General features: G+C 40.2%; 1 protein-coding gene across 1 annotated transcript; it reads right to left on the bottom strand.

Annotated features, from left to right (window-relative positions):
• Positions 1-18,616: 18,616 nt before the first annotated feature.
• On the bottom strand, positions 18,617-69,344 carry EPDR1 (ependymin related 1). The gene is made up of 3 exons (XM_003406901.3): positions 69,052-69,344; positions 23,446-23,654; positions 18,617-20,570 (listed from the first exon to the last, which is right to left on the bottom strand). The coding sequence occupies exons 1-3, from the start codon at positions 69,342-69,344 to the stop codon at positions 20,374-20,376; spliced, it is 699 nt and encodes a 232-aa protein (XP_003406949.1). The 3' UTR covers positions 18,617-20,373.
• Between the last annotated feature and the right edge of the window lie 2,745 nt (positions 69,345-72,089).

Here is a 72,089-nt window from a genome sequence, read left to right as displayed (position 1 = left end):
TGCTTTCTTCCTGTATTATACCCTTGATGTCATTCCACAATTTGTCTGGTCTTCAGTCATTAGTGTTCAATGAGTCAAATCTATTCTTGAGATGGTCTCTAAAGTCAGGTGGGATATAGTCAAGGTTATACTTCGGGTCTCATGGACTCGTTTTAATTTTCTTCAGCTTCAGCTTGAACTTGTATATAAGCAATTGGTGGTCTGCTCTGCAGACGGCCCCTGGCCTTGTTCTGACTGATGATATTGAGCTTTCCCATCATCTCTTTCCATAGATGTAGTCAATTAGATTCCTGTGTTTTCCATCTAGCGAGGTCCACATATATAATCACCATTTATGTTGTTCAAAAAAGGTATTTGTAAAGAAGAAGTCGTTGGTCTTTCAAAATTCTATCATGTGTTCTCCAGCATCATTTTTATCACCAAAGCCATATTTTTGAACTACGGATCTTTCTTTGTTCCCAACTTTCACATTCCAATCAACAGTAATTATCAATGCATCTTGATGATATGTTTGGTCAATTTCAGACGGCAGAGTTGGTAAAAATCTTCAATATCTTCATTTTTGGTCTTAGTGGTTGGTGCATAAATTTGAATAATAGTTGTATTAACTAGCCTTCCTTGTAGGTATATGAATATTATCCTATCACTGACAGCGTTGTACTTCAGGATCTTGAAATGTTCTTTTTGACAATGAATGTGATGCCATTCCTCTTCAATTTTTCATTTCCAGCATAATAGATCATATGATTGTTTGATTCAAAACAGCCAGTACAAGTCCATTTCAGCTCACTAATGCCTAGGATATTGACCTTTATGGATTCCTTTCATTTTCAATGACCTCCAATTTTCCTAGATTCATGCTTTGTACATTTCACATTTCAATTATTAACGGATGTTTATAGCTGTTTCTTCTCATTTTGAGTGGTGCCACCTTGGCAAATGAAGGCTCTGAAAGCTTGACTCCATCCATGTCATTAAGGTTGACCCACTTTGAAGAGACAGGTCTTCTCCAGTTATATTGAGTAACTTCCAATCTGAGGGCTCATTTTCTGACACTATATCAGACAATATTCATAAGGTTTTCACTGGCTAATTTTTTTTAGAAATAGACCTCCAGGCCCTTCTTCTTAGTCTGTCTTCATTGGAAGCTCTACTGAAACTTGTCTACTGTGGGTGACCCTGCTGCTATTTGAAATGCTGGTGGCATAGCTTCCAGCATCACAGCTGGAAGCCACCACAGTATGACAAACTGACAGAGGAGTGTTAGATAGGACAGGTAGAATCTATTCAAGTGGATTGTTGTTGGAAATGCCTAAAGGTCCTCTTATAATCAGATTATTTTATTCATGCTCCTCTCTGAACTCTCCCCTGCTCTAGGGGAGCTCAGCATTGGAGCATCGGGCATATCAGGTAGACAACTGTTAGCATTTTGCTTTCAGATAGAGTCATGAAGCACTTAAGAACCTAAAATAAGTCCTATATGACCAAATGGTGGAGCAGGTGTCAAGTCCTTAATCAGTACCAAGTTAAAGTCAGTAAAAAACAAGTCCAAATGTCACAGAATCTCAGCTGACCCAAAGCAGGGGAAAAAACCTAGAACCGTAATAAGATGGGAGAGATTTAGGGGATAGAATAATGGTTATTGTCACAATTTAACTGATGTATTCCTGGCTTGCCTGTATTTGTGGTCAGTCATGTTGTTTGGAGTTTCTGGCTAACTTGTTTCAACTTAAGTGCACAGATTCAGGATAAGGTATCTCAAGGTAAGAACCCAGACAACTCAATGTGGCTGAGTCTTCATTACAATGACAGAATCCAGTGTAATACAAATGTTCTGGTTAATTCACCAAATCAAAGTCAAAGGCTTTGAGGTATATTTGAAAGAACACCAACTACAATAATAATAATGGATTCCCATCTCATCTGACAAATTACTAGTTTTTTTTTTTTTTTTAGGAGATGAATTTGATGGTTCTGAGCTACTGATTCCTTCTCTAAAAAGATATCTATTTTGCTAGGCTACTTGTAAGGGTCAAATAAAGTACATCTGTGAAAGCAGCTAGTACAATACTAGCTTGGACCTTCTTCTCCCTACCCATTTTCTTTCCTCCACTTTTTCCTTTATCCATCAGTCCCTCCTCTTTTTCTTCCACAGTAGATACCCTAAATGTATCACTCCCTGAGCATCGAATCCACCAAAACTCCCAATTAAGTCTGATTTTCAGTACTCACATAGACTTTGCCACCAAAACAAACCAAACTCATGGCCATCGAGTCAATTCCAACTCCTAGTTACCCTATAGGACATAGTAGAATTGCCCCATAGGGCTTCCAAGGCAGTAAATCCTTATAGGAGCAGACTGCCACATCTTTCTCCTGCAGAGCATATGGTGGGTTTGAACCACCTACCTTTTGGTTAGCAGCTGAGCCTTTAACCACTGCACCATCAGGACTCCTCTACCCTTGCCACAGTGACCTTCAGATGCATTGATCTTCCTGCCTCCTCCCACATCATCTCTGCTAGAGTAATGCTCTATGCCCACATGGACGTAAGCAGAGGGTGATTGTAACCCTGAGTCAGGGTCCCTCAGGGAAGACGAATAGAAACCTCAGCAAACTCAAAGCATGTGTTTTATGTATCAGGGGAGATCACAAGGGCAAACTATATGTCAACTGTTTCCATTGTTGACTGGGGAGGCCTTGCTGATTGAGAACATCCCACCAATGACTGTCCTTTGACCACTCATTCCCCTCTGCCCTGTGGCAAATCTGTGTTAACAGCCAAAAGTACATGAATTTGGTAGCATCCTCTAAAAAGGAGTTACCATAGAGTTACAAAACAGCATTCAAACATGCCATGCAAATATTCATGTGAGCAAAATTGGACAGAATTTATTTTGTAAGCAGATGGGAAAATTATTGCAGCCCAGGGTGAAGACTTGGAGGTTCCTGCAAAAAGGTGGTAGCTGAAACCATGCAACAGCATGAGATCACTCAGGGAGAGAGTGAAAAAGCAACATTTAAGGAGAGACAGAAAAGCTTCTTTGACAAAACATAGAGTGGTAGGAATGTACCAACATAAAGTAGCATCACTAAAGAATCAGGGTTAAGAAATTTCAAGAAGTTACAGTGGTAGAAGTTCACGAGTATGGATAGACATACAGGTCAAGTAAGATGGAGTAGTCTTTCAATGGTTTCTCATTTCTCTTGGGGAAAGTTAATTTCTTAAAATGCCCGAATGCCCTTCCAACTCATCTCATACCATTCTCTCATTCTCCCACCTCCAACTCTCTGCTCCAGCCTCACTGCCTTTTAGTTCCTCAATGTACCATGTTCTCTTGTCTTAGTTTCCTAGTGCTGAGATTTTTTTTTTTCTTACAGTTCAGGGGGCTAGAAATCCGAATTCAGTGTGTGGCTTTAGGGGGTGGTCCTTCTTTATCTATTTCTGCTTTTACTCATTGCCGTTGAGTTGATTCTGACTCATGGGACCCCATGTGCTACAAAGTAGAACTGCTGTATAGGAATTTTTTTGTTTTTTGTTTTTTGGTTGTATTCTTTATGGAAGCAGATTTCTAGGCCTTTCTTTTGTGGCACTGCTGGATGGATTTGAATCACCAACTTTTCGGTTAGTAGACAAGTCAACCATTTTGCCACCCAGGGACCTATCATGTTCTAACAGCCAGCAATCCTTGGAGCTCCTCAGTTTGTAGATTGATATGCTCCACTGCTTTCAGATAGCGTCTGTCTTCCTTCTGTTCGTGCTTGCTCATGTTTGTGTCTATGCTGCTCCTTAAAACTTAGAAATGTTTGGGTTTAGGACATGCCCTATGCTGATATGGCCATATTAACATAACAGAAAAACCTCATTTCCAAACAGAATTACATCCACAGTTATAGGGGTTAGGATTCTAACACATTTTGGGGGGGAGTGGGGATAGGGAGGGACACAATTCCATCCATAACGTCCCTCCTATCCCAAAGCTTTTATACATGCTGTTCCTTCTGGCTAGAATACTCTTACCCTTAAGCGCACTTTAACTCATCTTCCCAATTTCAGATAAAGCACTACTTCCTCAGTGAAGCCTTCCCAGACTTCTCCAGGCCAAGTCAAATTCCTTCATTATATGTTTTTATGGAATAAGATTTCTATCATAGCACTCATTTATAATTATGTAATCATTTGTATTATTACTTGATAAAATGTGTCACCCACTGGATTGTAAACTTTATGAGATGAGACTGAAGAAATTCTAGTGCTGCCATCAGGATTTTAATCCAATAGCAACAGTTGCCAACCAAATTTAAGTCTGGTATGGAAAGAGACTTTCTGTACTCTGTGCTCATTAGGACATGCCTAAACAACCCTGTCAAAATCCCCTTGGTGGTGCTCCCTGATTTGGCACTCAAGAAACATTGTTACATCTCAAGCCTACAAATTGACTGGTTAGATTGCTACAGGATAAGCCATAAAGAAGATTTTTACAGTCACTGGTCCTTAGTCTTTGGAAAGTCCACAGTCTCCTTCAAGAATCCAATGAAAACAGATAGTGGTGATGGTTGTACCACAGGATAAATAAAATTAATGTCACAAAATGTGAAAAATTTTGAAATGGCAAAGGTTTTGTTACATACATATTTACCACCACAATAATAATATTAATAATAATAATAAAGGAATCCAATGAAAGCCATAGTTATTCTATTAATAAAAACTTTTAGGGATGTACACAAGTGCCTAGGTGAGGAAAATGGGTTGGACTTGACCACTAACCTAAAGGTTGGTGGTTCGAACCCACCCAACAACCATCAGGCCAAAGAAAGGCCTGATGAGCTGCTTCCGTAAAGATTAGAGCCCAGAACCCCACGGAGCAGTTCTACTTTGTGATGTATGGGGTCACCATGAGTTGGAATAAGCTTGATGGCAATGTGTAATGGAGTATGGCTATATACAAGTCTGCATATAATTTTAAGAGGTTCACAGATCCACTGCAATCCATGTTAATAATTCCTGCATAGATGCTGTAAAATTCCTGCACCAAAATCCCTCAGGATAAAGATAGAGGAAAGGAGAAGGAAATGGACACCAGACACTGTTTCCTACACTTGGCATCTGTCACTTCATTGAATCCTCATAATGACTCCATCAAATAAATGTTACCATCCTCATTTAATATCTTGCAAAACTCACACATCTAGACAGCGATTATGCTGGGAATACGGAATATGGATTGAGTTGTTTTCCTTTTACCCTAAAACCAATGCTTATTCCATTCTTAGCCTGCCTCTGAGCACGAGTGATATATGAGACCAGAAGCACATGATGTGTGGCTTCCTGGGCTTTGAGGTTGTGGAGAGACCAGGGCTGTGTATGTGCCAGAGGCTTCAAGGAAACAGCAGATTAGCCACAAAAACTGAAAGAAAAAGATTTCTTTTGACTGTTCCCTTTTCATTGTTTGGAATTACTATCACTTTTTTTTCACTGTCTAAGTATTTTGGTATAGGAGGATTTTTTCTCTTGCTAGGAAAGGATAGAGACAACCAAGGATTTTGTTAAGCTGAACTGATGATAATTATCAGCAAGAATTTTAAATTAGCAAAATGAAGGAAATTCAACCTCTCATTCATCAGAACAGATATGTTGATTGCCCTCTTAGCTGCAGGCTTTATGCTCTGTGCTGAGAACCCAATCGTGACCAAGGCAGACAGTCTCTAGCCTCACAGAGTCTCAAGTCTAGAGAGGGAGACAGATAATTACCCTGCCAATGCAACATAATAAAATGTTGTGTATGGTAAGCAAGAAACAGTGTTCTATATAGTGAATAGTAGGGGTAACTATCCACTTCTAGTTGGGGAGAAAATTTACCCTGAAGTCTGAAAAGTGGTTATCCTGGAACAAGGCGGTGGGAGGGATATAATTCTAGGCAGAAGAAACATGCAAAGATAATGAGGCAACAGAGAACAAAATGCATTTGAAGACCTGAAGGCAATTCATGACGACCTGAGTGTGGGACGGTAAGAGGCAAGAAAACTACTTACATTGGGGAAGTAAACAGGAGCTAGACTGTGAAGGGCTTTGTGCCTGGATGAAGACTGGATTTCCTTCAGAGAGCAGAGCAATGAAAGCTATTAAAGTTTTGCAAGAGAAGAGTGGGTACTGGAGAAAGGGGCTACTGGCTGCAAGTTAGTTAACCCCTCTGAGTCTCAGTGGCCTCTTATTAAGGGATAATGACTGTTGTAAAGAATAAACAAGTCATTGCATGCTATACTCTTGGGACAGTGCCTTAGGAAGTACCAGCTTTTATATGATAACACTAACACAGGTGAGACCGGAAGGTAGCTGACCATAGGTAGACACAATACTCTAAGAACCATTCTTTCATTTCACCCACTGTCCTTACAACTGCTCAGCAGTGGCAAGTAGAGCCCTGCACCATGTCCAAAGACTCTGTGGATTACATAGAAGTTTTCAACAGGTCTGTCCTATCCCACCATGATCAGGGAGCAATGTTTTTCCTTCCACCATCTTGAAACAAAGTACACAAGTCTCCAGGTCCATCAGAAGGAAATGTCAGGAAAAGGCAATGGGCAGAGCCCAAAGAATAGATGGCTGAACTGCTGCTGACAAGTGGCCCTTGAAATCACACACTCCCTATCAGCTTGGAGCTCAGCAAGGCTTATCTTGTTTTGGAGTTGCTGTGAGGTGTGGGAGACTCATCCCACATGCATGCATCTGAATCTTTATGCCACACACTTCCTTGTTTTGCAGCTTTTTTTTTTTTTTTAAGTTATTGGATTTGCTGCAGTGAGGTCTGGGCAACAGATCTCCTGGTATCGGCAAGAGAACACGGGGGCAAGGGGTGGGGAGAAGGAGGTATACCTATGAAACAGACAGACAGCACTTCAAGACCCTGCCTCATCTGCCACTGAGCATTTCCAGAACATTTGGTTCAGCTGAACATCTCTTTCTTGTGCCCATCAAGTACAATTTTGGAGACTTGGTCAAAATGTCTGTGGGTGTGGTATCACTTCCAAGTATGAAAAGCCTTAGGACTTGAGACTTAAAATCAACATTCATACTTTTCTTATCTCTAGCTATGGAACCTCTGAGGTTGGGGATTGAATGAAGAGATGAATGGGCACCCTAGAAAGCATACTCTGTTCTGAGGGTTTCTTCTCATTAGAGATGGAAACAAGTATATGCTGAGTATGCACCGTGCTCAGGGAACTATTCTAGTTGTTTGCTCAAACATTATTTGTTAGTTGCCATTGAGTGGATTACAATTCATGGCAACCCCACGTACAACAGAACAAAACATTACTTGATCCTGTGCCATCTTTATGATCGTTGGTCTGCTCAAGTCCATTGTTGCAACCACTTTGTATTTTTTGCCCATTCCAACGTAGAGGGCTCATTTTCTAACACCATATTGGACAATATTCATTTTTATAGATATGAACAACAAAGCCCTGAGAGATCGATCTGTCAGTAGGACAGAACTTCGTATGGGTCAGTTGCACTCAAAAGTCTAAGGATTCCTTATGCTCCACTGCCACTCTGGTCGTCATGGTTTAAGTGCATGACTTGGAAGACTGTCTGCTTGTGTGTGAATCTTAGCATTATCACTTCCTGGCTCTACGACCTTGGACAAGTTACAAACTGTAAAATGGATAATAAATATATTCACCTAATAGGACTGTTATGAGATTAAATAAATTAATACTTGGAAGACACTAGAACAGTGCCAGCTGACTTAAGTGGCCCTGTTATAACTATTGTTATAACTAAAAAGGGTAAAAAAGTCCCAACTTCTCAGGGGATAATAGCATATTGTCTTAGGTCTCTAGAATAAAAGTAAATACATATATAATCCAGTGAATACATAAAAAAGAACAAGACAAAGAACATTCAAGCCCCAGCCTCAATACCTCATTCCAAGAAAACGTCTCTAAAAAGAAAGAAAGGAAGGAAGAAAGAAAGCAAGCAAGCTAGCTAGCTCCAAGGCAGACACATGGGAAACACTGGTTTTTAAAAAATTATTTTCCAGTAAGAACTAATTCCTTTATTGGTGTCTCTCACACCCCTTCCCATTTCCCCACAACTTCATAAGGACCTGGATGAACTGAATAATACCATCCTTGTCCCATGATTATCTACCATTATTACCAGCTTCTTCAAGTAGAGCCCCTCCAAAGACCCTTAGAAGAGCTTTATAGTCATTAAAATCTTCAACCTCAAGGTTTACTCAGCTTATTCTCAGCTACAACTGGGATAATGGAAAGATAGGGATTTAGTGACATTCTTTAACTGGGCTAAGCACTAAATCCTAAATTGTAGCTGTAGTCATGTGTCCAGAACTTTCTACAGGCTTTTTCTTCTTAAAGGATGCTTGTTTAATGAATTTAGTTCAATTAGCAAATCTATATTGAGAGTTTACTTGTGCAAATTATTATGGGAAGTTGGAGAAAATATTAAGACAGGGGACTTGCCCTTGCGGAAAATAAAGTCTATCTAGGAACCATGACCTGGTTGTATGTTAAAAAATGGTGGGTGACACACATGAAATAGCTAGAATAGAAAAATGTATAGAGACCAAAGTTCATTAGTAGTTACCAGGAGAGGGAGAAAAGGGGAGTCATTGTTTAGGAAGCATTAAGTTTCTGTTCATGGTGATAGAAATTTGGCAACTGATGCTGGTGATGGTGGCACAACATGATTAATGCAATCGAAGTCACTAAATCGTACATGTGAAAAATGTTAAATTGGCAAGTGTTGTGTTATATGTATTTTTACAACAGTTTAAAAAAAAAAAAAGTAATGAGTCACAGCCAGAGTGTGGCTGGGTATTAGGGTGGCAAACAAAATACTGTCACGCCCTGACTGAACTATCCTTGAAATCGTTCATTATAGCTTCGTTTCTTTAACTTGAACTTTTTTTGGCTCCTCCAAAACATCAAATGCCTAGCTGTCCTGCTTACTTTAGAAATTATTTCCTCTATGCCAGCTATTCTCGACAGCACCAGCATCACCTGGGGAGCTTGTTGGAAATGCAGATTATCAGGCTGGACCCCAGATCTGACAAACCTAGTGCCCTGGAGTTGATTCAGGCTCATAGTTACTCTATAGGACAGAGTAGAACTGCTCCATAGGGTTTCCAAGGCTGTAAATGCTTACAGAAGCAAATTGCCACATATTTCTCCCATGGAGTGGCTGGTGGGTTCGAATTGCTGACCTTTGGGTTAGCAGCCGAGCGCTTAACCACTGCACCACGAGGGCTCCTTGGACCCCAGATCTACTGAAGCTAAAACTCTGAGGGTATCTCTGACAATGTGTTCTATCAAGTCCTTAGGTGATTCTGACGCATACAACAATTTGAGAACCACTGCTGTAGGAATTTTCCTCTTAATCCCCACCCTAAATTGGGTTAAAGACCTGTAATGAATATGTTATTGCCTGAGTAGGTGCATTTTGAGGACAAAAGGATACAAGAATTCCACGGCCAGTGAAGAGAAGATCCTCATGTTTTAATAGCACAGCAAGTTGAATTAACATCTCTTGATAAAAGATAAGAAACTGGTGGGTAGGAAATTGCCCCAACTCTCAAAAGACAGACTAAGGAGGTGCCAATGTTTCCTTTTAACAATAATGTGGCACCTACTCCAAGAAATGGTCAAATGATCCACTAAAACCTAAAATTCTTGGAAACAAACCAAGCGCCCATCCAGAGATGAACAGATAAACAAAACAAAGGTGGTAAATACATAAAATGGGGTATTATTTGGCCATAATGAGCAGTGAAGTTCTGATACATGCTGTGACACAGATGAACCTTGGAAACATTATGCTGAGTGATATAAGTGAGACATGAAAGGACAGATACTGTATGACCTCACTTATATGAAATATCTAGAATAGGCAAAGGCATAGAAACCAAAGTTTATTAGTGGTTTCCAGAGACTTGGAGGTAGGGTGGGGTGAAGGAGATTATCTCTTAAAGGGAAATAAAGAGTGGTGATGGTTGCACACCATGGTAAATGTAATTAATGTCACTGAAAGATACTTCAAAATAGTTGAAAAATGGCATATTTTAGCACAATAAAAAAATATATAAATGAACAAAATTCTACAGCCTATCACCTGATTGCAAGAATTTAGCTGGAAACGTGTTTAAAATTGCTCAGTGGTTAAGAGTTTGGCTGCTAACCAAAAGGTTGGAGGTTTAAATCCACCAGACGCCCCTTGGAAACTCTATGGGGCAATTCTACTCTGTCCTGTAGGGTTGCTATGAGTCAGAGCCCACTTGACGGCAATGGGGTTTTTTTAAGGCCCTCAATTTCATATCACCAAAATACTTCCAAGAGATGCGCCCAACAGCTGTGTACCCACCCATTGCCATTGAGTCAATTTCCCCCATAGAGTTTTCAAGGAGTACCTGGTGGATTCGAACTGCTGACCTTTACGTTAGCAGCCATAGCACTTAACCACTATGCCACCAGGGTTTCCAGCAGCTGTGTAGAGAGTACTTAGTTCATTATCAACCCTTTTACATCATCGAGTATTATAAATTTCTTAATATTTACAAATCTCAGAGGTATAAATGACATTTTATTGTTGTTTAACCTACATTTATTTGATTACTTCCAAGACTGGATGTTTTAAAATGTTATGCATCATTGTCTTTTTTTGTGTGTGTGTGAGTTGTCTGTTTGTGCCCCTTGCCCATTTTACTAATAAACTGTATTTTTAATTGATTAGTGAACTGTTACTTTATGTAAAAAGTATATTATAAAATGTTTTCTTCCAACTGTCAGTAATTATCTTTCGATCTCCTTTATATTTTATATAAGGAGCCCTGGTGATGCAACGATTAAGCACTGGCTGCTAACTGAAAAGTCAGCAATTCAAACCTACCCAGCAGTTCCCATGGTGCAGTTCTACTCTGTCACATGGGGCCGCTATGAGTCAGAATCAACTCAGTGGCAAACAACAACACATTTTATAAGTGTTGTTACATAGACAGCTTTGTATACTCAGTTCTGCTTTTCCTGCACAGTTTCTTTCAATGCATTTTTTTTTTTTTTTTGCTTAAACTATTTCAAACCAATATCAGGAAATGTTTGCCTGCATTTTACTTTCATAGGCTTAAAACAATCCAGGGGTGTTTTTAAATTGTTTTTACATCCAATCTCTTTAATGCACCACAATTCATTTCAGTGTGTGGTTTGGATAAGACTACAATTAGATTTTCTTTCTAAAAGAAATGGATGATTTCCTCAGTACTTTTTGACAAGTAAACCCATTCCTCATACGGGCTTATAATGCTTCTTTATGAAATCTTAAATTCATATGTATATTTCAAGACCATACCACCCCATGGTTTATTTGTGAGTTCTAGAATCTGTCAGAGTTTTGACTTAACCCCTCATTTTATACCTAATAGCTCAAAGAGTCCTCAAATGTTCTTCCCTTTCTTCTCTAGTTCCGACTATTTATTTTTCCAGGTGAATTTTGAAATAACTTTGTCAAATTGCAAAGAAAATCCCATTGGGTCTGTGATTAGATATTTTTAACCTCTAAATTTAGTTGGAAAAAAATTACATCTTTATAGATTATTTAGTAGTAAAATTCGGAAACTGATTTTTAAAATTTTCTTACATATCACTGCAAAATGTACGAAGTTGATGTGTTTTTTTTTACTAGAAATTTCACATTTTTTTAAGGATTATTTCTCTATTTCTCACAAAGAAGCCTCTCAGTAATTTGGAACAAGGGATATTTCTTTAGCTTGAAAAGTACAACCCCTAGGATCTCTCCTCTGTTAGGGGACTTCACACATCCGTTATCAATGGCTGGCTACGTGTCCTATTTCATTCTAGAAATTGTTTTGCCTGGAAGGAAAAGCAGTACAATTGAGAAGTCTACTGGAAATAGGGGAGGAAGGTCCCAGAAACAACTCTCCTGGTAGGGAAGTTGACCACTAGTTTTCAGATTGATCACTTCAGTCCACTGGCATAGTGGTAGCAGTGAGAGGAAATGTTTTCCTACCTTGTTCCTGCTTGCCCCTGTTACTTACTCATCAAAGCCGAGGAAAGCCTTAGTCAGATTGCTCGTTAGTGGTTACTCTTTCACAGGTTGGCAAACTGATAGTGGATACTCCTTGTTTCCAGTGCTACTGTGACTTTATATCTTTTGTGTGTTTAAATGTACATTTGAACATGAAGTTTGGAGAAAGATAAAGTGCCAGCGCAACCCAGAACTCCAGGGGCACTGCAGCCAATCAAAGAAAGGTGATTTTGAAATATTTTTATTTTCAACTTATATTATTCAAAATTGGATGCATAGAATTGGGTTTTAATGTATTTCTTCAGTCTTGTCATTGTTTAATACATGTGACTTTCATAAGTAATGCAGATATCTAGTGGTAAAGTCATAGTCAAAAGTCAAGGATATTTGATAGAAACCTTAGACTTCTCATCTATGAGGTGAGAATAATAATAACAATAGTATCTGGCTCGAAGATTGTTATAGAGATTAAGTGAGATAATCAGTATAAAGCTCTGAATAGAGAACCTGACACGAAATAAGTGCTTATTAATGTTTTCTATGACTGAGGTTGTAAAGCAGAGGGCCAAAAAAGATGAAGAAGACACATGGTGAGATAGGTCGGCACAATAACAGCCACAATAATGGACTCAAACATGCTGGCAAATTGTGAGAATGGCACAGAATCAGTTTGGCTCTCTTGTACATAAGGTCGCCATGAGTCAGAGTCAACTTGACAGCAGCTAACAGCAACAACGTGGTTAGGGTTGATACTATTTTTATTTTCTCTATCCTTAATGTGTTGTGTGCAAAATGGCAAGGCCCATGTGAGAAACACTTATTAAAAGAAAGTCCTTGTTATTTTTTAAACTAAGCTTATGTAATTCCTGATGGTACCTGAGTGTGGCTAGCTGCAGGTGCACATTTTTGCATATGGACGTGGAGCAATGGAGAACAGAGGGCAAGCCAGCTGACAGGTCAAGGTAGGTCCCATAGAGGACACTTTCTTTGTGGGTTATCATAACCCAGATCTAATTATTAGCAGATTTACAGTCAGAAAGTTTGATTTTGTTGGTCCATGAAGGATTTTTCAGATTATCATGGAAAAGAAACCAAAAGAGGAGGCATCTAATATTTTGAGTGCCTATTACTCACAAAGCCATGTGCTACAGACTTTATAAATATTATTTCATTTAATTCTAACAAAAACCCTTTCAAGGAGGAAATGGAAAGGAGATTGGGTCATACTCAAATACAAAACCCAGTGCTGTAGAGTCAATTCCGACTCATAGCGACCCTATAGGTCAGAGTAGAACTGCCCCATAGAGTTTCCAAGGAGCACCTGGCAGATTCGAACCTTTGGTTAGCATCATAAAAAAAAAAAAAAAAAAAGTTTAAATAACTTATCCCAGGTCACACAGTGGTAATAAGAGACCGAACCGGCATTTAAACTTAGGTATGTATGATTTCAAACTCACTCTAGCCCTTCCTTTTACACATAGTCTCCCTCAGAGGCTGACATATGCTTAGTTAAGATACTGGTACATAAACCAGAATAACAAGACATTTTACAGTGGTATTTTTAACCTTTCTAGTGAGTTAAATATTTAAATCTGCCATTTAGAGCACTCACTCATGATAATAAATTATTTGAAAAGCAGAAGTTCTAATCAGCAGGGGATTCGGCTAGTGTTAGTGGGTAATTCTTCCAGGCCATAAAGTTTATTGAATTCTCCTTGACTGACAGGCCTGGTCAAATCTCTCTCTCTCTTTTGAATCTTACCCCTGCCTTCAGGTTGGCTACTGCCTTGGCCAGCCAAGTTCAGGGGAAGGCAGCATTAGGCCCCAAGGTAAATAGTTTCTTCCTGTATCTCTGCTCCTTTCCCTTTAGTGCTTTTGGATCTGTTCTGTGTGCCCTTCTGCTGACCTGGAGGTGGTGAGAGCTAATGAGCTGGCACTTATAGTAGGATGGACAGACCTAGTAATTTAGCCTACTTTTTCCTCTACTTCCTGCATTTGTTCTAGCCTAGTTCACTAAAATTCTATGTAAGTATTTGGGGCCAAAGCCCCAGCTAAATAATGGTGATGATTTGCTTGGCTCTATCATCTAGCTTGTTCCTTTATGATCCTTGACAGGGGGAGTGAAGTAAAATTTGGGTATTCCTGGATATGGGCCAAAGTAACAACATATGACTTTAATCTCATAATTGTCCCCAACATTCTCTACAATTCTGCCAGATTCAGTGTTTTTTCTCTCCTGGACACACTTAAATAAACACTGCCAAATCCTTGGTCTTACATTCTCTGACTAAACTCGGTGTAAACCAAGTTCCTTCTGCTAAAACACTTTGTCTTCAGACAAAGTGATAAGGTTCCAGCATTTGTCCACATCAAGCCCGTTCTGATTGTGTCTTGCTGAGGCTGCATTCCAATGGTAATCTTGCTTTATTTGGACCTTATGATTGCTCCAGTTTTTTAGCCCTGAATTTTGAGACCTTCTTTTCCAGTGGCTTAAAGGGAGCCCTGGTGGCATAGTAGTTAAGCCTTCGACTGCTAGCTAAAATGTTGGCAGTTCGAATCCATGAGTTGCTCCTTGTAAACTCTATGGGGCAGTTCTACTCTGTCCTATAGAGTCGCTACGAGTCAGAATCAACTCGACTGCAAAGGGTTTGTTGTACTGGAAGGAGGTTATGAAAGGTATTGTTAAGGTACAGGAGGTTTAACCTGTAAGATATTTCCTAAAAGCCTGCACCTTTGCTGGCCCCAAGACATCACTTTATTTACTACCACAATACTGATTTGCACCATAAGATCATTAAAGTTAACTAGGTTCATGCAAGACATGCCAGTCTACGTCTTCACTTTATTATTCCTGAGCCCTCAGGGAAGCTGGAGGAGCTGAGGGAGGGTCAGTTAGCACCACAGAGTTAGAAAGTACTGTAAAAGCAACCCCAAACCAAACCAAACCCATTGCCATTGAGTCTATTCTGACTCATATCAACTCTATAGGACAGAGTAGATAGAGTTTCCAAGGCTGTAATCTTTATGAAAGCAGACTGCCATATCTTTCTCTCGTGGAGTGGCTGGTGTGTTCTAACCCCTGACCTTTCCATTAGCAGCTGAGCAATTAACCACTGTGCCACCAGGATTCCTTTAGCAAAGTGCCCTGATTAAAAAAAAGAGATTAAATAGCAGTTGGTGATCCTATATGCCCATCAACAAAAGTGATTACAGAATGTTTCAGAAATAACTTTTCTCGTAGTCTTTTTCTCATCCACCTTTCCAATTTTGCTTTTACAGACTTTTGTTTTTCTGGGAAGAGAAGCTAACATTTTATGATGGAATTTAATGCGAAACTAGCCTTTGCTAAAATTTACTTATTCCATAAAAGAGCTCAGCTACGCCATGGCACTGCAGAAGGGTACCATTTTTACCACTGGGAATAAAAAAAAAAATTAAAAGTCCCTAAATTTCTATGATATGTATATAACTTCCCACATATCTAGCCCAAAGCTATGCTGTTAATCAAACAAGCTTGTGGGTTTAGTTAACTGGAAACTTCACAATAGTTTAGGTTCTCCTGGTTGGGAAGCTAGTACCAATGTTTTCCCAAAATCCACTTTCCTCCATGTTGACAAAGAAAACTAATCAACTATGGCTGAGAGATTACTGAAAAGAGCACTTAGGTTTGGAAAACCGTCCCCGACAATAACAGATAACCCCTTGATTTATTAGTTGATCTGATACTTCTCTTTATTGGAACTATAGTACTCAGGTAAAATTTATAACTATAGCAGTCATGTTTTAATAAGAAAGATACATATTTTGTCATCAAAAATTATCCTGATGGAGGAAAAGAAAACTTAGCTATGTGATTTGAATGTCGTGTATTAAAATAAATGTACAATTTTCCATTGAGAATGACTGCAACCGCAGCGTCCATAGCGCGCACATGCACGCATGCGTAGATTACTTGAATACTTTGCATGTTGCATTCATTGCAAACGAACCCTAAATTATAAAATAGTTATAGCCCACTCCTTGATTGTCAGGGCTACATGACACTTCTCGACTTTAAATATGAAATACATATTGGAAATATGTTAATTTTTGTTTTAATGAAAACTCTGCGAATTGAAAAATTGGGATATCATAAAGAAAGCACCAGTCTCCCTGAATAAAATATACAACAAATTATAGGCCTAGGGAACTGAGCTAATAATTCTGCTTTAAAACAAATAAAAAGATATTTTAGCTATTATTATCCTCATATAGGTCTTAAAAGATTATTGCTGCTAGAATGCCCATAATCAAAGTTAAGGTTGTTGGTTGAAGAGGCATCTCCTGACAAGGCCTTGGAATCTCTTACACATTTTTCTAAGTCTTTAGCTGGGGAGGCTCCTTTTCTCATCCAGTTTAACTCAAGTTATTTAGACTCAGCAAAATGACAAGGACACTATTCCTGAACTGGAGGCTCTTTCTGTAGATGGAAGATGACAAAATATACATATCTGAAAACTGAAAAGCACTCTAGAACGGTACAAGCAGAATACTCTGATGAAGTGATTCAAAACAACAGAGGAACATTGCGAGGGTGGAATTCATAAAGGAGATGCAGCAGAAGGTGAGAATTAAATTTTTAAATGATGTAGAATTTAGCTTGGTGAGAAATAAAGAACCTTTTGTGGAAATTCTCTGGAAAAATTTCCTCAGGAATTGAAACTTTTTGATCTTCTTGAAATATTTAAAGAATTTTTAAATAGGTTCCAAGTTTAGGAAATACAGCATTATCTCAATTAGCAAAGCTTCTTGAAAGAAAGTCACATTGATAATAGAATATTTGGGGACAGAAAGGTCAGGCCCATTAAAGGGCCAGTGTTATCACAGGGCTGGGCCTTTTTAGCCTGGCACAATTGAAGGCAGAGGGTAGCACCCCACCCCAGTGCTTGCAGGGATACTGCCAATTTGGAACTGGGAAGCTGTTGTGAGAGAGGTGGAAACAATTTGCTCCAATGTAATGCAAGAGGTCAGAGACATATAAGGCAGGAAATCCACAAAATGGTACCCAACCCTACCTATTTCATGTCCATTATCAGCAATGCCAATGACGTAAATCCTGGTGACGTAGTGGTTAAGAGCTACAGCTGCTAACTGAGAGGTCAGCAGTTTGAATTCCACCAGGCACTCCTTGGAAACTCTATGCAGCAGCTCTGTTCTTCAGTGAGACACCAGAACGCTTTGGCACAAGTCTCTTCTCAATTTCATAGCCCTCTTCATTTTGACTATGGTGGTTCCTAGGGAGTTTTTACACAAGATTGGTGACTAAGGAAAACTGCCTGCCACCCAGAAGTAACCCACGTCTCACTTCTCAGGCTCTGGTGGCAGTTGGAGAAAGAGAACAGAGTGCCAAGTGGTGAAGCTGGAAAAAGAGTCAGAGGCCACACTAAGGAGGCCCCACTTTATTTTCATGCAGTGGAGAAGACAGGAGCAGGGCACCATTGGGTCTGCATTGAGGTCCCCACCAGATGTAAAATCTTTCTGTAAGGGCAAATTTCATTCATTTCTGTGAAGTGGTTTAATTACTGAAATAGGCCTCAAGTGAAAAATGAAAGGGCGCCCACTGCATATGTCCCTGGATAAAATAAAAACAGTTTCCCTCCTTTCTCCTTTGAGTGGGGATGTGGATCGGAAAGGGCAAAGACAAAGTTCTTAGATGGCCAAGGCGAGAAGTGCAGCTTTGGGAAAAGAGGGGCCTTTCTCTGTTAGAGAGCTAGCAAACAGGGCAGACACTGTCACAAAGGCTTTATCAGGCTGGATGACCTTGGGCACAGATGTGAAACTCTTCCCAGTCTGTGCATTCCAAATGCCTACCTTGGCTGGGGTTTGTCCCTGTTCTGCTACTTCAGCAGAGGCCCTGGGTGGTACAAATGGTTTATACACTTGGCTGCCAACGAATATGTTGGAGGTTCGAGTCTACCCAGAGATGGCTTGGAAGAAAGGCCTGGTGATCTACTTCTGAAAAATCAGCTCTTGAAAACCCTAGGGAGCTCAGTTCTACTCTTCTACACATGGAGTTGCCATGAGTTGGACTTACCTTGATGGCAACTGGTTTTGTCCTTGCTCTGAAACTCCAGCAATGCATGGACACTGGAGATAACAAGTGTTCAGTAATTTGTTTATGATTGAATGACTTAATGATTGAATGAACAGAAGATGGTTTCTAGAAGAAAAAGCCAGGGGAAGGTCACAGGTTACAAAAATCTTACAAATGCCAGAGATGTTAAGAGCCTGGACTTTGGCGGTGGCTGAGGGGGTGGTGAAAAGGCAGACGCTGTAAGAATTATTTGTATGAAAGTCAGGATATGATTGCCTGCAGGGGCTAGAGGTTTAAAAAAAAAAAAGATCAAGAATGATTTTGCAGTTTCTAACAGGCAACTGGACTTTAGGGAAGGTGAGAAGGAGAGCAGTTTTGAGAGAGGATGACAAAATTGGTTTAGATCAAGTGAAGCCCTTTTTATTTATTAGAGAAAAATTTTAACTCCCTTATAGCCAAAAAAAAAAAAAACTAATGTATTACAGAACACTTTGAAATGCAGTTAAATTTGTTTATTGAAATAATATCGATAAATTTTGAGTAATACAGATTGTTTTCAATGAAATATAGGTGTTGCACATTTCTTCTGGTAACTAAAGAACATCAATGGCCAGATAAAAAACACAAAAGTAGAAGAATCTAGAATAGTACAATTTTTATTAATGGAAGAGATCAGCAAATCCAACCACCCCATTTAATAGATGAGGAAACTAAGGGCTGCAGAAGCTAGCATTCTTCACTCTACAAATACTTAGGGCACTGTGTGCCAGGCACTTGCTTGGTACTGGGAATATAAAAGTAAAGAGAACACGGTACCCGTACTCACAAAGCTCATAGCTAGGATAGTGGAGGACAGTGTCCAATAAGTGAAAAATTATCACACAATGTAATAAGTATTGCAAGAAAAGGCATGCCCAAGGTGCCAAGTGCTCTTAATGCAGGCTTGGGAGCGACTCCCAAAGAGGGTCAAGTGTGAGCAGAGCTGGGAAGGATGGGCAGAAGTCAACCAGACAAGGAGGTCATGGAACTGTGTCCCAGGAAGATGGGACCATACTTGAAGGCCAAAGTGAAGGAAAGCATAGTGCATTTAGTTAGCCCCAGGAGTTGGAGTGCAAGGGAATTCTAGTCCTGTATTTAGGATAGGTAGGCTCCTGGATCCCAGTTCAATGCTGTCTTTAAAATTCTACGTGTTGCTCTGGGTCTATTGACAAGCCTTTGATAATTCAGTACAGGCAGTAGTAATATTCTTGCATAGAAAAAAAAAGCAGCACACATGTTTCATGCTTACTCAGGTATAGATATGAAGATTTTCCCAGACTCTCTTGATTAAAATATCTCCTTACGGGAATCATTACTTCATATTATAGCTTTTCATTTCCTTTTAAGATGTTTATATCACTCGGGTCATGCCATAAAGCTCTTATGTCTGGAAGGGATTTTAAGGGGTCATTTTGACAGGGGCCAAGGCAGTGCAGGGGTGGGGGTGGGGGGCAGTGGGAGCAGTCCCCCACCCTGGTGCAGGAAATAAAGGAGTCATTGTAGACAGGGAGTCCCAGGGTAGTGTAAAGAGTTGATGAGTTTAGGTGTTAACTCAAATGTTGGAGGTTTAAGTCCACTTAGAGGTACCTCAGAAGAAAACCCTGGTGATCTACTTCTGAAAAATTAGTCATTGGAAACTCTGTGGAGCACAGTTCTACTCTGACACACGAGATTGCCATGAGTCAGAATCTACTTGATAGCAATCATTTTTTGTTTGTTTGTTTTGTTTTGTCTTTTTGTTTTTTCTGTCTGTAGAGAATTTAAAACTTAATAGTAAAGCTGACCAAAATCATTCTGTTTTTTATCATCACCAGGTGCCATCAATTTTCAACAATGTTGGTAATAAAATACTCCTTCCTGCCATGACAAAGTGCTCCTATAATGCCTTACCCCTTTGTATACCACAGCATTTAGTATATACCTGCACACCCATATAAACAGAACTCATGTAGGCTTTAGAAACATCGGAAGTATTCATAGCAGCCATCTATTCAGCTCACATTACCATAGATTCGTCATTCAATTTCATTTTGTAAACATAGCTTGAGTAGTCAAAATCATACATACAGAAACCACACATTCTTCCTAAAATTATTGTAGTTATTTCCAGTAACAATTCTCATCTCCTCAAATCACAAATCACTTTCCAGCTGGGGTCCCTGCATGTGATGCGTGATGATGTCGCTTCTGTGTGGACAAGTCACAGGGGGCAGTCCTCGCTCATCCTCTCGGGCTGGGCTGTCTGGCATGTGCTGGGTGGCGTGAACACGGAGGGATCTTTAATACCCAGCTGTATGTCGAAAAAGCGGCTGGACAACATCACACTATAATTTCTGGTGAAGGTTTCCTGCACAGGATAGCAATCCTTGACTGTATAAATGCCAATCCAGGTTTCATCTGTAAGAGGAAGTAAAGTCGACTTTTTAATACTGAAGATGGGCAAAGTGCCTCTATTTTCACAACAGTCTTTGGGGGTCGGAGTACTGGCAGTGCAGCAGAGAACAGTTTCACATCTAAGTACAATTACAGGCAGGTCTGGCACCCTGTATGATGGTGCAGGTCTGGTCACTGCAACTTTAGGAAGTGATGTTTGGGGAAGACAAGAAGGTGCCCAATTCCAATCTGTGCCTTAGAGAAATGCCTTCCAAAGTCACAGATCAGAACCAATGCCAAGTCCATATGAGCCAAAGTAGCAGAAAGGTACAGGTGGCACTAGAAGGTTAAGAGGTTTCAAATATGACCCATACGTATCTCACACCATCCACAAAAACTAACTCGAAATGGATCAAAGACCTAAATATAAAATTTAAAACGATAAAGATCATGAAAGAAAAAATAAGGACAACACTAGGAGCCCTAATACATGGCATAAACAGTGTACAAAACATTACTAGCAATGCACAAACACCAGAAGAGAAACTAGATAACTGGGGGCTCCTAAAGATAAAACACCTATGCTTATCCAAAGACTTCACCAGAAGAGTAAAAAGATTACCCACAGACTGGGAAAAAGTTTTTGGCTATGACAATTCCAATCAGTGTCTGACCTCTAAAATCTACACAATACTGTACAAACTCAACAACAAAAAGACAAATAACCCAGTTAAAAAAATGGGCAAAGGATATGAACAGGCACTTCACTAAAGAAGTCATTCAGGCAGCTAACAGACACATGAGGAAATGGTCACAATCATTAGAAATCCAAATCAAAACTACAACGAGATACCATCTCACTCCAGCAAGGCTGGCATTAATCCAAAAAACACAAAATAATAAATGTTGAAGAGGTTGTGGAGAGACTGGAACACTTATACACTGCTGGTGGGAATGTAATATGGTACAACCACTTTGGAAACTGATTTGGAGCTTTCTTAAAAAGCTAAATCTAGAACTACCATACAATCCAGCATCCCGCTCCTTGGAATATATCCTAGAGAAATAAGAGGCTTCACACAAACAGACAAATTCACACCCATATACACTGCAGCACTGTTTACAATAGTAAAAAGATGGAAGCAACCAAGGTGCCCATCAACGGATGAATGGGTACATAAATCATGGTATAGTCACATAATGGAATACTATGCAAGGATTGAGAACAACGATGAATCCATGAAACATAACATGGAGGAATCTGGAGAGCATTATGCTGAGTGAAATTAGTCGCAAAAGGACAAATATTGTATGAAAACACTATTATAAGAACTCAAGAAAATGTTTAAACACAGAAAAAAATTCTTTGATGGTTACGAGGGTGCGGAGGGAGGGAAAGGGGTATTCACTAATTAGATAGTAGATGTGAACTATTTTAGGTGAAGGGAAAGACAACACACAATACAGGAGAGGTCAGCACAACTGGACTAAACCAAAAGCAAAGAAGTTTCCTGAATACAACCAAACACTTCAAAGGCCAGGTTAGCAAGGGTGCGGTTTGGGGACCATGGTTTCAGGGGACATCTAGGTCAATTGGCATAACAAAATGTATTCAGAAAACATTCTGCATTCCACTTTGGTGAGTGGCATCTGGAGTCTTCAACGCTAGCAAGCGCCCGTCTAAGATGCATCAAGTGGTCTCAACCCCCTGGAGCAAAGAAGAATGAAAAACACCAAAGACATAAGGTAAAGATGAACCCTAGACACAGAAAGGGTCACATAAACCAGAGACTACATCAGCCTGAGACTGGAAAAACTACGTGGTGCCCGGCTACAACTGATGACTGCCCTGACAGGGAACACAACTGAGAATCCCTGATGGAGCAGGAGAACAGTGGGATGCAGATCTCAAATTCTTGTAAAAAGACCAGACTTAATAGTCTGACTGAGACTAGAGGGACCCTGGAGGTCATGGTCCCTGGACTCTCTGTTAGCCCAAGACTGGAACCATTCCCAAACTCTTCAGACAGGGATTGGACTGGACTATAAGATGAAAAATGGTACTGGTGAGAGTGAGCTTCTTAGCTCAAGTAGACACATGAGACTATGTGGGCAGCTTCTGTCTGGAGGCAAGATGAGAAGGCAGAGAGGGACAGGAGCTGGTAGAACAGACACAAGGAATACAGGGTGGAGAGGAAGAGTGTGGGGTCTCATTAGGTGGAGAGCAGCTAGGAGTACACAGCAAGGTGTGTTTAAGTTTTTGTATGAGAGATGGACTTGATTTGTAAACATTCACTTAAAGCACAGTAAAAAAAAAAAAGAAAAAAGATGGGTTTCAAATATGATGCTAGTGTGACACAGTTAGGAAGATATATACGGCAGCTTAAATGTGGTTTGTTGTTGTTGTTAGTTGACATTGAGACAGTTCCAACTCATGGCAACCCTATGCATGCACAGTAGACCTACTCCATAGGGTTTTCAAAGCTGTGACCTTTTGGAAACAGGTAGGACTCTCTTCCAAGGCACCTATAGATAAGTTTGGGCTGCCATGCTTTCAGGTAATAAATGAGCACTTAATCATTTGTGCCACCCAGGGACTCAAATATGGTTAAACAAACAAAAAAACCCGTTGCCGATTCCGACTCATAACGACTCTACAGGATAGAGGAGAACTGCCCCGTATGGTTTCCAAGGAGCACCTGGTGGATTCGAACTGCCAGCCTTTTGGTTAGCAGCTGTAGCTCTTAACCACTATAGCACCAGGGTTTCCAATACAGTTTAAGCAAGTTAATTAAGTTCATAAATTCCCCTAACAGCTACCTTCCTTAAAGGAGTTGAACACTTTTTCCCATCATGCTTCCTGAGATCCAGTGCTGGAATACTTTTTTTAATCCCTTACATGATCTGGCTGATTTCCGATTGGACCACTCCTGGACCATTATCTGCTCCTGAGGCCCCCCTATGGAGTACTGATCTTCAAAGGTGGAGTTCTGAGGGATGTCGAGCGGATCCCAGGGGTTCAGCAGGGTAATCTTTGAGCACTGCTTGGTGGCTTGTTCAATCTGAAACATCACTTTATCCTTATAGAGGAGAATATATTCAAATAATCTGAAAGAGGAAAAGAAAATCATTTATGACTTTACATTACAATCATCATGCCTTTTACCAGCATAAAGACCAAAGGCCTTTGATACAAATGATTTTTCAAATAGAAAAAAATTTTCTTTTTTTACTTGTTAGGCAGTGCTTTACTTATATATAAACAAAAGGCAAATGACCAAGTTGAATATGAGATAACGAAAATAGAGGAGTCAAAATCTCATGCGTACTCAGTATTTATCGAGTAGCTATTATATGCCACACCTGGTGCTTAGGATACAAAAATGAGGAAGATACGGCCCTGGGTTGTCAGGCTTTGGTGTCCACTGGTAGGATTCTCCCCGTCCATGCAGGAGACTTGGGTCTAATTCTGGTCAATGCAGTTCATGTGCAGTCACCAACCATCTGTCACTGGAGGCTTGTGTGTTGCTATGCTACGCAACAGGTTTCACCAGTGCCTCCAGACTAAGATGGTCTAGGAAAAAAGGTCAGGTGATTTATGTCTGCAAATCAGCCAATGAAAACCCTGTGGACTACAACAGTCTGATTCCCAAATGATCATGGGAATGGTGCAGGACGAGGTAGCATTTCTTTTCATCGTGCATGGGTTCCACTCAGCAGCTGACAACATGGCCCAGGGTTAACAGTTTTGTGACCTTTCGTTTAGCCGCAAGGACATAGAAGGATTTGACCCCTAGTTGAATTCTCGTTGCTGTCAAGGAATGAAAGCAGTATGATGAGTTCAGGATAAACAAGAACCCTGCTCAGGACTGTCCTGGACCAGGCACCATACCACATTGTCATAATTGACTATCCATCATGAATAAAGCGTTTTGGTGAGATGGAGCTGCGCTGAGAATGGGCTCCTCTCCTAAGGAGACTACAACTACCAAGGACAAAAGGCGAAGGGATCCAGAGCTAATGGCTTCCCACAGCTGAGCTGTCTATAAACTCTCAGCCTCCTCTGGTGACCACACACGGGCTCTACTTGCACGTGAGACTAAGGCTAAGCAGAAGCTGAGCCTGGAAGTCTCCAGACCTTAGATCTGCCACTACCAGGCTGATGTGTTATTGCCGGTCCTGAATCCTCTCCTAGCTCAGCAGTCCGGGTGCTGAGTGAAGCCTGTTGTGTTTCCATGAGCTTGACTATCTTTCAAAACCTCAGATCACTGCTGCTGTGAGCAGAGCGAGTGTTGCCGCCGCATGACTTCAAAAAGTGCAATTTGCAACACTTGAGAGCAGAAAAGCCTGGAGAGGTGTCTTTTAATAGGTATATAAGGATAGTCAACAAATTGTGGTGTCTGAGATTCACACCTACCAGAGGAGTCTTTAGGGGGGTGTGTTCTGCCATCCCAAATTCAAGGTTAAATTTATTATATGAGTATCATGTTTCAGGTTTCTACAAGCTTATATGGGAGTATAAGCATGACCCAATTTTATATATTTAGATATAGCCTCCTTATTCTAGAAAAGATTTGAGATGGCTTGCAAGGATAAAACTCAAGCAAGAGTGAATGTAGAAAGAAAAGTAAGTGTGCATCTTATGAGGTACTAGTCAAAATTGGAGCCAACCTCTTGTAATACACATGCAGGGCTCACACAAAACTGTAAGCCTTCTGGAGGAGTTTGGGGTTGTATTGCCACTGTTTTCTCCCAGCCAGTTAAGCCCCTGGCACATCAGAGTCTAGGCATTTGTTGAAGGAATACAGAAACATTAACGTGAGAACATAAGCCATTCATAAATATCTTCTGAATGGAATCTTTGTCCATGTCATGTGGAATCTTTCCCAATGCACAAATCCTGTTCTGTGATACTTTTAATGACAGTGGGCCACCCATGCTACCTCTAGGCTGTATAACCACAGGGATAGTCGTCTTCATCCTTCTCTTCACCATCATCATCATCATCATCATCTGATATTTTCCCGAGTTCTAGGTCTCTACACTAGTCATTCCTAGCCTTGGCCGAAATTCTAGTTCTGTCCTTCTCAAGCTGTAGCGATTTTACCCTGGAGGCTATGCAGCCACGTGTGGCTGTCCCCCTAAATCCACAGTGCCACAGAAGTGGGCCTTGGAAGCCATGTTTATAATAATGGCCTAGCTACCCTCACCAGAGCTTACTGGACCAGCGGTGGACATGTGACCCAGAGCTGGACAATCAGATCCTCTACCCCGGAAATGTGCAATTGTGATGGAAGGTCTGCTAGTCATGTGGCCTGATGTGTCATGCCAACTCTGAAGTCTTTTTTTAATTTATTGTGCTTTAAGTGAAAGTTTACAAATCAAGACAGTCTCTCATACAAAAATTTATATACACCTTGCTATGTACTCCTAGTTGTTCTTCCCCAATGAGACAGCACACGCCTTCTCTCCACCCTGTATTCCCTGTGTGCATTCAGCCAGCTTCTGTCCCCTTCTGCCTTCTCATTTCCCCTCCAGACAGGAGCTGCCAACATAGTCTCATGTGCCTACTTGAGCTAAGAAGCTCACTCCTCACCAGTATCATTTTCTGTCTTATAGTCCAGTCCAATTCCTCTCTGAAGGGTTGGCTTTGGAAACGGTTCCAGTCTTGGGCTAACAGAGGGTCTGGGGACCATGACCTCCGGGATGCTGCTAGTCTGTCAGACCATTGAGTCTGGTCTTTTTATGAGAATTTGAGCTCTGCATCCCACTGCTCTCCTGCTCCATCAGGGATTCTCAGCTGTGTTCCCTTTCAAGGCAGTCATTGTTATGGCTGGGCACCATCTAGTTCTTCTGGTCTTAGGCTGATGTAGTCTCTGATTTATGTGGCCTTTCTGTCTCTTGGGCTCATAATTACCATGGGTCTTTGGTGTTCTTCATTTTTCTTTTCTCCAGGGGGGGTTGAGACCAATTGGTGCATCTTAGATGGGTGCTTGCTAGTGTTGAAGACCCCAGATACCACTCATCAAAGTGGAATACAGAATGTTTTCTTAATAGATTTTATTATGCCAATTGACCTAGATGCCTCCTGAACCCATGGTCCCCAGACCTCTGCCTGCCGCCTGAATCCATGGTCCCCAGACCTCTGCCCCTGCTACTCTGGCCTTTGAAGCATTTGGTTTATTCAGAAAACTTCTTTGGTTTAGGTTTAGTCCAGTTGTGCTGACCTCGCCTGTATTGTGTGTTGTCTTTCCCTTCACCTAAAATAGTTCTTGTCTACCATCTAATTAATGAATACCCCTCTCCCTCCTCCCCTCCCCACCCTCGTAACCATCAAAGAATATTTTCTTCACTATTTCTTGAGTCCTTGTAATAGTGTTTTCATAGAATATTTGTCCTTTTGCAACTGACTAATTTCACTCAGCATAATGCCTTCCAGATTCCTCCATGTTATGAAATGTTTCGTAGATTCATCATTGTTCTTTATTGATGCGTAATATTCCATTGTGTGAACATACCATAATTTATTTATCCATTCATCCATTGATGGGCACCTTGGTTGCTTCCATCTTTTTGCTATTGTAAACATTGCTGCAATGGACATGTGCATGCATGTCTGTTTGTATAAAGGCTCTTATTTCTCTAGGATTTATACCAAGGAGTGAGATTGCTGGATCATATGGTAGTTCTATTTCTAGCTTTTAAAAGAAGACCTAAATTTATTTGCAAAGTGGTTGTACCATTTTACATTCCCACCAGCAGTGTATAAGTGTTCCAATCTCTCCACAACCTCGCCAACATTTATTATTTTGTATTTTTTGGGTTAATGCCTTGTTGGAGTGAGATGGAATCTCATTGTAGTTTTGATTTGCATTTCTCTAATGGCTTTTTTTTTTTAATGGCTAATGATCTTGAGCATTTCCTCATGTGTCTGTTAGCTACCTGAATGTCTTCTTTAGTGAAGTGCCTGTTCATATCCTTTGCCTATTTTTTAATTGGGTTATTTGTCATTTCATAGTTGAGTTTTTGCAGTATCATGTAGATTTTGGAGATCAGACGCTGATCGGAAATGTCATAGCTCAAAACTTTTTCCCAGTCTGTAGGTAATCTTTTTACTCTTTTGGTGAAGTCTTTGAATGAGCATAGGTGTTTGATTTTTAGGAGCTCCCAGTTATCTAGTTTCTCTTCTGGTGTTTGTGCCTTGTTAGTAATTTTTTGTATACTCTTTATGCCATGTATTAGGGCTCCTAGTGTTGTCCTCCCATGATCTTTATCGTTTTAGATTTTATATTTAGGTCTTTGATCCATTTTGAATAGTTTTTGTGCATGGTGTGAGGTATGGGTATTGTTTCATTTTTTTTGTAGATGGATATCCAGTTATGCCCGCACCATTTGTTAGAGAGACTGTCTTTTCCTCATTTAACAGACTTTGGGCCTTTGTCAGATATTAGCTGATCATATATGGATGGATTTATTTCTAGATTCTCAATACTGTTCCACTGGCCTACGTATCTGTTGTAGTACCAGTACCAGGCTGTTTTGACTACTGTGGCGGTATAATATATTCTAAAATCAGGCAGTGTGAGGCCTCCCACTTTGTTCTTCTTTTTCAGTAATGCTTTACTTATCCAGGGCCACTTTCCCTTCCACATGAAGTTGATGATTTGTTTCTCCATCTCATTAAAAAGTGTTACTGGAATTTGGATTGGAGTTGCACTGTATCTATAGATTGTTTTAGGTAGAATAGACATTTTTACAATGTTGAGTCTTCCTATTCATGAGCAAAGTATGTTTTTTCACTTCTGTAGGTCTCTTGTTTTCTTGCAGTAGTATCTTGTAGTTTTCTTTGCATAGGTCTCTTATGTCCCTGGTTAAATTTATTCCTAAGTATTTTATATTCTTGGGAGCTACTGTAAATAGTATTGATTTGGTGATTTCCTCTTTGACATTCTCTTTGTTGGTATAGAGGAACCCAACTGATTTTTGTAAGTTTATCTTGTATTCTGATACTCTGCTAAACTCTTCTATTAGTTTCAGTAGTTTTCTTGAGGATTCTTTAGGGTTTTCTGTGTATAAGATCATGTCTTCTGAAATTAAAGGTACTTTTACTTCTTCCTTACCAATCTGGTTGCCCTTTATTTCTTTATCTAGCCTAATTGCTCTGGCTAGGGCCTCCAGCACAATGTTGAATAAGAATGGTGATAAAGAGACCCTATACTACAGTGTAGAACTGCCCCATAGGGTTTCCTAGGCTATAATCTTTATGGGAGCAGATCGCCAGGTATTTTCTTCTGTGGAGTCACCGGATGGGTTTGAACCACTGACCTTTCAGTTAGCAGCTGACTAATTAACCACTGTGCCACTGGCTCCTGTAATTATTATACATTTTCTAATAAACATCCTGTTTTTGCTTTTGATTTTGTGCTACTCATACATGACTAGAAAGTTTTTTGTAATGTTGTTGAGGACCCCACTACTCCACCTAGTGCCCTGGGATATGGCTGCCCATGCAGTTGTGCTAGGAGAGCCTGGCAGGGCACTCTGTAGAACCAGGGGTCATGGAGACCTGGTCACTACCTGCCAGGCAAGGGAATGGGGGCAGTGGGAAATGAACTCAGACAACATCACAGGATTCCTGAGGCAGCTTGCCATATGCAGAAATAAAATTTAAGTTTAAACTGAGGATGCTAGACCTAAAATAATTATTCCAAAAGGTTAACGTTTGTTAAATCTGGGCGATCTGAATGCAGAGGTTTGTTATGTTATACTCTGTACTCTTCTGTGTTTTTGAAATATTGAATACAAAAGAGAGAGAACATAATTTGATATCAAGGTTATGTTGACTCTACCTTAAGACTGAAAATAATAATTTAATGAGAAACAAAATAGAAGCATATAATTCATTTTTTCAAATACACATATGTAGATATAAATGCCAGTACTGTCCCATGAAAAATTTTGGAAAAGAAAAATTTAATGATGCTGTAGTGGCTTGTATGATTTATATGAACATATTAATAGTTAAGATTTAAGGTTCTCATCACTAATAAGACGCTGAATCTGGAGTCCAATAAGGCCAGAAGGTCAAAACGCAGAGATCAGCCAAGGTTGAAATGAGTCATCAGCCTAGGATGCTATGCAGCAATAACCCGAAGACCCAAAGAATGAACAATTTAAACAGAAACTGGATTCTGGAAGAAGAGATCAAAGCCGGGCTCTGAAGGGAGCTAGTCAAGGAGGACCAGGGGCACAAACCACACCCCTGGGGTGCAGTCAAAATAGGTGAGGAGATGGAATCAGTGAGTAGACCAGACAGGCCAGAGCAGGGACAAAACAAAGGCGGAGTCATGAGACTTTGTCCTCTTTGCTGGCCAGACACCAACCAAAGCATGATTCCTAAGGTGGGGTGGTAGAGAGCTCCAACAAAGGCCTAGCCCCAGGCCTTAGCTTTGAGCGAGGTAACGCTCCCTAGGCTCTTCACGGCGTCAGAAGGCAGAACTCTCCGTGGCAACCGCAAAGCAAAGGAGGGGCCCAGCAGCCCATTTTGCCTCTCACCATGTGGGAGAGAGGATTTTCTGTTGCTGTTGGAAAAATTCTCAGGTTGTAGTGACAATTTCTATTGTTTTTTGAAAAGTAATTTTCCTAAAAATTAGGCTCTTCCATCCCCATGCTTTTCAAAACATTAGAAAACTACAAAAGTTTTCTTCTGAAAATAAGTTTATTTTTGTAGGAATGATTCTCAATTGATGTTAAAAAAAAATCTAATGAGATAGAAATGAAAAAGGAAGTAAAAGTTGCCCAGAAGACAGATGAAGTTGCACCCCACTATTAATACTACTAGCTTTGATCATTAAGTTATATGGTGACAAGATGTCTTGTTATAAAAATGTCTCCCTTTGTAATTAGCAAGTAATCTGTGTGTGATACTTTGTGATTCTGGAAATATCCTGATCCCCAAAAACTGCCACCTAATGCTTTTAGGTAAAACCATTTCCTGAATCAATTATTACACTGGGGATTGGAGATTGGTCATTTTCTTATTATTATTCCTTTGTTTTTTCAGCTGGCATTCATCTGTAAAGAAGAGTTTTGTTTCAATCAACTGGGATAAGCCACAGTTCCTATAAATAAATGGTTAATACCCGTTCCTTATTAATTTTCAAAGTAAGGAGTTGGTATAATAGTCACCTCCACTGGGATAGCCAATGTGTCTCTCTCTCTCTTACTATCACTCTAATCCATGGGTTTCTGTTATTCTATTATTAAAATCAATTAAAGTCATTCTTTTTAATGCTCAAATTGTCCCAAATTTGGTCAGCAGGAACTCATTTGGGCCTTTTGATATAATCCCATTAATCTTTGAGTACTTCCTGGTTTTCTGGAAACACAAGATGTCCCAGACTTATGTTGTACTTTCCCTGCCCCAGATCTGAAATCAACCATTTTTCTAAGAAACCCTGGCTATACTTAGTGAGAAATGGAATTCAGAAACTAGGAGTTAGGCACTAGGTATGCTCATTGTCATTGGGTGTCATGACTTACTTTGGGAACCTTTCGGTGGGCAGAAATTCCTATTTTTTTTTTTTTAAATCATGAATTTCTATTGATATTTCCAATTTACCTTTAACATTACAGGTGCTCCCCATTTCATTTTTGTTTTTATAATTGTATCTCTTTTCTCTTAGAATATCATGGTTCCTAATAACATCAGCAAATTTAATTACACACTTTACCCTGCAATAGTTTTTCAAAATGATCATTTCAAGCTATTATTAAAAATAGAACTGCTGAGTGAAGTTTAAGATTTAATTCCAAGTTGCTTGGGGGGTCTGTGCTTGCCAGGTGTGCTGAGTAAAGACTACGCTGAGGCAAACTGTCTCAATGACTATTTGTAAATTCTTACTTCAAATCCAGGGCCGCTTTGGAGACTGGTACTTGAATGAACATCCCAGAGCCAGGTGTTCAGGTGGAGGATGGCAGCAACCTCACGGAAAGCCCTCAAGTAGTAACAGACATGGATGGAATGCCGCTATCCAGAGATACTCCAGTGTGATCCAGCCAACCAATTTCTCCAAATTCATCCCATGGGGGTGGGAGGGCAACAGAGATCAAGGGAAGCCCTCATTATGTTCTTTTGAGCCTAGAACTTCAGCTAGCAGGAACAGGGAGTTTGGATTGTCTCAGAACTTATTTGTTTCACTTAGCCCTGATGAGTAGAAAGATAAAAAGAAACTTCTGGAAGAATTGTAAAAGGTATAGAAGTTGGGGAATCACCAGGGCAGTGAATGTTTTTGTTTACTCACCAATGAAAAAGGAACCTAATATTTCAGGCATTTATTCCTATGAAATTCCCAACAAAGACTTCAAAAAACTAATATTAAGTTTTTTCAAAGAGATAAAGAAAAACATGAGAAAATTTCTAGAAGAATCAGAAAAACAATACAAGAACAAAATGAGAAACTTAATAAAGAGATAGAAGCCTTAAATAAAAAACAACTAGAAATTACAAAGCTTAATAATAACAGAAATAAACTACTCCACAGAAGTACACAGAAGTAGAACTGAAACACTGGAAGGAAGAGTCAGCAAAATAAAAGGCAAAGCCTTGAGATTCTTCACTTTGAGGAACAAATAAAAGAAAAACAGAGCCTAAGGGTTATGTGGGACACCATCTAGAGAAACAATATACACATAATGGGAATTTCAGAAGAAGAGAGGGAAAAAAGTACACAAAATTTTTTTTGAAGAAATAGCTATAGAGAGCTCCCCAAATATCATAGAAGGTGACAAGATTTTCATCCAAGAAGCTCCACAAACCCTATACAGATTAAACCCTAAGAGAAATACACCAAGACATATCACAAACTTCCCAGACCCAAAGGTAAAGAATTTTGAGAGCAGCATGAGAAAAGCAAAGTATCACCTACAAAGGGACCTCAATAAGATTAAGTGCTGATTTCTCATATGCAGGCAAGAAAGCAATGGGATGACATACACAAAGTCATCAAAGAAAAGAACTGTCAACCAAGAATAATATACCCAGCAAAATAGTCATTCAAAAACAAAGGTGAAATTAGGGCATTTCCAGACAAACAGAAACTAAGGGAATTTGTAACCATCAGATCAGCTCTACAAGAAATATTAAAGGGAATCCTCCAGAAAGAAAACCAAAAACAACCACCAGCAACAACTCAAAGTAATGACACTTAACAGCTACTTGAATACGTATGACAACAAAATAAATTTAAAATGAAATTACAGGGAATCTCATACAAAGTTGTAATTGACGACAACATCAAAATAAAAGGGGGGATGATTGGTGTAGATATAGAATTTTCACATGTTAAGGAAATCAAGGCTGTTTCGAGATATATCAGATTGTTTTAAATGTAGGATGTTAAATTTAAACCTCATGATAACTACAAAGAAATAATTCTACTTACCAAAATAAAGATGGGAAACAAAAAAACAGTAATTACAAAAACAACAATAGTAAAGAAAAGGAAAAAAAAAAATCTATACTTAAAAAGAACTCAGCCTTGCAAGTAAAAAGGAACAAATAAGTCATCAACCTCACAAGAAAGAAAAGTATAACAAAATGGCTGAAGTAAACCCTTCTCTATCAATAATTACAGTAAATATAAATGAATTAAATGCTCCAGTCAAGAAACAGCGGCAGAATGTATATATATAAAAAAAATGACCCATCCATATATTGTCTACAAGAGACATACCTTAGACACAAAGACATAAATAGGTTAAATGTCAAAGGATGGGGAAAAAATGTACCAAGGAAACAGTAATCAAAAGAGAGTTGTTTTTGCTGTTAGGTGCCCTCAAGTGGGTTCCAACTCATAGCGACCCTATGTGCAACAGAACGAAACACTGCCTGGTCCTGAGCCACCCTTACAATCGTTGTCACGCTTGAGCTCATTGTTGCAGCCACTGTGTCAATCCACCTCATTGAGGGTCTTCCTCTTTTCCGCTGACCCTGTACTCTACCAAGCATGATGTCCTTCTCCAGGGACTCAGCCCTCCTGAAAACGTGTCCAAAGTAGGTAAGACGCAATCTTGCCATCCTTGCTTCTAAGGAGCATTCTGGTTGTACTTCTTCTAAGACAGAAATGTTCATTCTTTTGGCAGTCCATAGTATATTCAATATTCTTTGTCAACACCACAATTCAAAGGCATCAATTCTTGGGTCTTCCTCATTCATTGTCCAGCTTTCACATGCATATCATGCAATTGAAAATACCATGGCTTGGGTCAGGCGCACCTTAGTCTTCAAGGTGACATCTTTGCTCTTCAACACTTTAAAGAGGTCCTTTGCAGCAGATTTGCCCAATGTAATGCGTCTTTTGATTTCTTGACTGCTGCTTACATGGCTGCTGATTGTGGATCCAAGTAAAATGAAATCGTTGATAACTTCAATCTTTTCTCCGTTTCTCATGATGTTGCTCATTGGTCCAGTTGTGAGGATTTTTGTTTTCTTTATGCTGAGGTGTAATCCATACTGAAGGCTGTGGTCTTTGATCTTCAGTAGTAAGTGCTTCAAGTCCTCTTCACTTTCAGCAAGCACGGTTGTGTCATCTGCATAACGCAGGTTGTTAATGAGGCTTCCTCCAATCCTGATGCCCCATTCTTCTTCATATAGTCCAGCTTCTCCGATTATTTGCTCAGCATACAGATTGAATTGATATGGTGAAAGAATACAACCCTGACACACACCTTTCCTGACTTTAAACCAATCAGTATCCCCTTGTTCAGTCTGAACAACTACCTCTTGATTTATGTAAAGCTTCCTCATGAGCACAATTAAGTGTTCTGGAATTCCCATTCTTTGCAATGTTATCCATAATTTGTTATGATCCACACAGTCGAATACCTTTGCATAGTCAATAAAACACAGGTAAACATCCTTCTGGTATTCTCTGCTTTCAGCCAGGATCCATCTGACATCAGCAATGACATCCCTGGTTCCGTGTCCTCTTCTGAAACCAGCCTGAATTTCTGGCAGTTCCCTGTCAATATATTGCTGCAGCCAGTTTTGAATGATCTTCAGCAAAATTTTGCTTGTATTGATATTAATGATATTGTTCTATAATTTCCACATTCAGTTCGATCACCTTTCTTGGGAATAGGCATAAATATGGTATTTATATCAAAAGAAAGTGGAAGTGGCAGTATTTATATCTGACAAAATAGACTTTAAGTAAAAATTCATTATAAGACACAAAGGACATTATATAATGATAAAAGGGGACACACATAACAACTGAGTCTCAAAATTTATAAAGCAAACTCTAACAGAATTAAAGGGAGAAATAGGTCTACAATAATGCTAGCAGACTTTAATATACCACTTTTGATGATGGATGGAACAACTAGAAAGAAAACAAAGAAAGAGAAGACCTGAATAACATGACCAACCAATTGGGTCTAACAGACGTATATATAGAACACACCACCTAACAGCAGCACAAGCTCATTCTTCTCCAGGGTACACGGGTCATTCTCCAGAACAGGCCTTATTTTAGGACACAAAGCAAATTTCAATAAATGTAAAAGATTGAAGTCATATAAAACATCTTCTCTGACCACAGTGGAATGAAGCTAGTAATCAATAACAAGAAGAATAAGGAAAAATGAATATATTTATGGAAACTAAATAAGAACACTACTAAAAAAACCAGTGGGTGATAGAAGAAATCAAAAGTGAAATTAAAAAACACAGAATTAAACAAAAATGAAAACACGACATACCAAAACCTTTGGGATGTAGTGAAAGCAGTGTTCAGAGTGAAATTCAAAGATATTTTTATAACAATGCTAAGACTTTAATTGCCATTTTTACCATGTTGATATTTGCACTGATGGTGCAAAAGCACTGATGAGTAAAACTGCTTGAATCTTAGCCTGAATCAAGGCAGAGGCACCAAACTGTATTACTATAATAGTCACAATAAAAAAAAAAAAAAAAGCCAGTTGCACCTGAGAATAGTTGACGAAGAGGTAAAAATCACTAACTTCATCAACTCTTCACCTTGGAGTACATGTCTTTTTAGTATTCTATGCAACAAAATGGGAGGTACACTTACTGTACTTTGCTGTGTACACAAGTATGCTGGTTTCACTACAGAAAAGCACTTACGTGGTTGCCTGCATTGCAGCTGACCTAGCCGCTTTTTTCACAGACCATTTTTGTTTGAAAGAATGACTGAAAAAAAAACTTGGTTATTCAAACTTAAGCATTTGGCAGACATTTTCTCAAATGAATAACATGTGTCTGTCAATGCAAAAAAAAAAAAAAACTGGCAGTGTTTATTGCCAGTGACAAAATTCAAACTTTCAAGCAGAAATTAGGATTATGGAGAACTCTTTTCTGCCACCATGAACTTGACAGCTTCTCTTCTGATGAGCAGGTGGTGACATTAACAACTGTGAATTTTCTGATATTGTATAATGTCATATGTCAACATTTTGAAGTTCTGCATAACTTGGTAAGCCAGTATTTCCCAAATGACCAATGTATGATGTTACCAAACTATGCATGGCTAAAAATCCATTCTAAGTGCAAGACTTTAATGTAGTAGCCAAAAAGCTTATTAACGTGATTTGAATCCTCATTGTAACCTTTAAGAAACTACCATTTGTCAAGTTTTGGGGTAGTATCAAAGAAGTATATTCACAATTATCTGGAATTATATTAAAGTCTTCCTTTTCCCCTTAAACCAAAAACATCCCCTGAATCTTCTTAAAACCAAACAGTCATGTAGCTTAACCAGTAAAGAATGTCTGCATTGAGCGTTATGCTTTTTCAAGAACTATCAATATGGGATCAAATTTATAATGGTGACTCAAAAGATGAGTCTTAGGGGCAGTGAGTTTATGTTAATGGGGGAAGAGCAACTCAGAAAAGGAAGATGAGAATGGTTGCACAACTCAAAGAATATAATCAATGCCACTGAATCGCGTGTGTAGAAACTGCTGAGTGATGTATGGTTTGCTGTGTATTTCTCAACAACAAAATAAATAAAATAAATTATATTTAAAAATAAAAAAGCAGATTTCATTGCAGAATTTTGTCCTTAGAATAGAACTCACTAGGATTTAGAGTTGGTACTGTGTTTAAAATTCCTTTCAAAAATTCCTATTCTCTGTGTGGTTATGTTTCCAGATTGGCATATCCTTAGGTTCGTTAGTTTTCAGTTTGTTCTCAACATAGAGATTTTACATTTTTTCCTCTTTGATTTAATTTTATTGTTTAAATATTAAAATGTTCATGTTTCAAAACTACATAAAATATATACATATAGTTTTAGCTTTGAAACAAGAACATTTTTACATATTTAAAATAATAATTTGCCCAAGTATTATTTCCCCAAATCCTTTATATTCCTCATAGGCAACAATTTTTATCGGCTTTCATATTATTTTTCCTGTGTTTTTCTTGAGAAAAATAAGGAAATACATGTATAAGTTCTTATTTCCCCTTTTTCCATACAGAAAATTTAGCATATTATATACACTATTCTGTACTTTTGCTTTTTTCACTCTTACACATGGAGATTGTCCTTATTCTTTTTTATGGCTGCGTAATATTTTATTGTGTGTACGTATCATCATCTATCTAATCAGTCTCCTAGTTATGAACACTGGGTTGTTTGCAGTCTTTTCATAGTACCAAAAAACACCATAATGAATAATCTTCTGCTTGGAGATGTATATTAAATTATTAAACGTGCAACTACAAGGTCTAAAGGTAAAAGCATTTGTAAATTAAAAAAAAATATTCTTATTCCCTTCCATAAACCAGTTGTCATTGAGTTGACTCTGACTCATGGCCACCCCGCATATGTCGGAGTAGAACTATGGTCCACAGGATTTTCAGTGGCTGATGTTTTGGAAGTAGTACCACCATGCTTTTCTTCGGAAGAGCCTCTGAGTGGACTCAAATTTCCAATCTTTCAGCAGCTGAAAACACTAACCATTTGCACCACCCAGCATCCAGGGTTGTACTATTCTGCACTCTCACTAGCACTATATGAGACAGCTTGTTTTCTTTTTAGCCTTGACAATGCCAAAAAAAAAATACCTTTGCCGTCAGGTGGATTCCAACTCATAGCAACCCTACAGGCCAGAATAGAACTGCCCCATGGAGCGCCTGGTGGATTCAAACTGCTGACCTTTTGGTTAGCAGCCATGGCTCTTAACCACTATGCCACCAGGGTCAGAATATGTCAAATCTTTGAATTTGTGACAATCTGATAAATGAAAAATGGTACCTGAGTGCAGGTATTTTTTAGACTACTTTTTTTTTGGGGGGGGAGGGAGTAAGTATAACATAGATACAATAGACTGCATAAATCTAAAATGTAGAGCTTGAAAAATTATACAAAGAGAACACTCCCAAGTAACCCCCACCCAGATTAAGATATGATACTCGGAAGCCTCCTTCGTGACCCTCCCAGCAGCTTCCCTCACACAAACAGCAATGTAGTTTTAATTTGTCTGTAGTCATGAGTTGGCTAGGTGGCACAAGTGGTTTTCAATCAGCTGCCCACCCAAAGGCTAGCAATTTGAACCCACCCAGATGGTCCAGAGAAGAAAGTCCTGGCAATCTGCTTCTGTAAAGATTACAGCCAAGAAAACCCTATGGAGGAGTTGTACTCTGTAGCACATGGGGCCACCATGAGCAGGAACAGATTTGATGACAATGGGGTTGGGCTGGTTTTGGAGGTCTTTTTTGAGCATCTTTTTGTATGTTTCTTTTTCTGTGAACTGACTATTTATATCCTCTGCACATTAGGGTTCTTGTTTTTTTTTTTCTTTTCTTTTCAAAATTCTATAGCCCATTAATTGGCTTTTGACTCTAATATAAGTTGCAGATATTTTTTCCTGCCATTTGTTTGTTGACTTGAATTTTTTTCTGCAATGCAAGTAGTTTAATTTTTTAAATCGAATTCTTTTATTGCTTCTGGATTTTATCATATTTGGAAAAGGCTTCCCTACCCCAAGGTTATAGAGTAACTCTTCCGTTTTCTATTATTCCTATATGATTTTGTTTTGTTTATATTTAGGTCTGTAATCCATTTGGAAGGAGACCTGGTGGCACAATGGTTAAACGTTCAACTGCTAACTGAAAAATCAGCAGTTAGAATCTACCAGCCGCTCCACAGGAGAAAAGACCTAGTGATCTGCTTCCATAAAGATTACAGCCTTAGAAACCCTATGGGCAATGCTACTCTATTCTACAGGTCACTATGAGTTGAAATCAATTCATGGCACAAAATAACAATCCATTTGGAGTGTATTCTTGTGTGCAGTGTGAGATATGGACCTGATTTTATCTTTTCCCAATTGTTCCAAAACCATTTATAAAAGTCCATCTTTTCTCCAGTGATTTGAGGTGCCACCCTTATCATATAACAAACTTCCAGATATATGTGTTTCTATTTCTGGACTCTTTCCTTTGCTTGTCTGTGTATTCATGCACCAGTACCACCCTGCTCTCATTACAGGGACTGCATATTGTGTCTCAATATCTGGGAGAATTAACTAGTGCCCTCTCCGTGTCCTTCTGCTTCTCTTCTACGCTTTTCCTACCTACTCAGACTTTTTTATTTTCCCATATGAAACTTAGAATCAACTTATCTCAAAAAAAGAAAAAGCTTTTTTACATCTTTATTAGAATCAAGTTGTATTTATGTATTAACTTGGGGAGAACTGATATCTGTATGATGATGAGTCATCTCATCTGGGAAAAAAACTAACAAACAACTACCATCCCATTTGTTCAAGTCTTATTGTTTTAAGTTTTTTTGTTATTTTTTATTGTGTTTAGGTGAAAGCTTACAGAGCAAATTAGTTTCTCATCAAACAGTTAATATACAAACTATTTTGTGACATTGGTTGCCAACCCCATGATGTGTCAACCGTCTCCCCGGCTCCACCCCAGGAGTTTTAAGTTTTGTAAGTCTTTAGGACTTTCCAGGTATGTTGTTGTTTGCCATCAAGTCCATTTTAACTCTTAGCGGCCCCATGTGACAGAGTAAAACTGCCCCACAGGGTTTCCTAGGCTGAAATCTTTACACGAGTAGATCACCAGATCTTTTCTCCCCGAGGAGTAGCTGGTTGGTTCAACCAACAACTTTTTGGTTAGCAGCTGAACAGAACACAACCATTGCTCCACCAGGGCTTCTTCCACGTATACTGCACCCACTTCATTGGCAAAGAAAGATTGTTTTCATGTCTTCCAATTCTCATGCTTCTAATTCTTTTCTCTTCTCTGATTACATAGTAAATCCAACACAATATTAAATAAAAAAAAGAATATAGATAATGGATGATACTGTCTCTTTCCTGAGTTTACTGGAAAAGGGACTAGAGTTTCAACATGAAGTAAATTAAAATTGTACAGATTTGATCATGTTAAGAAAGCCTCTGCCAATTCCTACTGAAAGCATTGTCAGGAATGTGTGCTGAACTTTATCCAATGTCTTTCTAGAGACTATGGAGATGATCATATGATGCTTTTCTAAAACTGAATCATCTTTGCATTCCTGGAATAAACCCTACTTTCAGGGCTGGCTGAAGATACTCTCCAGCCCTGGACAGAGGGAATATACGGTGCTCTTTAATAGAACAGCACCAGAAAAAAAAAGTACTTATTCATTTACTTTGTTTCACGAATGAAGTTCTTGAAGGAACTGGCCATGAGGAAATGTACTGGTGACCGACACAATGGGCCACTTTGATGGCTCGTGTTTCCCACAGTGTCGTGCAATAGGAATTGGCAGAGACATGTCAACAGTAGGTTATCACTGTCAGTGGAGGTTACGACTAAGACTGGAGGTGATGACTGAGATGGACCTAGGAGCAAGCAGTCCCTCCACAATTAGTGCTTCTTGAGAGCTTCTGCCACTTGACTGGCACAGCGGCCTGGTGAAGCACCCACTTCTGTTCAAGTTGTTTTCAGGACCTCTCACAGGACTCCCACTGTGATGCTCCCCTTGTAAGCTGTCTGGAGTTGTCCTAGCATCATGGTGCACTTTTCATGCGAGATTAAAACTGTAATTGAAAGTATTTTCTACAGCGAGGTTTTGCTTACCTTACTGACACCATTGGGCCATGGCACATAGTTTGAGAATATCTACATAAGCTTATTACTACTTGATTTTTATTTTGCTTTGCTAATATTTTAGACAAGTTAATTCGACACACGTTGAATTTGGTGTCCCATTAAGCCTACTGCCCTGCTCCTGCCCATATAGCCCACCCCTTAACCAGAGCTGTTCACTTGGTTATAATGTATTATTTTTTTAATGTGCTGATGGATTATTTGGAAACCCTGGTGGCTTAGTGGTTTTGTGCTACGGCTGCTAACCAAAGGGTCAGCAGTTCAAATCCGCCAGGCGCTTCTTGGAAACTCTCTGGGGCAGTTCTACTCTGTCCTGTAGGGTCGCTATGAGTCGGAATCAACTCGACGGCACTGGGTTTGGTTTTTTTGGTTTTGGATGGATTATTCACTGTTTCGTTTTTATTTTTTAATTAACCTCAATTAATGATTATATCAATATTCATAAGTGAGATTGGTGTACAACTATTTTAGCAGATGCATAATTCCCCGTACATAAATACTGTGATTTACTTCACTAGTTCCCTACTCATGACTACTAAGATTGTTTCCACAATTTTGTTAATGTTAAAAATACTGAAAATAAATTGGTGATAAATCCTTTTGCTTTTTGTGTTTATTTCCTTATGAAAAATTTATAGAGTGGGACTGTTTATTCAAAGAAAATTCCCATAATATAATAATATCTAGTACTATTGAAAATATACACAGCAAAAACACAATTCAACAATTTCTATATGTACAATTCAGTGACACTGATTACATTTTTCAAGTTGTGCAACCATTCTCACCGTCCTTTTCTGAACTCTTCCTTCCCCACTGACATAAACTCACTGCCCCCTAAGCTTCCTACCTAACCTTTCAATTGCTATCATCAATTTGATCCCATATAAATAGTTCTTTAAAAAGTACAAGGCTCAAGGCAGACATTCTTTACTAATTAAGCTAAACTACTGAAAAAAAAATTTTTTTTTTTTTACTGTTTGATTTTAAAGAAGGCTTCAGGGGATATTTTTGGTTTAAGGTTTAAAGATTATATCAGCAATAGTTTGGGGTTTCATCCAGCCTCAGTGGTTCCAGAATGTCTGGATGTCATGAGTATATCCAATTCTGTTCTACATTTTCCCCTTTTTGATCAAGATTCTTCTATAGAATCTTTGATCAAAACATTCAGCAATAGTAGCCAGGCACCCTCCAGCTCTTCTGGTTTGTCAAAAGAGGCAGTTGTTCATATATTCCATCCTCTTATTCCTGAAACTCCTTTATCCTCTCCAGTTTATATTTTGATAGATACTACCAACTGCTTAGGAGCCCTGGTGGCACATATGGTTAAACGCTCAGCTGCTAACTGAAAGGTTGGCAGTTTGAACCCAGCCAGCAGCTCCATGGGAGAAAGACCTGGTAATCTCCTTCTGTAAAGATTACAGCCAAGAGAACCCTATGGGACAATTCTACTCTGTCACATGGGGTCTCTATGAGTCAAAGTCAACTCAGCACTACCCGACAACAACAACAAACCAAATGCTTCCCTAAAAGGAACACAGGAATCTTTAGCTGGATGTGGAGTTCCATGAATTTCTTTGCATCAGAAAAAGTAAAACATCTTTACTCTACTCTCAGAAGAAGGGAGAAAATCTTCTGTCTAGTTTTCTCACTTCAGGAGGAGGTTTATACACCAATGTGAAAGGCATCATAAAAAAATTTAGGTCAAGGAAAGAAGGTTCCCAATCTACCCCCTAGTGAGTTGTGGGATCATAAATTTGAATCTATTTTTCATATGTAAAGGAAGACTAAAAAAATCTGAAGCCCACCGCATTATTAAGAAGATGACATAAGATAACAGATATAAAATTACAAGTACCAGAAATTATAGCTATTATAGGATATTCTGATCATATTTGTGTTTACTATTATTTAGCTAATATTTAACAAGCAAAGCAGTCATTTAACTTGTTCACATAAGACTTGTTCTGCTATGTAACAAGGAAGGCTAATTCATCCAGGTGGGATGGGGTGATGAAAGGGAGAATATTATGGAGTTTGGTGGTGGACTCCTTTGTAAAAGACCTAGCAGGCAGTCCCATCCCTTTCTCTTGCCTGTCTTTCAACATGGAGGCTAAGAAAGTTATTCACTTTTTAGTCTCCCTTAAAGCTAGGGGTATGATTGGTTCTGGCCCCAGGAATCTAAAAGGAAGTCTGTAGGGAACAGGAAATCCTCTGGAGATTTCTCCTCTCTCAGAAAAGGAGAGGAGAGTCCTTGTCTCATGCTACTTCCTTCATTTCCTATCTTTGAGTGTAGTTGAATAAGGGCATAATGCTAGGAGCTGAGGCACCCATTTTGAAACCATGAGGCAACAAGTCAGTGAACCATCTTGCAACTGCCTACCAACCTTCTAAGAATGGTAGACTGAAGGATGGAGAAAAGCTTGGGTCCTTGATGCAACTGTTAGGTAAACCTAGGAATACATGTCAGAAGAATACTGAAGTAAACAACGAACATCCTTACGGTTTAAGTCTCTGAAATCAGGTTTTCTGAAACCTACAGCTGAAAGCACCCTTAATGAAGCAACCACTGTGTGAGCGGATCTACATATATTATCTTTTTTATTCTTTACAACTGGATGATAGCCTTCTCTTCAGGGATGAGCAGGGCCCTAGAATTTGGCTTCTCCTAGAGTCTCAAATCGTCCGGTGGTTAAGAGCTATAGCTGCTCTCCAAAAGGTTGGCAATTCACATCCACCTATAAAACCCTATGAGGGCAGTTCTGCTCTGTCCTATCGGGTCATTATGACGCAAAGGCAATGGGAGTTTTTTTTTGGTTTAGAGTCTGAAATACCAGAGCCTGGACTCGGCATAGGCGAGCCTGATGAGCTACTGCCTTTACAGCCAAGAGATAACTGTTTTTCTGTCCTGAATTGAGACAGTCAGGGAAACATGAAAACGTCTAAGGCAGAGGTTAACCAGTACCGGTTGCTGTAGAGTCCACTCTGACTCATGGTGACCCTTCTGCGTCAGAGTAGAATTGTGCTCCATATGGTTTTCATGTGTTTGTTTGTTTATTTAATAATATTTTATTGTGTTTTTACTGAGATAGGATTTTCAATGGCTGATTTTTTTAAGAAGTCAATTGGCAAGCCTTTCTTCAAAGGTGCCTCAGGGTGACTTGGACCTCTAACCTTTCTGTTAGCAATTGAATGCGTTATGTTTGTACCACCCAGAGAGGTTACATACTGGCAAATTCAGCTGACTGACATGTTATTACTTTTTTTTTTTTAACAGATGAAGAAATATGAACATCAGAGCATAACTAGCAAAATATAATGGTACCAGAATTGGACCCAAAAGGGGATCTCCTATCAGACCCATTCTAATTCTCTAAACACCATGTTTCCTCTTCCCATCTCCCCAAGATTCTTCCCATTCACAAAGAACCCCTGGGCCATCCAAGATATTACAGAAAAGGGAGTAGACAGATATTATACTGTGATTACAAAAGGACTTTGGCTTTTATGGAAGACATTGGACAAACTTTGGAGTTGTTTAATCTGCAATATAAAAGATTAGTAATACATGCCAGCTCTCTGACTGTTAGGAGAAAGAATTGAGCTGCGGCCACTTGCCATTCTGGCATATACTGAGTTTGAGTTACACCCTACAGCAATTATGAGACATAAAAAGAAAAACACTATTTCAAAATTGTGTTAGAGGCAAACTCACTGAGCAAGCTGACATCAACCACATAGAACAAAAGGAAAATTAAATTCCTTGAGAATGCAGCCTGAGGAAAAGTAAAATTAAAGAATAATTATGAGTGCAATTTAAGAAGCTGTAAGGTTATGAGCCTTCATTACTTGGATTCTAGTACAAAAGACAGAAAGAAGAGTCAAAATATGGAAGAGATTCTTTTTTTTTTGTCCAAAAGTATATCCGGATGAATACTGACAATGTGTGGGCATATATTCCTTCTTCTGATGGAAGAAGAAAAAAAACTGCTCCTGAGACAATGGTTCAAGCTGACCTTTTTCTTAAACTAGTTGTCCAGTCAACTCATGGCAATCCCATGTAAATCAGAGTAGAACTGTGTTCCACAGGGTTTTCAATGGCTGATTTTTCAGCTCGCCAGGACTTTCGATCTGAGGAGCCTCTGGGTGGACTCCAATCTCCAGTCTTTCAGTTAGCAGCCAAACATACTAACTGTTTGCACCATCCAGGGACGGACTCCTGACCTTTTTCTTAATGACCATTAAAAGAAATGGCCTCATTAGGACCTTGGTACCCATGTTGTCATGGCACATAGTGATTTCTAAAACTACATAACCGGGGGTATTAAGGACAGTGGAGTAGGGGGGTAAAAGGACAGTCAGGTTCATATAGTCAGCACTATGCTTTTCAATAGAAATACATAAATTCCCACCCACCATAAAGTATAAACACACATACCCTCTCAGCTAACATACAAGCAATTAATGGAATTCTAAAATACACATCTTATTTTTCACTTTCACTGGGATTTGCTTTTATGAAAAAGGAATAATGTGTAATTAGACAGATAGCTTTCTAATGAAAAGCATAATTACCAAAAAACACAGTGGAGGCAGCATAAAGCAAATTAGTTTGGGAAAAAAATAAAAAGGAAGCAGCAAATAAAATGGTATTATTCCAGAGCTCCAAAATATGGATAGATTGATAGACAGATGTCAATATAAAGGTTAATGAAACTATAATAAATTTAGAGTACAGAAGTAGGAGAGCCAATATGGGCAAGGAGAGAGAAATATTCTATAAAGATCAAAGACAAAAGACAGTATCAAACTCCAGAAAGAGTAGATGACAGAAATAGACTGGAGATGTGGTTGAAACTCAAGGATTAAAAAAACAAAACAAAACCAACCTACCAAAAACATAGAAAGAAAAAAAGTTAAAACTAAAAAAAATTAGTTTGATATCAGACTTCTCTTCCATAACTCTAAATACTATAAAAAATGTTAAACAAAAAGACTAATATTACTCAGTGAATTGCATACGGGCAAAAAAACTACCATACGGTAAAATGGTGATAAGTAAATTTTCTTAGCCATTCAAAAACTCTGAAACTATACTACTCAAGTACCCTCTCTGAAGAAAATGACTGGAATAAGCTCTCTAGCTGACTGAAACATGGATCCAAATAAAGGATTCTGGTAAATGAGACAACCGGTATGAAAGAAACTACAGTGAATAATAAAAGGAGTAAAACAGTTAATGCTTTTTTTTTTTTTTAACAGAAGATCTTGCGGCAAAACCACTTAGAAGTTTTACCAACACACACTATAAAAATTCCTCTACACTTGAACAAGGGAAGAAGTTGACCTTTTTGTGGTGTGAGTCAGCATGGTGAAAGAAGGAAATATCATAAGCCGTGAAAACACTAAATTATTTTCACATACCAAGTGGGACCTTTACAATAGAATCTGTATTTTGACATCAGAAAAGCTGATTCTCAAGCTTCATTCTCTAATTCCTTAAGGAGGACTGAGATTCTACCAGAGTGACTCCTCTGGAAGTCCGGAAGGTAAGCCAGGCAATACGTGCAGCTGGGCCAGGAGCTGCCCCAAAATACAGAGTGTGCGGCAAAGAGGACAGGTAGAGGGGCAGGATGCTGAGATGAAGGTCTTGCACTTCCAGAGGGAACACTTAAACCACACCTGAACCCAGCACCTAGAGTGACATTTCAGTGGATATTAAGTCTGGGGTAGATTCTTTCCCCAACAACCCTTACGCTGTAGCACGTGGACTGGTAGAACTATTTACTGATCCACTGCCCTGTTTCTCCTGAAATGGGAGCTTTCTCAACCCGGACGTCCCGATTCATCAGCTTATTGATAAGACACTCTAGGGAATAGGCATTTGGGTTCTGGAGGATCAGAGAGGTGTCTTATCAAGAAAATTAGAGAAAACGTCTTAGAAGCTTCGGATTGATGCAGATGGCTTGGCTCACCACACTCCAAAAAATTGTGAGTATTTTCAAGCAGCCTTGGAGAGTCTTGCATTTACCATGCTGACCTTGGTTGCCAAACCACCTGGTCCGGGGTACATGATGTCACATGTATGCCTCATATGTTTTGTTTTACTTGTGGAAGACTATGCCACATCAGACCAAGAACTGATGTGCCCCTTGGTCCTGTGCCACCATCTTCCCAACTCCAGCATCTTCCTTGGCAACTTCTGAGATGCCGCAAAGCACTATATTCTGAGTCAACTTGAGGGTTACTCTGGTGCCTCTTCTGGGGCAGGTTGATGGCTCTTACTCACTGGGAGAGCTCCACTTTGGAACTTTTCCAGGAAATCTAACTTTAGCCACAACCAAGCACACTTCTGTGCAGGGGCAGGGTCTCCAAGGCACTGTAACGTTTTTGTCCAGTAGCAGCTACCTTCTACTGTTTTGGGGCATTAGGTTCTCAGAGTTTCTCCTTTCTTTGTAAGGCCTGAGTGCAACCTGGGCACTTTGTTAGGGTATGATTCTTCTTCAGAAGACATCTTGATTCAAAGAAGCACAGCTTCCAAAAGAAAACACTAGAGCTTGGAGGAACCTCCAATTCCTATATCCAGGGAAATTCTCCAAAATTGAGACTGAGGAGCCAGAGAGTTCTCAAGGGTGGTGTTTGATGGGAACAGAGCTGGGGAATGGCTACCGACAAAGGTGGGTTGGGAAATCCACACTTTGGGGTTTGTATATGTCCTCCTACGGGAACCCTGCTACTGCTTAAATACGGGTTGTTGTTGTTGTTGTGTGCCGTCAAGTTGATTCTGACCCATAGTGACCCTATAAAATATGGCTACACAGTATAATTTAATGTCTTAAATTATTGTTAACAAAGGCGATATACAATGCAAAATAAAAATAAATCATAAAACATCACATAAATCCATGAACTTATGGCTTAAAAAAAAACCAAATCTGATAGAAAATACAAATACAGAATGATGGAGTCAAAAAAAGGAGGTGTTAACAGATAAGGTGGAGTTGTTTAAAAGTTAAGAGAATATCATGTAAATCTTATGATGATAAATATTAAAAGCTTAAGATGGAAGATTTTCTAAGAAAATATGGAAAGACAAAACTGCCTCAGAGTGGAAACAGAAAGTTAAGTGAACCCATAATCAGAGAAAAAGTCTTTACACATCTACAGATACCTTCGATCTTTGAAACAAAAAAATAGATCGAAGAGTTTCTCCTCCAAAAGGAATTTACCCAAAAGAAACTTAAAAGCAGTCCACATATAATCACACACAAATACAAAGCTATACGTTGTACAATTGTTTATACTAGGGAAAAAGAGAAGAGGAAGAAACATAACTGTCCCATAATAAAGAGTTGCCACAACAATTTGTTCTATCAGCTAGAATAATACAGTCGGTAAAAATAATTTTGTTGAAGATTACTTGTGGTATGATAAATATGTACAATATTTTGTGTTAATTGAAAAAAATTGCACAGCATGTTGACATTTTTATTTTAAAAGTGTATATACAGAAACAGAAAAAATCCAGAAGTACATAGATTAGAGTTGTTAAACCTGGACAGCAGGTTTAACTTTCTGTTTTGCTCTTCTGTGTTATCTAGATTTTCACCGTGAACACGTATAACGCAAGTAATGCAAAAGTTACCAAAAATATGTTTATTAATTTATTCATCAAACACACTTATTGAGGCTTACTATGTGCCAAGCACTGTTCTAGGTGTTAGTGATTCAATGAAGTTCTCCCTAACTCCAGGCGAGAGACAGACAAACATCAGACAAGTTAGCTGAAAAGACAATAGAAGACAGTAATAGTGCTCCACAGAAAACATAACAAGATGTGCTGCAGAATGACTTGTGGGAAATGGCTCCTTGGATGGTCACAGAAGGCTCCTCTGGGGAGGCAAGGAGCTGAGGCCTGAATGAGAACGAACCAGGAGTTCAAAGACGGTAGAAGTAGACTAGGTACGGACAAATTTGTACAATATATTGTTACATGAAAAAAAAAAAGCCTATTATTAAATAGTATGTACCATAGTTGTTTTGGGAGCCCTGGTGGTGCCATGGTTAAGAGCTATGACTGCTCACCAGAAGGTTGGCAGTTCCAATGTACCAGCTACTCCCTGGAAACCCTATGGGGCAGTTTTTCTCTGTCCTATAGGGCCACTATGAGTTGGAATTGACTCGGTGACAATGGGTTTGGTTTATAGTTGTTTATTGTATATCTAAAAATCTCCTAGGATATTAAGGAGATATTAATGGTGGTCATAACTGTTGGGAAGTTATGGATAATTTTTACTTTTTTCTGTTTATCTGTATTTCAGATAGCTACCATTAATAGCGGTTCCTTCATTTATTTATTTTTAAAAAATTAATCAAACTCCTGTTGTAAAATGCTGGAGATACAACAAGAATCAGACAAAATCCCCTGCCCTTATGGAACCTTACTTGGGGTGAAGGGTAGTGGAGCAGGGTGCAGGACTAGACTTAAAAAAAAATTATATAGTATGTTGTTTTTGTTAGCTGCCATTGAGTTTTTCCCCAACTCTGGAGACCCCATGCACAACAGAATGAAACACTGCCTGGTCTTGTGCCATCCCCAGAATGGGTTGCAGCTTGGACTGTTGTTATCCACAGAGTTTTCACTGGCTAATTTTTGGAAGTAGATCTCTAGGCCTTTCTTTCTAGTCCATCTTAGTCAGGAAGCTCTGCTGAAACCTGTTCAACATCACAGTAACACGTAAGCCTCCACTGATGGACCAGGTGGTGGCTGTGCATGAGGTGCATTAGCCAGGAATTAAACCCGGGTCTCCCAGTTCTACTCTGCCCTATAGGGTCGCTATGAGTCGGAGTCAATTTGATGGCAACAGGCTCCCGCCTCCACATGGAAGGTGAGAATTCTACCAGTGATCCACCAATGTCTCACATACAGTATGTTAGATAGTGCTAAGTGCCTTGAAAGGTGAGGCAGTGAGGTGGGGTGGAAAGGAATGTTGAGGGGAGACACAGTATACAATGGGGTGGTTATGGAAGGCCTCACACTTGAGAAGGTGACATTGGGTGTAGGCCATGTGACTTTCTAGGGGAAAAGCTTTCAAGGAAGAGGGGACAGCTTATGAAAATGCCAGAGAGTCAAGTATACCTAGTATGTTGGAGGAACAGCAAGGACGCTGGAGTGAGATCAGACAGGCAATGGGTGGTTGGGAGAAGAGATCCCATAAGATCTTTGAGTCCTTGTTAAGGACATTTACTCTGAGAGAGATGGAGAGACACTGGAGGGTTCTGAGCACAGAAGTGACATGGTATGACTTGTTTTAATCTAGATGAAAGGGGAAAGGGCAGAAGCATAGGGACCCGTTTAGAAAGAAGGCTTATGCAAAATTACAGGTACAAGACAATTATCTGGACCAGAAAGAGAATGGAAATGCTCAGACACTGAGTACATATTGAAATTAGAGTTAACGGGATTTGCTAATGGATTGCATGTAGCAAATGAGAGAAAGAACTGAGGGACTATTCAAGGTTTTCGGTCTAAGCAATGAGTTGCTATTAACTGAGATAAAACTGCAAGAGGAGTAAGGTTTTGTCTGTTGATTTCTTCTGTTTGTGGTGGAGAGCATTAATTTTGGACATGTTGAGTTTGAAATGACTATTAGACATGCAGGAGGTAGTGGTGGTTCAGCGGAAGATCTGTGTTTTAGCTATCCAGTGCTGCTATAGCAGAAATACCACAAGCGGGTGGCTTTAATAAACAAATTTATTTTCTCACAGTTTAGCAGGCTAGAAGTCTAAATTCAGGGTGCCAGCTCTAGGAGAAGGCTTTCTCTCTCTGTCAGTGCTGGAGGAAGGTCTTTGTCTCTTCTGAACTTGCGCTCCTGGGAGATCTTCATGTGGCTTGGCATCAATCTCCTCCTATCTCTGCTTGCTAGTTTGCTCATTTAATCTCTTTTATATCTCAAAAAACATTGACTCAAAATACACCCTACACTAATCCTATTCATTAACATAACAAAGACAACGTTTTCCCAAATGGGATTATAACCACAGGCATAGAGGCTGGGATTTACAGCACATATTTTGGGGGGGAAAACAATTCAATTCCTAACAACCTGGGTTCGATTCCTGGCCAATGCACTTTATGAGCAGCTATCACACCCATCTGTCAATGGAGGCTTGATAGATCTGTTCAGGTTTCAGTGGAGCTTCCGGCTAAGATGCAATGAAAACCCTGTGGATTATAATGGTCTCATCTGCAACTAATCACGGGGATGGCAACAGGACTGGGGAGTGGTTTGTTCCATTGTGCATGGGGTCACCATGAGTTGAAGGCTGACTCAACGGCAGCTAACAACATTAGACATCCAAATGAAGAAGTCAAGTAAGCAGCTGGATATATGTGTCTAGATTCAAAGGACAGCTCTGGGCTGGAGATAGACATACATTTGGAGTCCTCAGTGTAGAGGTGGTATTTAAAGCCATGATTTTGATGAGATCACCAAGGGATTGAGTATACACAGAACAGAAATTAAAGGGATGGAAAGCCTGAGCCCTGAAACATTCCACCACTAATGCTCCAAGAGAAGAGGAAGAATAGCAAAGGAGACTGAGAAGTAGAAGAAATGGGGTAGGAAGGGGTGAAACCTGAAGAGTGTGGTGTCCTGAGAGCCAACTGAAAGAAGGATATGAAGATGGAAAAAATGACCAACAGTAAAATGAGGACTGATAAAAAAAGATCAGGTGATTAGTAATGTGGAACTCATTGCTCTTGACTAACCAGTTTCTGTAGAGTTGTGGTGGTGAAAGGTTGATGGGAGTGGGTTCAAGAGACCATGGGAAGACAGAAACTGGAATTAGCACAAACTTTCTTTAAATAGAAAGGGAGAATGAGGTGTTTGTTAGCTAGCAGGATCAAGAAAAGCTTTTTTTTTTTTTTTTTTTAAAGATGGATAAAAGAAAATATAAGGGGGGAAAATAGAAGATATTTACTGGAAATGGGGAAATATAAGACTATCACATTTATTCCAGGAAAAACAAACCACTAATTGATGGAATCTTCTCAGATCTTTGGGCACTTTTCCCTTGACCACCTCTAACCATCTTTAAGGTCAGAATCTGGGAGAAAGAGTTCAAGGTTATTGGAGAGAAGTAAAGATATTTCCAGCGCAGTAGGGGGACGACCTCTGGCTTCCATTTATAAGTTAGCTTCACACTCTGCCAGCCTTCTTCCTTTCCTGGGCTTATCTTCTTTGGCACTTCTTTGCCTCACTGCCCCTTTCTCCCTGTCCATCCCAGCATCATCCCTCTGAATTCCTGAGTCCACAGACCCAAGGAATTAAGACTCTTAAAGCAGACTTTTTGTGCTTCCAAGAAAATCTTTTTATTGAAGAAAAACTCAGTATTGAAGATCAACATGGTTTATTCTTCGAGGATCAAGAAATTACAAGCAGTCAGACTTCCTAAGCTATAAAAGAAAATGCTAGCTCTAGCTATTAGAGTTCAGGGGGAAGCAGTAAAAACAAAAGGAGGAGTCATTCTGAAATTCTGAAAGGCAATTCATGCTAAACAGTGTTCGTGATCAAATCAAATTATTGAACACTTCATGTTATATCTACACTCCCCCCTCTTCCACCCAGACACACACTGAGGATTTACGATAAACTTTTAGCATGTTAAACCCTCTGAGAAATCTAGCCAGAAACAAATACATTATAAAAAAAAAAAAAAAAAAAAGGTAACCCAGCCTCCTCTTACTCTTCCCCTCCTTCTTGGTGAACAATTTAAGATTAAAGCCGTTAGGTGGGGCCGTGCAAAGCAGGATTCTGCTTGGCCTGGCCTGAGATACAGAGCCCAAGAGGAGTGAGAATGGTGTCCATGCAGAGGGGTGTCCTGGAACAGAGTGTGAGAACCCAAGTGTGGTGAGGAGGAGAGTCAAGCAGGGGAAGGAGCATCATGGCAATGGAAGATTTGTTACCTACTGCAACTGAATAAGGGAGCCAGTTTTCTCTCTGGCTGAGAAGTGAGTTACAAAAATGAAAGGGAGAAGACTAGAATGAACCATGTAGTACTGAATTAGAACTGGAGGTTATCAGTATAGATACCTCTCTGGGAACCCTCGGAAACCCTGGTGGCATAGTGGTTAAGTGCTACAGCAGCTAACCAAGAGGTCGGCAGTTCAAATCTGCCAGGTGCTCCTTGGAAACTCTATGGGGTAGTTCTACTCTGTCCTATAGGGTTGCTATTAGTCGGAATCAACTCAATGGCAGTGGGTTTAGTGGGTATGGGAACCCTCAATGAGATGGACTGACACCATAACCACAATGGACTCAAATATACCAACAATCATGAAGATGGCACAGGACTGGTCAACATTTCATTCTGTTATACATAAGGTTACTATGAGTTGGCACCAACTCAGTAGCAAGTAACAACAACAACATGGATTAGATTTGGATGCATCAAAATACAGATGTAAATGTGAATATACATATGTGTTCATGTGTATTCAAACTTATATCACTTTGCTTCGTCTTCTGAGAGGGCCTAGGAAGAGCGCTACCCAACAGCAATGAGCACACCTAGAGCACAGGTCTTGGCTTCTAAATATTATTTGCCAACAAAAGTAAGCTACTCCTGGGGGCCAAGACGGCTAACTAGGTATAAGCTACCTCGGATCCCTCTTGCAACAAAGACTCAGAAAAACAAGTGAATCGATCACATACATGACAATCTACAAACCCTGACCATCAAACAGATCTAAAGAGTTGACCTGAGTGACAGAGGCTCAGCCAGCACAAGCAGACTGCACACTGAGGAGGCTAACAAGAGAAAGCGCAACCACAGGGAAGCAGCGACTGTTTTCGGAGCCTGGAGCCAGCATCCCAGTCAGAAAACCCTGGTGCCAGGCTTTGGACTGGGCGCAGGGGAGCTGAGCATAACATCCTGAGATGGTGCAAACAGGGGACGCAGCCCTAGCCCCCAGAAGTGACCTTGGGGGAAGCCCAGCCAGTGCACACAGGCAGCGCAGCTACGCGGCTGACAGGAGGAGAAATCACCGGGAGGCAGCAACTGGTTTTGGAGCCTGGAGTGCAGTGTCCCAGCCGGGGAACCTTGGCGCTGGGCTTTGGACTGGGAGCGGAGGAACTGACCACGGCTTCTGAGACAGCACAAGCACAGGACGTGGGCCTGACCCTTGGGGACAATCTCGACCCAGCCTACACAGGCTACACACCCCTAAGGAATCTCAGATAAAACAGTCATCACCAAGCAAGATAAGTAACTTTGTCTACATTCCAGGGTGCTACTCTCTCCTATCTATCTGATCCCTCCCCTCCCCTTCCCAGGTGGCTTCATTAACATTGGAATTTCCTGGGCCAGAGAGTGAAATGCTCTGCAGGGTTTTTGTTTTGTTTTGTCTTTTCCTAACCCATTATCCTGGCCTGAGAGAAGCAGCTACAAAAAACCCAGGGACCAAAAATCCTTCCCTGAATTTCCGAAATTGAAATAAAAATACAGAACCAGCTCCAGGCAAGCATATATGATCCAAATCTCGGGCTTTCATCCTTACAGGGAACAAGGTGGCTCTTACAATGCAAAGGCAATTCTGATAGTGATCTGACTGTAATTGTTTTAGCGGATTACTGGAAAGACAAGTTCTCCAGGTCTGATATCTCTACCTATTAAACAGAGCCCTCACTGACCCACAACAGGGAACTGAGGGCTGAAGCTCCACCCAAACCACCTAGCCTCCTGCCATAGGTGTCTGAATATAGTGATACCTACCAAACTGTAGAGGTACATGCATTGCGTGCCTAAGGGGCAGCTGCAGAGCCCACCCACCAAAGTGCTTTAGGATAGAGACACATCTACCTCACTGGCACTTGGGAGAAGCCTGTCAGCATCCTGCCCCCAACCCCGCCACCGGAGTGTGAACCCCTGCTGCTACTAGAATCTGGTGCACACAACTATCACCACTACTCCTCGAAGTGAATAGGTGACAGTCTACACCACAAACTTGGTGACCCAAAATCAGATTCTACTCAAGAATAGTGAATGGACTCTTAGGCTTATATATCTGGTAACAGCCCAAACCAGCTGGTAATAGGACATAAGTGATTCAAAGGCTACAACAATCAAGGCAGTGCAATCTAGTAGCCCATCTAAGTATATTGAAAGAAAACAAAACAAGATAAGACTCAGTGAGCAAATATAAAATAAACCATTACAATATCTTATAGATGGCTCAGAGACAGCAGTCGATATCAAACCACATAAAGAACCAGGCCATGATTGCTTCTACAACTCCCCAGATTAAAGAATCAAAATCTTTCCCAAATGAAGATACAGTCCTGGAACTGCCAGAAGCACAATATAAAAAAACTAATTTACAGAATGCTTCAAGACATCAGGGATGACCTCATAAACAAAGTAAGGCAATCTACAGAAAAAGCAAGGAACACACTGATAAAGCAGTTGAAGAAATCAAACAGATTATTCAAGAACATAGTGGAAAAATTAATAAGCTGCAAGAATCCATAGAGAGACAGCATTCAGAAGTCCAAAAGATTAACAGTAAAATTACAGAATTAGACAACTCAATAGGAAGTCAGAGAAGCAGAATCGAGCAATTGGAATGCAGAAAGGGGGAGGTGGAGGATAAGGCAATTGACACCAATGTAGTTGAAGAAAATCAGATAAAAGAATTAAAAAAAATGAAGAAACCCTAAGAATCATGTGGGACTCTATCAAGAAGAATAACTTTTGTGTGATTGGAGTCCCAGAACAGGGAGGGATAACAGAAAATACAAAGAGAATAGCTGAAGATCTGTTGGCAGAAAACTTCCCTGGCATCATGAAAGATGAAAGAATATCTATCCGAGATGCTCATTGAACCCCATATAAGATTGATCCAAAAAGAAAATCACCAAGACATATTATCATCAAACTTGCCAAAACCAAAGATAAAGAGAACATTTTAAAAGCAGCCAGGGATAAAAGAAAGGTGTCCTACAAAGGAGAATCAATAAGAATAAGTTCCGACTACTCAGCAGAAACCATGCAGTCAAGAAGGCAATGGGATGACATATATAGAGCACTGAAGGAGAAAAATTGCCAGCCAAGGATCATATATCCAGCAAAACTCTCTCTCAAATATGAAGGTGAAATTAAAACATTTACAGATAAACACACACACAAAAAAACAAAAGCTTAGAGAATTTGCAAATACCAAACCAAAGCTACAAGAAATACTAAAGGAAATTGTTTGGTCAGAAAATCAATAATATCAGATACCAACACAACACAAGGTCACAGAACAGAACATCCTAATATCAACTCAAATAGGGAAATCACAAAAACAAATCAAGAGCAATTTCAAAAAGAAAAAAATGCTCAAAACAGGGAATCATTGAAGTCAATATGTAAAAGATCACAATAATCAAAAAGAGGAACTAAATACAGGAGGCATAGAACTGCCATATGGAGAGGAAAACAAGGCGATATAGGACGATACAAGTTAGGTTTTTACTTAAAAAAATAGGGGTAAATATTAAGGTAACCACAAAGAGGTCTAACAATTCCATAACTCAAAATAAAAACCAAGAAAACCATAATGACTCAGCAAACATAAATTCAACTACTGTGAAAATGAGGAACACACAATTTACAAAGAAAAATGTCTCAGCACAAAAAAATAAGTGGAAAAATGAAATCGTCAACAACACACACAAAAAGGCATCAAAATGACAGCACTAAACACATACTTATCTATAATTACACTGAATGTAAATGGACTAAATGCACCAATGAAGAGACAGAGAGTCTCAGACTGGATAAAGAAACACGATCCATCTATATGCTGCCTACAAGAGACACACCTTAGACTTTGAGACACAAACTAAAACTCAAAGGATGGGAAAAAACATATCAAGCAAACAATAAGCAAAAAAGAGCAGGAGTAGCAATATTAATTTCTGACAAAATAGACTTTAAAGTTAAATCCACCACAAAGGATAAAGAAGGACAGTACATAATGATTCAAGGGACAATTGACCAGGAAGATATAACCATATTAAATATTTATGCACCCAATGACAGGGCTGCAAGATACATAAAACAAACTTTAACAGAACTGAAAAGTGAGATAGACACCTCCACAATTATAGTAGGAGACTTCAACACACTACTTTTGGAGGATAGGACTTCCAGTAAGAAGCTCAATAGAGACACAGAAGATCTAATTGCTACAATCAACCAACTTGACCTCACAGACTTATACAGAACACTCCACCCAACTGCTGCAAAGTGTACTTTTTTTTCTAGTGCACATGGAATATTCTCTAGAATAGATCACATATTAGGTCATAAAACAAACCTTTGCAGAATCCAAAACATCGAAATATTACAAAGCATCTTCTCAGACCACAAGGCCATGAAAGTGGAAATCAACAGAAAAATCAGGGAAAAGAAATCAAATACTTGGAAACTGAACAATGCCCTGCTCAAAAAAGACTGGGTTATAGAAGACATTAAGGAGGAAATAAAGAAATTCATAGAATGCAACAAGAATGAAAACACTTCCTATCAAAACCTCTGGGACACAGCAAAAGCAGTGCTCAGAGGTCAATTTATAGCGATAAATGCACACATACAAAAAGAAGAAAGAGCCAAAATCAGAGAACTGTCCCTACGACTTGAACAAATATAAAGTGAGCAACCAAAGAATCCATCAGGCACCAGAAGAAAACAAATAATAAAAATTAGAGCTGAACTAAATGAATTAGAGAACAGAAAAACAATTGAAAGAATTAACAAAGCCAAAAGCTGGTTCTTTGAAAAAATTAACAAAATTGATAAAGCATTGGCCAGACTGACTAAAGAAATACAGGAAAGGAAACAAATAACCTGAATAAGAAACGAGATGGGCCACATCACAACAGACCCAAATGAAATTAAAAGAATAATATCAGATTATGACGAAAAATTGCACTCTAACAAATTTGCAAACCTAGAAGAAGTGGATGAATTCCTAGAAAAACACTACCTACCTAAAATAACACAATCCGAAGTAGAAAAACTAAATAGACCCATGACAAAAAAAGAGATTGAAGCGGTAATCAAAAAACTCCCGACAAAAAAAGCCCTGGCCCGGATGGCTTCACTGCAGAGTTCTACCAAACTTTCAGAGAAGAGTTAACACCACTACTACTAAAGATATTTCAAAGCATAGAAAATGTTGGAATACTACCTAACTCATTCTTTGAAGCCACCATATCCCTGATACCAAAACCACGTAAAGACACCATAAAAAAAGAAAATTACAGACCTATATCCCTCATGAACATAGATGCAAAAAGTCCTCAACAAAATTCTAGCCAATAGAATTCAACAACATATCAAAAAACAATAATCCACCACGACCAAGTGGGATTTATACCAGGTATGCAAGGCTGGTTTAATATTAGAAAAACCATTAATGTAATCCACCATATAAATAAAACAAAAGACAAAAACCACATGATCTTATCAATTGATGCAGAAAAGGCATTTGACAAAGTCCAACACCCATTCATGATAAAAACTCTCAGCAAAATAGGAATTGCAGGAAAATTCCTCAACATAATAAAGGGCATCTATACAAAGCCAACAGCCAACATCATTCTAAATGGAGAGAGCCTGAAAGCATTTCCCTTGAGAACGGGAACCAGACAAGGATCCCCTTTATCACCGCTCTTATTCAACATTGTGCTAGATGTCCTAGCCAGAGCAATTAGGCTAGACAAAGAAATAAGGGCATCCGGATTGGCAAGGAGGAAGTAAAATTATCTCTATTTGCAGATGACATGATCTTATACACAGAAAACCCTAAGGAATCCTCCAGAAAACTACTGAAACTAATAGAAGAGTTTGGCAGAGTCTCAGGTTATAAGATAAACATACAAAAATCACTTGGATTCCTCTACATCAACAAAAAGAACATCGAAGAGGAAATCACCAAATCAATACCATTCACAGTAGCCCCCAAGAAGATGAAATACTTAGGAATAAATCTTACCAAAGATGTAAAAGACCTATACAAAGAAAACTACAAAGTACTAGTGCAAGAAACTAAAAGGGACCTACATAAGTGGAAAAACACACCTTGCTCATGGATAAGAAGACTTAACATAGTAAAACTGTCTATTCTACCAAATGCCATCTATACATATGATGCACTTCCGGTCCATATTCCAATGACATCTTTTAATGTGATGGAGAAACAAATCACCAACTTCATATGGAAGGGAAAGAAGCCCCTGATAAGTAAAACATTACTGAAAAAGAAGAAGAAAGTGGGAGGCCTCATTCTACCTGATTTTAGAACCTATTATATAGCCATAGTAGTCAAAACAGCCTGGTACTGGTACAACAACAGGCACATAGACCAATGGAACAGAATTGAGAACCGAGATATAAATCCATCCACATATGAGCAGCTGATATTTGACAAAGGACCAGTGTCAGTTAATTGGGGAAAAGATAGTCTTTTTAACAAATGGTGCTGACATAACTGGATATCCATTTGCAAAAAAATGAAACAGGACCCATACCTCACACCATGCACAAAAACTAACTCAAGTGGATCAAAGACCTAAACATAAAGACTAAAACAATAAAGATCATGGAAGAAAAAATAAGGACAACGTTAGGGGCCTTAATACAAGGCATAAACAGAATGCAAAACATTACTAAAAATGACGAAGAGAAACCAGATAACCGGGAGCTCCTAAAAATCAAACACCTATGCTCATCTAAAGACTTCACCAAAAGAGTAAAAAGACCACCTACAGATTGGGAAAAAATTTTCAGCTATGACATCTCCAATCAGCGCCTGATGTCTAAAATCTATATGATTCTGTTAAAACTCAACCACAAAAAGACAAACAACCCAATTAAATACTGGGCAAAGGATATGAACACACACTTCACTAAAGCAGATATTCAGGCAGCTAACAGGTACATGAAAAAATGCTCTCGATCATTAGCCATTAGAGAAATGCAAATTAAAACTATGATGAGATTCCATCTCACTCCAACAAGGCTGGTGTTAATCAAAAAAACACAAAATAATAGATGTCAGAGAGGCCGCGGAGAGATTGGAACTCTTATACACTGCTGGTGGGAATGTAAAATGGTACAACCACTTTGGAAATCTATCTGGCGTTTTCTTAAAAAGTTAGAAATAGAACTACCATACAACCCAGAAATCCCACTCCTCGGAATATACCCTAGAGAAATAAGAGCCTTTACCGAACAGATATATGCACACCCATGTTTATTGCAGCACTGTTTACAATAGCAAAAAGCTGGAAGCAAGCAAGGTGTCTATCAATGGATGAACGGCTAAATAAATTATGGTATATTTACACAATGGAATACTACGCATCGATAAAGAACAGTGAGGAATCTGTGAAACATTTCATAACATGGAGGAACCTGGAAGCCATTATGCTGAGTGAAATTAGTCAGAGGCAAAAGGACAAATATTGTATAAGACCACTATTATCTTGAGAAATAGTATAAACTGAGAAGAACGCATTCTTTTGTGGTTATGAGAGGGGGGAGAGGGTTATTTACTGATTAGTTAGTAGATAAGAACTACTTTAGGTGAAGGGAAGGACCATACTCAATACAGGGAAGGTCAGCTCAACTGGACTGAACCAAAAGCAAAGAAGTTTCTGGGATAAACTGAATGCTTTGAAGGTCAGCGGATTAAGGGCGGGGGTTTGGGGACTATGGCTTAAGGGGACTTCTAAGTCAATTTGCAAAATAAATTCTATTATGAAAACATTCTGCATCCCACTTTGAAGTGTGGCATCTGGGGTCTTAAATGCTAACAAGCGGCCATCTAAGATGCATAAATTAGTCTCAACCCACCTGAATCAAAGGAGAATGAAGAACACCAAGGTCACACGGTAACTATGAGCCCAAGAGACAGAAAGGGCCACATGAACTAGAGACTTACATCATCCTGAGACCAGAAGAACTAGATGGTGTCCGGCCACAACCGATGACTGCCCTGACAGGGAGCACAACAGAGAACCCCTGAGGGAGTAGGAGAACAGTGGGATGCAGACCCCAAATTCTCATAAAAAGACCAGATTTAATGGTCTGACTGAGACTAGAAGAATCGCAGCGGTCATGGCCCCCAGACCTTCTGTTGGCCCAGGACAGAAACCATTCCCGAAGACAACTCATCAGACGTGGAAGGGACTGGACAATGGGTTGGAGAGAGATGCTGATGAAGAGTGAGCTACTTGTATCAGGTGGACACTTGAGACTGTGTTGGCATCTCCTGTCTGGAGGGGAGATGAGAGGGTAGAGAGGGTTAGAAACTGGCAAAACGGTCACAAAAGGAGGGACTGGAAGGAGGGAGCAGGCTGATGCATTAGGGGGAGAGTAAATGGGAGTATGTAGTAAGGTGTATATAAGCTTATATGTGACAGACTGATTTGATTTGTAAACTTGCACTTAAAGCACAATAAAAACTATTTTTTTTTAAAAAAAAGTAAGCTACTCCTTGGAGAAATGGTTTATTCCAGGCCTGGGGCAAGGAAAGTACAAATAATCTTGGAACATCGTTTGCCAGACGGAAAGGAAGTGCTCAGAGAATAATGGAGACATGTCAAAAGGACAGAGAAATCAACTTGAAGAGGCTCATACCAGCCAAATCTCAGACAAATCAAACTTCAAAATAAATTATGAGAGTGATGAATGATAACCCATTGAATAAAATAAGAATTCTTGAGACCACAGTGATGTAAGAAAATGAACAAATTGAGAGTTGATGAAGAGTAGAATATGTACCTAGTTTCAAAATATCTCCTTAAAAATACTTATTAATTACAGAGAAAAAAGTATAATTTCTCAGTGAAGAAACAATCGAGTGATCAAAGTGAACATCAGGATGTAATGAGAAGAACAAGTATCATTTCTGTGATATTCCTGCCAAAGGCAAATAATAGGAAGCTAATTATTATTATTATTATTAATTATTAAGGAAATATCAGACAAACTCAAATCAAGGGGCATTCTACAAAATAACTGGTCCATAATCTTCAAAAGTGTCAAAGTACAAGAAAGAAAGAAACCAAAGAGACACAACACCTAAATTCAATGCTTGAGTACAAACTGGGTCCTTTAGCTATAAAGACCAGAAATATAACAATTCACAAAATGAATGGGATATGAATACCAGATGGTAGAAATGAATCAATGTTAATGTTTTGGGTTTTATGGTTATATTGCAGTTATGGAAGAGAATATCCTTGCTTGTAGGAAATACACACTAAACTTGTTTGGGGAGTAATGGCAGTATCAAGTGGCAACTCCCTCTCAAATGGTTCTGGAAAAAAAAGCTCTTGGTACTATAATTGCAACTTTTCTGTAAGCGTGAAATAGTTTAAAAATAAAATAAAATTACTTATTAAAAAAAAAATACATCCCCACTCTCAAACACATATGATCACTGAATTCACCTACTGTGATAACATCCCATGGAGCTAATCTTAGACAGCAGATACCTGGGAGAACAGTACTGTAAGCAGTCCCATTTTACTGCTTAGTATGAAGGAAGGCTCTTTGGAATAGAGAGCCTTCTGAGCCTGGGGCTACATTATTCAAGAGTACCGTCTTCTTTCTCTCTACCCATGGGCACAGGATTAGGTAAAATGGAGAAGGAAGAAAAAAACTTTGGATTATCCACACTAAGGGGACGATCAAGTTAAATAAAAAATTTAGAGTCTATGTCAAGTTCATTACATGATCCCTGTTGCCATTGAGTTGATTCCGACTCATAGCGACCCTATAGGACAGAGTAGAACTGCCGCACAGGGTTTCCAAGGAGCAGCTAAGGATTTGAACTGCCAACCTTTTGGTTAGCAGCCAAATTCTTATCCACTAGTGAATTTTCCTGAAATAATAAAAATACAGTTACTGCTTTCATGGTGTCATTGAATCCTATCTGCAACTAGCTTTTAAGAAAGAAGGCCTAAAGTTTACTTAATATCAATGCTGTAGGTATTGTTGTTACAATTAAATTAGAAAAAAATTTAAAAGCTGAGGTTCTGAGAAGTTAAGGACTTTGTGGTGAACCCAGGATTAGAAGCCATGTTTGGCAACTCACAACTCCAACATGCACACCCATGTTCTCTTCACTACAGCTGATTTTCTATAAAAATAGCAATGCTGTGCTCTTCTCCAAGAAATGAAATGCTATGGGAAAACTGAGACAGACATGAATTAATCAGAACTTGAATAAGAATCCACTTACCACTCTATTTAAGATATTTTTTCCACCTCTCGTCGTTTACAAATAAAAACCCCCAATCAAACATGAGGGATTGGTAATTGACTAGACTTCCAAGCTATTACCCACAATTTACAGAAACAAATTCACTTAAGTCCTCTCTGCTCATTCTACATCAGTAAAAAAAAAAAGTAGCTTCATTAATTCCAACAGTCAAGCCACCATATTGTAAGCGGGAGTAGTAAATTGCTGGTGGCTGAACAGAGTCCGCTCAGTATCTACATTGCTGTTGTTAGGTGCCCTGAGCCGGTTCTGACTCATAGTGAGTGACCTTATGTGTAACAGAAGGAAACGTTGCTAGGTTTTGTGGCATCCTCACAATTGTTGCTATGTTTGAGCCCACCATTGCAACCACTGTGTCAATCCGTCTCATGGAAGATCTTCCTCTTTCTTGCTGACCTTCTACTTTATCAAGCATGATGTCCTTCTCCAGGGATTGGTCCCTGCTGATAACACGTTCAAAGTAAACAAGATGAAGTCTCATCATCCTTGGTTTTCAATGCTTCTTCCATAAAGGTCAACATGTCGACTGAAATATGAGAACAATCTTCTTGCTTTTCCTTCAGTCATCCAAAAGTAAGACTTATGATTTTAATCAAGCAGTCAGGAAAGACAGTTGGAAATAGTATCAATTACTAATATTTCCCATTCTCTGCTAAGGCTTGTCTTATCTGAAGCTTGTAAAGTTGTTTAATCATTTCCATCATCTCAGGGAAAAGAGAGCCTGGAAAATCCTAGTCATTCTACAATAACTATCAGTGGGATTTTCCATAACCATCAGGATGCAAAATTAAAATCTTAAGAAGATGATCCAATTCTAAAACTTACTTCTCTACTTACTAATAAATATGAAGAGACACACATCCATATTTTCTGCAAATAAATCTAGTTTCTGAGCCAGGTTATTAGTACCTGAAAAAGCTTTTGAGTTTCTTCCAACAACCGAAAGAGCTTAAAAATGCATTTATGTGCTAAACATTCTTTTCTACATCTGACTTGGGGCCAGAGATGGATGAGATTGTGAGGCAGAATTTTGCCAAGAAATTGGAAACAAGGGGAATTAAATTGACTTCTTAAAAGTTAAACTGTAAAATCAACACATAATGAATTAGGACAGAGAAATGAGAAATCACCGTAAGGGCACAAAAGAGCCTCTAGACCAGCAGGATGTTGCTGTGACCCCATCAAAAGTATAATACACATATCTAAAGACTATATTGATCAATCACAGGGTTGTAGAAAAAGAAGAGTGGCCCCGTCCAGAGTGGAGTAAGCCCTGTCCAGTTGAGTTGGGGTTACACAGACCCACGAAACAGGGTCTGTATTGTGAAAATGAATGTAGCATTTTACCCTAGCTTGGTTACCATCTAACATTACCTGGGTTGGCTGTCTTATTCATGATGGAAAGCTCAGCATTGAGCATACTGTCTAGCCTAGAGTGGGTAATCATTAGATGTCTGTTTAGTGAATTTGAACTGCTCCAACTCTTTGCTAGTTCAACAACATTCTGATTATAATTTGGCTTCCCACATAGTTCTGTCTACAGGGAGAAAATAACCTAGTCTTGTGGATTTGAGAGTTCTGGTGCCATGCCAGCTGTACAACTCATTGAAATGTAGAGATCAGCCTTTGAGCTTGTTTACTGTGAGTCTGCCTTGTGTGTACTCATGGACCAAGTTTCTGAGCCCACAGCAGTAACAGTGAGTCTCCGGGCCAACGTAAGTTCACCAGGATGTTGATGATGATGGTGATAGTAGGGATAAGTGCTGCCATGTGCTGAGCATCTTCTATGTGTCAGATACTGTATTATGTGCTTTATATGCTTGAACTCATTTAATTCTCACAACAATCCAGTATAGGCATTATAAATAGTCCCATTTTTTAGATGAGGAAACTGAGTCTCAGAAAGCTTTACTGACTATATGTACGTGTTTGTCTATCTGCACTGCACATGCAGACAGGCTGTGCTGCAAACTTCCAGGCAACCATTAGGCTGCTAGGAATGAGACATATATGCCACCAGCATCAACCATTCCATGCATGCTACAATCATCTGTGATCAAACCAGACACAGAATATACCTACAGTGTTGGCAAAATGAAGCTATTATTATTATAGAAAGCAAATATTACACAATAACAACACATTCTCAAAGGAGAAATGCTTACCTTTCCCCAAATTTCCGAGGTTCATTTTTATATTCCTGGGCAGGCACACCATGATTCAGGTCCAATACTGTCTTCGTGTCACCACTGCCTCTGGCTACCACCATGCTGCCCAGGGCTTCTGCTCTGCTGCTGGGCACCACTGGGCCCCACTGAGCCTCACTGCCAACTGGTAGACTCTGCACAGAATCTCTAGAGCCTCTGTCACTGGGCCCTTCTAAGCCTCTGCTGCCAGCCCCTGCCATGCTACCTGGGCCTAAGGAGCTCTCTTGCCATCATGCTACCCAGGCCCCCACTGCCTGGGTGGGGGAGGGAGCCATGCAACCCTTGCACAGGGCACACTCGGGCCTATCTTGCCTCGCACAAGCAAATGTTACAGCTATTTTTAGCTCTGCTGCAAGCCTCCTGCTCAGAGGCATCCGGCTCTGCCTTGCTGTAGGAAGACCTTTGCACAGGATCCTCCAAGGAAACCCCTGCATGGGGCACACTCAGGCATCTGCCATGCCTGGGCAAGTGATACAGCTCTTTTAGCTCCACCAACAAGCTCCTTCCTGAAGGCACTCAACTTGTTCTCCACGCGCCAGACAGTCTCACCCCAGCTATCTATCACGACCTTCAGTATTTGCTCTTTCTTCTGGGTCTGGGAGGTTCTCAGCTCAGGGACCTTGGGTCCTTGGTCCAAAGAACACTCTCTACTCTAGACTTTTCTTCAACTTCTGTGGGATTGAATCTTTTAAGCCTAGTGGGATAGCAAACTGATCAATCCCCTTGGTAGGCCAAAGGCATCTTATTTGCATAGTGGCTGTCCAATTCCTGTAAGAGTTTTACAAACCTTATTTGCATAGTTCCAGCCAATCATTTTGTGGGTGTTACTAGACCATGGCTAGAAAGGCCATATAAAAGCAATTCACTGCACTGCAGGAACTTACCCAAACACCTACACTGGGAACCAGGATTTTGACTCTAAAGCCTAATCTCTTGAATTATAAAAAATACTACTTTTGTGGAGATAAACCCTTAGCTGTCTCCTGGCCATGCTCCTCTGCTTCAGCAGTATGCTTTGGGCCATTCCAGTCCATCTTCAACATGAACTATTCATCAGTACACCACTACTGTATAAGCCTTCAGAAAAATGCACATAACAAGTAGTAATCCACCTTCATTCAAAGTGTAGAATGCCAAACCCTATCCCAGCGAACTGCATCATCATCTACACCACACCATCCATATTCTTAGCTGCAGGAGCCAACAGTGGGGGCCTCTCTCTTAACATTTCCCTCTCCATTATTACCCCTGCCACACATCATCTAATCATTTACACATCCTTCAATTAAATTTCTTCATTGTTTTCTTAATATCCCCCTATCTTGCTTCTCGCATTGCCACAACCCATCTTTCCACAATAGTCTCCTAAGTCATGTTTTTGCTGTCACTCTTGTTCTCCTCCATTCTCCATGATGCACTCTGTGACTTTCATGCAGTCTAATCCTGGCAGTCCACTGTTTAAAAAACCTGACAGTGACTAGCCTGTGGTTCTTGGAACATACTGAGCTCTGTGGTGGTTTGTGTGCTGCTACGATGCTAGACAGGTTGCAGCTGAGCTTCCAGACTAAGATAGACTAGGAAGAAAGGTCTGATGATCTGATTCCAAAAGTCAGCCAATGAAAGCCCAATGGATCACAACAAACCACTGTCTGATCCCCAACCAGTCTTGCAGATGGTACAGGACTGGGCAGCATTTCATTGCATTGTACATGGGATAGCCGTGAGATAAAAACTAACAAGAACGACCTTCAGACTATGACCTCTCTAAACCCTAGGACCCACTTGTTCACACACGGTGCCTGATCTGAATAAATGCTTGCTCAATGAATAAATGCATAAATGAATGAATGGATATGAACCTTGCACATCATAGGTGTCAAAATGCACCCAGATCCCTCAAGTCCCAATGTGTGATCTTGAGAAAGTTGTTTAACTTTCTTGGACCTTAGATTCAATGTCTATGAAATAGAGATACATAAAAACTACACGGTGTGGGATTTAAACTAAATCATATAGTATGTTAAATCCTCATCCTGGTGCCTTAGTCATCTAGTGCTGCTATAACAGAAATATCACAAGTGGATGGCTTTAAGAAAGAGAAATTTATTTCTTCACAGTAAAGTAGGCTAAAAGTCCAAATTCAGGATGTTGGCTCCAGAGGAAAGCTTTTTCTCTCTGTTGGCTCTGGAGGAAGGTCCTTGACCTCAGTCTTCCCCTGCACAAGTTGCTTCTCAGGCGCAGGAACCCCAGGTCCAAAGAACGTGCTCTGCTCCCAGTGCTGCTTTCTTGATTGCATGAGGTCCCCAACTCTCTGCTTGCTTCCCTTTCCTTTTATCTTTAGTAAGATAAAAGGAGGTGCAGGCCACACCCCAGGAAAACTCCCTTTACATTGGATCAGGGATATGACCTGGTCAAAACCAAGGGGTGTTATAATCCCACCTTAATCCTCTTTAATATAAAATTACAATGACAAAATGGAGGACAATCACAGAATACTTGGAATCATGGCCTAGCCAGGTTGATACATTTTTAGGGGGCCATAATTCAATCCATGACACCTGGCGTATAATAAGCACTCAAATGTTGATAATTACCATTATGACTATGTTCTTCAAGACTTAACTAAAAGCATTCATCTTCTTGAAAGGCTTCATAGATACTCACTGTCCACCATGAGGACCCTACTCCACGGTGTTTCCTGAGCGCCCATGGATGGTGTTTCATAATGCATTATCTTGCACTCCTGAGTATATTACTTTAAAAGGTTCTGTTGCTTCCACACTTTCTTCAAGATGCCTAATACTTCAAATACTGTTAGATGAAATTATGTTCTATATGCCCTTTTGCCATATGATGCCCTTTTGCCATAGATCTTACTGCCCACTGGAGCCTTAAACTGTGGACATTCATATCACATCTCATAACGATGCAAACGCCATAAAGACAGACCAGCAAAACAGAGGAACACACAACAGGAGACTGGTGAAAGAAAGACAGGTAGTGATCCCAAAATAGAAATCAGATCCTAGACAGGTCCGGTGCAAGCTGAGGGTGTCCTCTGTCACAACACACATGGAAAGGTGAATGATCGCACCAGTGGTTAAAAAATTATCACGTACCCCTTCTATATAATATTGTGCAGTTATTAAAAATAGATAAGGAGTCAACTCATAAAGTGGAAAATAACAGCATATAGGAGACCATATTAAAGAAAATGACATGGAGAATATATGCTTTTTGATCACAAAACTTGCTTACACAACTTAAAGAGAGTGGACAAAAATGTTAATAGTTTTAACAGGGTGATGGGTTTGTGGGAGATCTGTTTCCCTTTGTCGATTTCCGATTTCTCATACTTTTGGTAGTGCTGTAGTATTGTTTAAAAAAAAAAAAAAAAAACTGCTTGCCTCCCTGGCAGTTGGCCCCTGGAAGAGATGAGATAGCTCACAAGCTTGACACGCCTTAGGCTGACAGGGGCTCCAAATGCGGCGGCCCTGACTCAGCAGCCAGTGGAGACCAGGCGAACCTGGCATGGAGGCGCCCTACAGTGCGACCCCGCCCTCGCTCGGTTCTTTCCTTACCAAAGCCACTGCCCCGCCGAGGGCCTGCCCCGGGCCCTTCTCAGTGAACCAAGCCCTCCTCCCCAGCCCCCGACCATGCCGGCCCCTTTCAACAAGCTCGCGAAGGTTCTCTTTGAGAAGGAGGAGCTGCGAAGCACCTTTACGCCCACAAGTGCAGGGGATGGAAATCCAGTGCGGATCCCCGTGCCCCCGACACCTCCTCGCCCCTTGCCCCTTGCCCCTTGCCCCCGCGTACCTCTTGCAGGGGATAAGCGCCTTCCTCTCGTCCAGCACCCGGATGCGCTGGTTGAGCCCGTCGTAGGAGATCAGGGCGCGGCTGTAGCGGCCGCTGCTCTGCAGGTACAGAACCTGACGCCCCTCCCACTGCAGTGGCGCCTGGCACGGGCTTGGCTCCCCTGGAAAGCCCCAGGCACCCGGCGCCGCAGCCCCCAGCCCACAGAGGCTGCCCAGCGCCCAGACCCAGAGGCCTACCAGCAGCCAGGTCGCCAAGGACCCCCGGGCCACGCCGAGGCAGGCACTCCCTGGCATCGCTGCTGCCGCCCCTGCGAGCCCCCTAGAGTGAAGATGAGCCCAAGGGGGCGCTGGGGCACCCGGGCGCAGCGTGGGGCTCCTCCCGGTGCTCGCTGCACTTGCGGGGAGTGTGGGGTGGGCCGAGTTGTTTCCTGTCCTCGCGCGGCCTGTGCAGCTGTTGGAATCTGGGCACCTGAGGTCCAGAGCCCCGACAAGGAGCCTAGGAAGCTCTGATGGCTCGCGCAGGAGCTGTTTCTGCCTCGGCCACTGCCTGCAGCAGCTACTGTTTTTACTCGCTCTCTGCTGCCAACAGGAAATGCAGTGGCAGTGGTGCCACTTGCATTCTGAAGGTCACTGCGTTTTAAGCGGGGGGGGCGGGGGGGGTGTGTGTGCGCTCAGAAGGGCGTTATGTCTCCACCAACTGCAGCTTTCAGCAGGTTATCTCACACCAGGGGAGAATTTCAAGGTCAAGTTTAGGAAAACACTGCTGGTGCACATTCTGTGCCCCACATGCCTTTCCCCTTTTCCAAATTGCAGTCTCTCTCCTGCAAATTAAAAGTAGAAGGAAGGAGTCTTTCCTGAAGAAATGGTACTAGCCATTGGTTATAGCCACTTCCCAACCCCCACTCCCAGTACAGTCTAGGGGGCTAGTGGAAGGGCAGAGGGCTCAGGACCTCTCCTCAAAGCCATCCTTCCAGGAAGACTGCTCCCCTTCCCCATCTCCTGATAATACCACAAGCTTAGAGGTTTATGTGTTGGATCTTCAAGAACAAAGTTAATGCTTGTGCTGTGCTTGTGTAGTGTTAAGATCTACAACGCGGAATCAAAAAGAAAGAAAGAAAGAATAAAACAGTAAAAAAGAAAAAAAGCCCCTTGCTTTCTAAGTCTTTTCACTTGAGCTGAGTTTCAAAAACGAGGAATAAGGAGGCAAGTGAAAGTGGGAGGAAGAACTTTCTGGGTAAAGGACATGGAGACAAAATGGGTCATAGTGTCGGGCTTCAAGTGTGCGGCTTGACTTAGGCTGAGTTCTCTGGAGAAGCAATACCAGTAAAGAGTATAAATACATATATAAAAAATAGAGACACTTATATCAAGGAAATGGCTCACGTGATTGTAGAAGCTGGAATGTCCCAAGTCCGTGGGTCAGAATAGAGGCTTCTCCTGATTCACATAGCTGCAGGGGCTGGTGAACCCAAGATTGGCAGGTTAAACAGCAGGGCACTTACAGGCTGCACAGATCAACAAATCCTAGGTTCGGCAGGCAAAACAGCAGGTAAGCTGCTAGCTCAAGTCCCAACAACTGTAGTTCGGAAGAACAGGAGCCAGTTGCAGGATCCAGAGAGAGCAAAAGCCCTGCTGCCTGACCTGCCAATCTTGGGTTTGCCAGCCCCTGAGGTTATGTGAGTCAGGAGAAGTGTCTATTCTGACCCACCAACTTGGGACATTCCAGCCTCTACAACAGTGTGAGCCATTTCCTTGATATAAATCTCTCTCTCTCTCCCTCTTTCTCTCTCTATATATTTACACATTTGGTACTGGGAGTGGGGTGCTGCTCTAACAGATACCTAAAATGTGGAAATGGTTTTGAAACTGTGAATGGATAGAGGACTCAGAAGAAGTGAGGAGAACTGTTAACCCAGAGATGGCACAGGTGATGAGAAGCAGCAGCAGAGCCAGGGGACCAGCGAGAGCCCTGGAGCCAACCCAGGGAACAAAAGACCTGAGGGCCTTTGGCAGAAGGCTTCCTGGCAGACTGGGGTGCCTCTAAGCACTTATCAGTGGAGCTAAGCCTGCCAACCCACAGAGCAAGAGAGCTGAGTGCCTTCTGGCTGAAGTTTCCTGGTGGAGTGGGGTACCTCCAGGCACTTATCAGTGAAGCTAAAGAGCTTTGGAACACTTGCCCCAGCAGAGCAGACACAGGTGGTGAGGTCCAGTGAGCCAAGAAGCTAAGGAACCAGGAAGCAGAGGCTGAAGAGACAAAGAACACAAGAAGCTGAGCTGTCTCAGTCTTCAAGGATAGGGCCACAACCTCTGGGGTCTCAAAGGGTGGAGTCACCCCTTGGGGCTGCCCAAAATCAAGGGTACAGTGTTGCCATTCCAGTGGGCCTGGAAGGTGGAGCTGAAGCCCAGGGCTGAGAGGCTTCCACTCAGAATTCAGAGACTGTGGCCAACACCCAGAATCTAGAAGACAGGGCCATTGCTTAAATGGTCTCAGAACAGAGGATTATTTTCAAGCCTTAGGAGTTAATGCGATGTGTTCTGCTGACTTGCTTGGTGCCTGTTATCTCTTCTTTCCCTCCAGTTTCTCCCATTTGTAATGGAAATGTCTAGCTTGTGCGTGTTCCACCATTGTACTTTGGAAGCAGTACTTGTATTTTAGATTTCACAGATGAAAAGGAATTTCCAAATTTGGCCTTGGAGTTGATTTAAGACTTTTGCTATGATGTAATGAGGCGAACATGTTTTACATGTGACAAGGACATGAATTTTGGGGAGCCAAAGGGTGGAATGTTATGGATTGAATTGTGTCCCCCCAAAATGTGTGTCCACTTGGCTAGTCCATGATTCCCAGTATTATGTGATTGTCCTCCATTTTGTCATCTGATGTGATTTTCCTATGTGTTGTAAATCCTACTTCTATGATGTTAACGAGGCAGGACTCAATCTACAAGATTAGGTTTTAAGTCAATCTCCTTTGAGATATAAAAGGAAGAGGTGAGCAGAGAGACAGGAGGACCTCACACCACGAAGAAACAAGAGCTA

Source organism: Loxodonta africana, chromosome 8 (genome assembly GCF_030014295.1).
Source record: "Loxodonta africana isolate mLoxAfr1 chromosome 8, mLoxAfr1.hap2, whole genome shotgun sequence".
NCBI classification, from domain to species: Eukaryota; Metazoa; Chordata; class Mammalia; order Proboscidea; family Elephantidae; genus Loxodonta; species Loxodonta africana.
This window is presented reverse-complemented; position numbering and strand designations above follow the sequence as displayed.

Bases quoted from the DNA above. Each gene is read 5' to 3' on its own strand.
- EPDR1 (XM_003406901.3), bottom strand. From the start codon at position 69,344: ATGCCAGGGAGTGCCTGCCTCGGCGTGGCCCGGGGGTCCTTGGCGACC. The intron at 23,655-69,051 runs GTACGCGGGGGC...TTCCTCTTTCAG, and splicing joins GCGCTTATCCCCTGCAAGAG to ATTATTTGAATATATTCTCC. The intron at 20,571-23,445 runs GTAAGGGATTAA...TTCCTCTTACAG, and splicing joins TCGGAAATCAGCCAGATCAT to ATGAAACCTGGATTGGCATT.